This window comes from Pieris rapae, chromosome 19, assembly GCF_905147795.1.
Source record: "Pieris rapae chromosome 19, ilPieRapa1.1, whole genome shotgun sequence".
NCBI lineage: Eukaryota > Metazoa > Arthropoda > Insecta > Lepidoptera > Pieridae > Pieris > Pieris rapae.
Genome location: NC_059527.1, coordinates 7,270,755 through 7,342,843, shown reverse-complemented (window position 1 = coordinate 7,342,843; position 72,089 = coordinate 7,270,755). Strand labels below are relative to the sequence as shown.

The following is a 72,089-nucleotide window of genomic DNA, read 5'->3' as shown; positions in this document are numbered from 1 at the left end:
CTTTTATGAAATCCTAAATTAAGTTTTACTTATGTTAAAACGATATTATTAGACTGGCGGCACGAGGTTCGCTGGGTTAACTAGTTTAATATTAAAAAAGAAATATTGGAATAAATATGTTATACTTAAAACCCAAACATAAAAGTTCGGTTACTTTTTTTTTCAATTAATTATCGTATGAGCCGCATGAATACTAAATTTCACCAACATTACTGGCTCATGGCTGGAAATCTTCCACAGTCCATTTCACAAGGGATCTTCTTATGCGAACTAGCGAACTGTGGAATCGACTACCGGCGGGTCTCTTCCCTGAGAGATACGACCTCCAACAATTCAAAATTCGAGCGTACTTCTCCCTTAAAGGCCGGCAACGCAACGGCTGCAATGACTGCCTTTTTGGGCATCCTGCAAGCTCGTTGCCCCCCTATTATAAAAACATCGTAATTCCTATACAATATACGTCCCGTTTAAAATCACATTTGCTCATAGTAAACAAAACCTGAATGTAATGCATAATTTTACTTAATACTTAGACAACGATAAATTGTTTAAAAAAATATTCGATAACATTTACAAAAATATATATAAATACACATTTTTAACAGAGTGCAATGTTTGTTTTTCATCCTTTTCTTGATAATTCAAGGCTAGTAGACTTCGTCCACTAAAATAGGAACTAGTTACAGGATATTGATCAGAACGCAAAGAAAGCGATTACAACGTTGATAAATAAAACACACATTAAAAGCTCAGTGAACGAATAAAATCTCATCTAAACGGGCCCCGGCACTGTTCTGCCACTGATGGATTTTTGATTTGAGGCGTAACCGCACTACCGTTTCAATTATTCCCTTCCTCATACGCCCATCAGGTCTAGACGCGATTTATATTATAAATTCACTCAAACGATGAAGCAATATTTTTATCTCATTAATATTCCTTTAGAGTTTCAATGTGAGAAAGTGAAATAATAAAATGTTCATTATAAAACCTTATTACATGACATGTTTTTCTACTGTAGTATTATTAATCCTAGCTATAAAAATACTTGCAAGTCAGATTAAAAAGGATTTATTTATTTCAAACTTATTTTTTATCATGACTACTGAGATTTGTGAATTTAAATGAATGTTTATTTATAAAAGTTTTAGTCGCGTTGCCTTCAGTAAATTAAGGTTCGTACAAATTTGGTCGTGTTAATAAAGGCTTAATTAGTTGACAGGATTATATATAACCCAGTAAAACAATTACAATTTGACTAACGACTATTTGTATGGAAGTTCAATAAAACACCTGTGTCTTCCCTATACATAAACTTGTTACTTTAGATATAATTCAATTATACTTTTACTAGCTGATCTGGCGACCTTCGTATCGCCTAAAATTTGATGTATGTCGTGCTTTTGATAAGCTGAACTTAATTTATGTTTTTATAAAAGTAAGACAATAAGAACAAAATAAGTATAGAGTTCATTACTATGACTGACTTGCAATATTCAACGGTATAATGTGCCTTGATTTGTTGTAGATAGGTAGTATATAGTTATTGATTAATTTACATAAAGTAAAATCGGATAAGAGTAGTGCCGTCCTACTAGGCTTCAGCGTGTCAGTCTCGTCCATGAGGTCGTAGGTTCGATCCCCGGCATCTATGAACTTTCATTCTATCTGCGCATTTGACACTGGCTCATACGGTGAAGGAAAACTTTGAAAAAACCGGCCTTAGACCCAAAAAGTCGACGGCAAGTGTCAGGCACATGAGGCTGATCACCTCCTTGTCCAGATTACTAAATTGATTCAGAAATCTTGCGAACATACCTAAAATATTGTAGCACCAGTGATTTATTGGTATTTTATGGCATGGAAGGGATGGCTGACCACCATCATAACATCATCTAGCTTTATGTCTGTCCTATATTTGTACTTCAATGATGATTGAAGTACAAATCAGTGAAGTGATGATTGATTTATATTCTCAACCAACATAATATATGTCAATTCTGCATTTAATAGACATCCGAATTTGTGTAAACTTTGTAATATTTTTAATATTGTTTCTGTTATTTGGGATGGAGACAAATACTAGTACAACAATTCAAAAACCAGAAATCGATCCAACTGTTACCCAAACCAGTTATTTCACCAGTTATTCAAACTAATCCTACTTTATTTTATAAATTTTGATACGTTTCAATTATATTACACACACATTGGCCCGGTTTTATGTTTTTTATTGTATGTTTATTATAGAAAAGGTACATGTATATTTTACATAAAAGGGTTTTCGAATCGAACCGTAAGTAACTAATTTGATGTTGTGAAATTTTAGTATTTTTTAATTCTGTTAAAAACTGAACCTTTGTTGACAATCTTTCTATTAAAGTATTATATTGTTTCTTTCTGATAAATCATATTTATACTATAATGAAAAGAGACCAATGACTGCTATACATCCGTCGTTCCAGAACGTATCACTGTGGAATCAGCTATCCTCTGAACTTAATCTACTTACGCCCAAACCTGTCACAATCCATTTTTGACCATGTGAGATCTCTATTTCATAATCCAAATAAAATAAAATTTGGATAATATTAGTATGATATACTATTCATTACAGATAATTCTAAATATTCAAACCTTTTATGAAGCTTCACTAAAATGAAATTTAATTTTCTTTAGTTTACGTTATAGGAATACCTTTGAATAATCAAAATGTTAATTGAAAGCGTAGGAAATGAAACGTCATTTACAATACTCTCCGATTTGAAAATAAACAATAGGAAAGGAATTCGTGTTTACAATATATTGTAAATTGGTTATTTTACTATTGTACGGTTTGATTTACTATGAAGTAAAATAAAAAAGAACATTGTAGTAGCTTTTTAATTATTAAAAAAAAGGTAATGATAATTGAAGCGATTTCTTATATCTTCTTACTTCAGTCTATGGATTTACGAGTATCAACTGTTAAGGTCTTAGCTGTGCACTTTCAGTATCACTTTGTCATAGACCACCAGTTTGTTGGTCAAGATGGCCTCCAAAGTATTCCCATTCGAATTTAAGTCCTTTAAGAAGAGAGCGTATCGAATTCTCAATAGACCGAAAAATAATTTGCCAGCTTCCTGACAATGTGAGTACCACTTATCATCTTGTAAGCCTTCTCATCTGTCCCTGTTCTATAAAAAACTATTACACTGCAAAAAATAATTTATAATAAAATTGGTCGTTACTTATATTAATTAAATATGTAAGATATCAGTTTAAGTAAGATTCAAGCTTTATCGTATTATATACAAAAACAAAAATATTCAAAATTTGTCAGAATAGTTTATTTATGATTTACAAACAGTTTTTATCAGATTAAAATATATGAAAATTTAACAGCAAATTTTGTGAAAATATACTTGAAATTTTGATCTTCAATTTTTTATTGAACACTACAACTTACTTTTTTGTTTATTACCAGCTAAAGATATGCATCGATGGATGTTTTATGATTTGTCAGGGACTCGAACGCCCTACCTATATTCTCACCCGTTTATATAATTATCCAAGGCTGCTCAAGGCACTGAACTGTTTGGTTAAACATAAATAAACAAGTTTTAATCACTAATATTACACGATGATGTGGTACCAATTAAGCTTTGTAATTTCATATGTGCAAACGATATCTAAGCTTTCGTTTAGTATGAGATCAGACAGGAAATTAAAATAGGCGTGCCATAGAAGGGCGAAAATTGGGTGGGCGGTGCATACAGCCGCCGATAATTTGCAGCGTGTTCATATTCACACTACAGGCTTTTACATTTTCTATTACATCAAAATTTGTTACATTTAATATTCTAGGTATGAAAGCTCGTAACATTATGTAACTTGTTACTCAATTAGTACGTTGTTTAAATACTTTAAAGTGTTCTAGTAATTAACGTCATTAAGCTATATGTACCTATATATTATATTTTGTGGCACCAGCTGCCCACTGAAGTATTTCCGAACCAATTCGACTTAGGTCCTTCAAGAAAAGAGCGTACCAATTCTTAAAAGGCCGGCAATGCACTTGCGAGCCCTCTGGCATTGAGAGTGTCCATGGGCGGTGGTATCACTTAACATCAGGTGAGCCTGATGCCCGTTTCAGGGGGCAAACTTCTATAAAAAAATATATCGTATATACTTTAATTATAAAAATTATACTCAAACTTGTTGCAGCAATTTCAATACGTACTTATGTCATAGGAAGTGTATTTCTATATCGGATTCCTTCAATCAATTAATCAATCAAAAATCATTTATTCATATAGGTAACTTAATGTACACTTATGAACATCAAAAAAAAAGAAATATACATTAAATGATTCTAATTTTACATTTACTGCCAGTTCTCAAATCAAGGGCGTAGAACGGAAGAGAAGAACTGGCACTAAAGTCTCCGCCTTTTTTTTTACATAAGCAAACTTCTTGTCAAATAATATGGAATACATTTACGATTGCGATCGACCTTAGGATGGACCTTAGATGGATGATTTTGTCTTTTGATGTCTCCAACATCAAATCAAAATTCCCTGAGCAATACCAGATTTAATTATTAACTATGTCAAGTCACTTATATCCTTCAAAGTAAAAGCAAAATATAAGAACAATTTCAAATGAAAGATACGAGTCCTTAAAAAACATAAAAATCTACGGTGTCTCGAAACTCCCCTCCGGCGGTAATTACCCACGTTTTTACATTTTCCCCATTTCCTTTAGCAATTCGAGTATAATAATATGACGACAACATTGTGTTTTTAATTAAAGACTGGATACGAGATTGCTCAATGTAATTTTTAAAGGTCATCTACAATAAACTTCTTTAGAAGTATCAATTGTTTTGTGGTCGACGTCATAGCGTTCGACAAATCAGGAACTTTTTGAAACTTCTAAAAATAAACTTCTGAATTCGGCTACTACTTACGACTTACTAGCTTGTCTTTCAGTAATTCTAGTATTCTCCACTTATAAACGTCAGTTACAACTAACCAGAGTAATTCTCTCCTGTCTTTTGAAAAGATACAGAGATATCATAAATAAATAAATTTAAAAAAATATTAGTACGTTTTCTATTATCTCCATTCTTTTAAAAATTTGTAGCTTAATTGGCAATTTAAAAGATATTTAACTTACAGAATGTAGTTTAAAAAAAAATAATGGCTAAAGTACTTTTTTCATTTGATATTCGTAATAGACATTTGAATTTTTGTTTATTGAAAGAAATAAAAAAAACAAATTATTATTAATTAAAGTGATTTAATTAATAATAATTTCAATAACTATATACGATTGTTATTTTTTATATATATTTTATTAAAACATTTTAAGTTAACTAAAATTTAATATAAGTATAAAAAAATTATTCAAAGAAAATTATGAAAATATATGAAATAGTTAAAAGATAAATATTATTTTTTGACTATATCATATTTATATTCAACATTTATAATACACGCGTAGTATACTTTACTGTATACAACTCTCGTATTTCACAAATATTACCACCTCAATAGGGTGAAAAAATAAAACTCGGGATCTCACGAAAAATAAAAGTCTGAAGAATTGTTAAAATGGAATAAGATATTAAATAGCTAATATAGACATTAACAGACGGTTGGTTCCCATCAAAATACGTTTGAATTCGTTCTTTAAAATAAAACCATATAAATGAAATTATATTGCTGAACTTTTTCATAAACTTAATAATTCTTAGTCTGATAAAGACGAATTCTCACTGACAACATCTGTTGTAAAGCTCAAGAAATATCGACGTTTGCGTTTGCATTGAATAAAGTTTTTCTTTGTCATTGAATAATGTTGTTGTTTTGTTTAAGGCATAATTATTACCATCATTATACTAACGTAATACATAATAACAAAGAAGTTTTTATTTACAATGTTTTTATTTGTTTTTTATTATTCCTCGGGTAGTTGTCTTTATTAAAACAATTATTTTTCAATACAAGATTTCATGTATATTATAAATTAAACATTGCACTGCTACACTTGTTCGCAGCTCATTTACATACTTTGTTTAGGATGTATTAGCATCGAAAAGAGGTATTTTTAATGTGAATATAATATAGTATCATATTAACTTAGATATAATATTATATTATATTCACATTAAAAATCAGTTATAAGAGCAGTATTGGCCAAGTTGCTTCATCGTACGGCTCTCATACAGAGGTCATAGGTTCGAAACCCCGGCTATGCACCAATAGACTTCCTTTCTATGTGCGCATTTAAAATTCGCTCGAACGGTGAAAGAAAACATCCTGAGGAAACCGGCATGTCTTAGACCCAAAAAGTCCACTGCGTTCGTTAGGCATAGAAGCCTGATAACCTACTTGCCTATTATATTGTCAAACAAAAAAATCAAAGGATTTTTTTTTGAATATCAGCAATAAATATTTTCAAAACCTGTATCTAAATATAAATAACAGTTAACAAAACTAAATAGACTAGAGTAACTCCTTATAGATATCTGATCTAATATTACTTAATACTACATAATATTTATTAGATACTAAAATGTAATATTAACATTGATTAGCATTCTAACCTTACCCGGTACTAGAATACTAAATACACCCCACATTTGGTTCAATAACTAACATAATGAATGCTAATTTTCACTCAATGACTACAAATGTAGTACATTTGTTTGTTATTAGTAACATTTAATAGCTCATAACACACAAAATAAAATAACGTAGTGCCTGATGGAGTTTGCTAACTGATTTATTCAAAGTATTCTGTGTACTTATATAAGTTAAATATGTGGAACTAGCTGCCCACTGAACCAATTCGATTTAAGAAAAGAGCGTACCAGTTCTTAAAAAGCAGTTCCAACGAGCCCTTTGGAACTGAGAGTGTCTTTGGGCGGCGGTCATAGGGTTTAGCGGGTTTGCTAAATGTGTATACATATTTAAACTCTATACCCAACAGCTTCTGTGTAACGCTATTGTTTAACTTATAAGATTATACAAAATACAAACGCCCTTTTGAATAAAAATAGCCTTCCAGAAAAAGCGTTATAGACACCGGCGGCTAACAATAGATTCTTGTTACAATGTTTGATCTCATAAATATATAACACTTTATACCTAGTCCATATAAAAGCCTACCTACTAAAATTTAAGAACCTTTATAAAAATGAGATCATGACGCCGTTTTTATCTTAGACTAGGCCTCTTCATTTTGTCTTGGACATCCCTTAAACTATGCCTCTGCATTGTTTAAGCATGGTACAAGTCGTCATACAAACGAAACACTTGTTATAACAGTCGTAGACGTCAGACTTCTAAATTCAGGATTTATAAGTCATTTTTTTCTTATAACAGGCTAATATGATGTGTATAAATCTTTATATCTAAGCAAGATACTAAGAATTAAAATAAATCTGTGGCGCTACAACCTCTTTAGGTCTTGGCCTCTGATTTCTGAATCTGTTCCATGATCTAAATCTAATAAAATCTTTCTTTCTAAATCTAATAGGCAAGTAGATGATCAGCCTCTAGTCCCTGACATACGTCGTGGACTTTTTGGGTCTAAGACATGTCGCTTTCCTCACGATGTTTTTCTTTACCGTTCAAGCAAATGCTAAATGCGCATATAGAAAAATAGTCCATTGGTGCACAGCCGGGAATCGAACCTCCGACCTCAGGTATGAGAGTCGAAGGCTGAAGCCCAACACTGCTCTAGATACTTAGAACTACACGTTTAAAATTGTTTGAACACATAATTAAGTACTAGTACATGAGCCTTATATATATTTTTATATAATTAAAAATATTTTATGTACATTTAAAAATAAAATTATATCTAAATGATTAGGATGGCCCACATTTCATTTTTAAACAATTCTAAGAACAAAATACAAAATACGTTAAAAGTGGATTGGTTTCATGTGCAAAATTTTGATTCATTGTATCTTTTTCCCAAAATTTTCAACTAGGTACTGCAATTTGCAGCAACTCGTCCATTCCCTAACATTTTTATTCCTTCCACTAACACGCCGTTTACCCTGGATTTTACACATAATTAATTGAAGGAGGTGCTAGCCATGGCGCAACGCGTGGCCCAAGTACGCAACTTTCCGTTGTCAAATGTGCTGCATAAGTTTTTTTGAGATTTATTTACTTTCCTATTATATTTATCTATACTAATATTATAAAGAGGAAAGGTTTGATTTTTTGTTTGTTTGTTTGTATGAATTGAATAGGCTCCGAAACTACTTGGCAGATTTGAAAAATTCTTTCACTGTTGGAAAGCTACATCATCTATACTAATATTATAAAGAGGAAAGGTTTGATTTTTTGTTTGTTTGTTTGTATGAATTGAATAGGCTCCGAAACTACTTGGCAGATTTGAAAAATTCTTTCACTGTTGGAAAGCTACATCATTCCTGAGTGACATAGGCTATATTTCATTTTCAAAAAAATAGGCATCCTTACTAAAATTACGATAACATTAACATTTGTTTATTATTTGATACAATTCTAACAGATGGCGCTGAGTTAAAGGTAGTAGTTTGGCAAGACGACGTTTGCCAGGTCAGCTAGTTAAAAATATTAGACTGTTGATGTTAAGCCAAGTCATAAAAGTATCGGAGACAAATTTAAAGGAAATAATGTTCAACGTCAAATTGAGAGATTGACGATATAAGACGAAAATTGATATTTTTGGGATTTGCTGTAGTGGTTATACAAAGGGTGGTTGAAAGAAATAGGTAGTGGTGCATTGTCATTGGAGTTACCAATACTACTTATGTAAGATACTGCCTCCGACGACTGCATAGTCGGGAAATTGTCTAGAAAATATTTAAAAAAAAGCCAAGTTTTGTAATAAACTACGTATTAGAAGCAATTCAAGCGTAAAAATATTTGACCGACATCGTCTAACGACAGTGACTATATTCAACTTTATGAAGAGAGAATTTTATTAGACTTCGCTTCCACAAATTGCCTTAAGCCGTAACTCTGAAGTGGCTTTAATGAAATTATATTTTTAAACTTACTTATCTTTTATTTTCTCATAAAAATAATAAAGCGAAATTTTCATTTTCGTCTCGCTATTTACGAGCAATAAATGCGTTTTTGTCATTAAGTAAGTTTTAGAATTAATTCACATTACATTTGGAAATTTAAGATTATTATTATTATTTATACAAGGAACTTATAATAAATTGAAATATTAAAAGTTAAGTTTACAGAACAGTGTTGGCCTAGTGGCTTCAGCGTGCGACTCTCGTACCTGGGGTCATAGGTTCGATCCCCGGCTGTGCACCAATGGAGTTTCTTTCTATGTGCGCCTTTAACATTTGCTCGAACGGTGAAGGTAAACATCGTGAGGAAACCGACATGTATTAGACTCAAAAAGTCGACGACGTGTGTCAGGCACTGGAGGCTGATCAGCTACTTGCTAGATTTAAAAATAATCATGAAACAAGTTCAGAAATCTGAGGCCAAGACTTAAAGAGGTTGCACTCAGGCGTGTTGATAACAGTTGAAAAAAGATAAATAAAATAAGTTTAAATAATGTAATATAGAATTAAGTTTGTTTATGGAACAGCTGGGAACCCTGACACAGGTATTGTTTACTCAAAAGGATTTCCAAATCTTACACCTAGGAGTGAAAATATATCTTCTTATAATGAATATACAATTTAAAAAAGTCTGTTGTCGTGTTCTACAAAAAAGCATTTTTGAACATGACTCATACCAGAGCTCGTAGGATTGGTTCCCGGCTCATACTGCTCTTTCTCATGTTATATATATATATATATACTAGCGGATCCGACAGACGTTGTCCTGTCTATACGTCTTTAATTTGAAAATTTCAAACTTTTTTTAATAAGCTAAAACATTCTGGACCATTTTGATGAAAATTATTATTCAAATGTTATGACAATATCTAACGATCCAGCACATGGTCTACAATAACACAATGATAACAAAACTTTTTTTTAATTTGATCGCAGCGCTAACTGTCGGGACAGACTAAAATTAAAATTCGAATATTATTTAAAATTTGACAGTGCGATGGTAGCGCCGTCTGTCGGATCCAATGTAAAACATTCCAAAATCAACAACTACTAATAAATTAAAAAAAACATTGTCCAGCGGACAAAATTGTAAATCTAAACCATTCTCGAATCTCCACGAACACACACAAAAAATTTCATCAAAATTGGTCCAGTCGTTTAGGAGGAGTTTCGTTTTATATATATATATATATGCATATAATGTTCATATAAATATCGAAGTAATCAATTAAATCGTTCGAAACTTCAAAGTCGGCTGTTGGAAGATGTTCAATCAATATACGATTAGAGCCAACTGATTGATCACTCCACAAACGCTTGACCAGTCACTTGTCGCAATATGATGGTAGTGCAATCTTTGCACTACCATCATAGTTTGATATATAGTTCTCTATAAATTTTCGATATGGGATTCATTGCTGTAAATTACAACAATATACAAAAAGGTTTAAATTTTTTATTTAAACTCGTTATTTAGTCTTGGCACATAAGCTTTATATATATTAAATGCATATAAAATATATCTAAATGATTGGTGTGGTCCTATTTCTTTTTTTAGTTATATTGACTAGGAAAATTTTATTCACTGGTGGATCAGTTAAATCGCTCAAGTTTAAGAAGAAATAATAATATATAAACTCAGTTTTAATACGGTCATGTGGGAAATTTCTATTCGTTGTTATCCCAAAATGTTCAACTACTGCCTAACGTTTTTATTCCTTCTACGAACACGCCGTTTACCCTATATTTTACTCATTAATTTAAGGAGGTATTTTTATTACAAATATTCGTAAAAGGTTTTTTAAAAATACACCATCGGGTGAATACATGCTTCCATACCTACCCTCCTATAACTGACCCTAACAGCCAATAGTAGATTGCAATCTAAAAAAAATATTCATTTTCGTTGTAACACTCCTTGATGTGCAAATAAGGTACTGAAGACGTTTTCAAACGTCCCATGTAATTTATTACAAAAGGTATGATCGATTATGATGAATTAGTGCTAATTTTAAAACTACCCTCGATTGTGCAAGAGCATTCTCTATGTGTTGATTGGCTTTCGTGACAGTTAAGAAGATAAACGATCACTGTCATTTGTCATTCGCGTCCCTTGAGCGCTGACTGCTATAGACATGTAACTATCAAAAACATACAATCAATTATAGTTCCTATTGGCTCTTGAATACAAATGTTAATCGCGTAACAACGTTAATTATCAAAATCAGATAATGGTGCACTGTATTCTCCTATTAAATTGAGCTAATGAGAAATTTGGTTGATTGATTGATCATCACCTAGTGTAGTGCTTATCGTGACGAATGCGTTGATGGAATACGATTTTGTCGAAGTAATTCTTGTGTGTGAGTTTTCGTCACTACAAATCAACACAACACCGTACAAACACGTCAATCTCTTTGATTTTGTTTATAAGTAAACACATTCTGTCTGATACTTTTCGATATTTAAAACAAAGTTTTAAATCACCCTACAATATCTACCATAGGAAGTATTTCTATTAATCATTAGTTTATCGACATAGTTCATATATACTTATTGTATTTAATAATTAACAAATATAGAATATTTGCCAAATCTCTGCAAAGTTCTCGTCTTTTAAGCGACATGCATGAGCCTGGAATAGCCTCTTAGAGCGCTTGTAGACGTCCGTTTTTTTCACCGGATAACGGACCGTCAATAAACGGCTATCCTTGTATACATATTTTTTTACCGGATGGATGGATTGCCGTCTATATGCGTTAGTTTTGAACCAAAATCATTTTTTTCTTTCTCGGACATCGTTTCAAAACCTTCATTTAACGCAAGACAAATTTCTCTCCAAGCGGCAAAACTCGACTGTCTATTTTTATAGCACTCTTGGGTTTTGTCCCACAGTACAGGCCTATTTTCAAAGAACGCAGGTAGACGGCACTCAATTACAACTAATTAAACAGAAAACAGGCAATACATCCGGCAGCGTCAACACGCACCAATACACTGGCGTAGATGACCGCCCTTTCTTACACCGGACCGGTGTCCGTCGCGCCTAGGGGAAGCGGTGGTGCATCCGGCGTAAATTGTGCGTGAGCTACTCTCCGCGGATGCCGATACCACCGGACATGACACCAGGGCAGCAGCCGCGGCTTCGACCGCTGGTCGCCTCGCTGGGCCTCCCCCGGGGCTACCGGGGGTCTCACCCGGCGGAGCTTGACCGCGAGCCGCGCAGCGCGCTGCCCGATACCACCGACCACGACACCAGGGTCAAGTCGAGATTACTCCTTGACCCCACACTACCACCGGATTGACACCCCGGACAAGACCCCATCGGCTGCGCGCAGCGAGTCGAGCCATTGTTCCTCGCGCGCAGCAGCCCCCACCAAGGGCTATTAGCCCGCCCCCGTACCGCCCTGTATCAGCAGGGCGCGAACAAACAAACCACCCGATAGAGACCCATGCTCGAACGGGTTTAAGCATCCCCCTTGCGAGGGAGGATGTAACAATTACAAGTCAATTACAAGTCAGTGTTCGCCGGACCGATGTCCGGTGCATCTACACACATTCATTATAATTCATACACCACTGCGAATCCGGCAAAAAACACGGTCCGTTATCCGGTGAAAAAAACGGACGTCTACAAGCGCTCTTAGCCTCTCAGTAACACGCAGTATATGTTTATTATACAAAGCTGTCGATTAGAGCCTGTAACTTCCGAACGGGATACCGACCGCCGATACCAATATAAATAATGTTTTTTTGTACCGATCCCAAGTTTGCGACCTCAGCGCTATGAATATTGACAGAATAATATCAAAGTTACATACAAAATGGTACGTAGTTAATAGGTAATTGTTATTGCTGTACAACAGACAAACAACGAGATTCCATAGACAAAAAAATCGCTGTCGCTATTGAAAGTCGCGGAGTATTGGTTGAGAGTCATATGTTTTTGGTATACAATAATACTGGTCTGATTTGCATAATTGGTCTGTATTATGTTAACTCAGTCCGTTGGCTCAGCGACCCAAAAAGTATTTTGGACTCTGCAATGAGAAAGATTTCCAATAATGAGATAGATTATGTTAACGGTTAATGACATTTTAATAATATTTAAAGCTAGATCCAGAGTGGGCACTTAGCAGTAAGTTTGACTCCCGTATCTTATCCTATTTTATGTGTAAATGTGCCACTAATCTTTCCGCTGCTCATAGACGACTGAGTAAACCTGTCGTTTATGATTGGATATTAATTGAAAATATATAAGTCAAAATCAAAAATCTTTTATTCATATAGTAACACAATGTACAATTATCTACTTCAAAAAAGAAAGACCTAATTCTAATTTTATATTTACTGCCATTTCTCAAATTAAGGGCGTAGAATGAAAGACAAGAACTGGCAATAAACTCTCCGCCTTTTAATCGCCAAGTTTGACAAGGGAAAAACATAAGAAAATTTAATTAAGTGACAATAAAATAGAATGTTTTCCTTATTACATAATACAAAATTTCGTTTTAATAAGAATGCATAGTAACAGGGTCGCATGAATATGTTGGAGCTCTTGCCAAGATTTAGCGAGCATAAGCATCCATAAGAAATTCAAGACTCGTTATAAATGAAGTCCTTTTAACAGATAGCTATTGTTAATTTCATATTAATTTTTCATTGGAGCAGAGATTTCGTGTCAAAGATAATAACTGCTGTATTATTACTTTAAAATAGCGTGTATTTATAATATACACTATAAACGTTACTAATTTACAGTGTTAATACGAAAAACATAACATTTTTGCAATAAACAAAATATGGCCTAAATTTCTATCTCATAAAAGTCGTTTATAAGAAAACCTTCCGTTTCATACGTAGAGAAATCGAAGAGCATCAATCACGAACAAATGTGAAAAGCTAAGAATGAGCAACCCGATAACATTGAAGCTCTCAATTTTTATCGCGAAAGGTTTACGATTTTCTTCGTGCATATATTAAAATAAGAGGAATAAATAAATCTCAAGTTCAAGTGTAATTGACGTGAAATCGATATTCTGATTCGTACGTAGACGACGTTCGGAATTGTCTTAATTGTTTTGCGTATTGGTAGGTTTTGTTTTACACTGAAGTATATTATGCAAGGTTTTTGTACCTGTTAAATTACTTTCTTTTTGGCAAATCAATTTTTCACCTTGTGAAACCCACGGACGCCCACGCCACGTATAGTAGAATGGCATTGGGATTGTCTGACAAGATCAGAAAGGTCGATGACCCCGTACCCACTTAAAAAAATTGGGCACTTATTGGGCAGCAGAGTACAGTGCCTTCGCGAGATTCTCCTATTTAAGAATGTTTTACGATTAAAATCAAAGCAATAGATTAATTAAGATTTACAACTCGTATAATAACAATCATGAGAGACGCTGTCCCACCGGCGTGCCACCGCTGATGGCCGGCGACGCAACAGCGTCTAATTAACACATATTTAGAAAACGTAAGCACATGACGTATGTGTCAATAGTATAGTGAAGCGAGCAAAAATTAAAAAAAAAACGTATATGTTTAACGGGAAACTGCATGCCGAAAAAAAAATCAATTTTTATTTTTGTAATCGCAACTATAAAAAAAATTCGTAATATATTTTACGTACCTATAGAATATAAAGATTTAACGATTCAAGAAACTGAAACAGCGAGAAGGGCTCGCTGTGGACGCCCTCTGCCCCACCTAGGGGTTATTGGACATAAAGAAAAGAAGATAGAATATAAAGACTCATCTTTATGTACTCTCAAAGAAGACCTTATCATTAAAAAGCCAATAAAGTTTTCATATAAGTCCTTGGTTCTTTAGGGGCAATATGTAGCGTCCAGAGATGGGTCCACTGAGTATATAGGAGACTTGTAAACAGTGCTTATTACGTCTACGCTGCGGTCCGGAAAATTATGCTGTAGGCACTATGTAAGCTCCCCTTATCCGCTTAAGTTATAAGCTTAAGCGATTTCGCTTTTTTGTAAACACAATTCCGTAGAGCTGGTACAATCTGTTCTTAAAGATTTTTTAATACTAATCAATATATTGAAATTGTTTTGACAGGTGGCAAATCAGGCAAAGCTATTGGTTCATAAAAAAACTATTAGCTTACATGACACGTAATTTTTTGCTTTGAACTTAACTATGAATGTTAATGAAACGTAATTTCAGCTGATTAACAAAGAAGGTTCTATATTTAATCATTTAAACCTCTGTGTCTAGTCTCCAATCATAGCGATTCTTTTATACTCCTACTTAAAGTATACGCAAGGAGTATAAGAAGAACCTAGTAGCATATCCCATACATTAGTTTGTATTTAGTGTTCTTGGATATAATTGTGTTTTGTTGTCGTTATCTTTGGAAAATAGCGCCGTCCCATTACTAAATCAGTTTCTTTCACCAAATTAGACAACCATTACATTACATTGTTTATTGAGTATAAAATCCATTCAAATTAAAATTATCTGAACCTGGATTGGAATTAAATCAAGCAAAATCCAATGCATCACTTAATCCCATAAGTCTTTTTAGTGTTAACCAGAAAATATATAGGTTGAATGATCAAATATTGTGCCACACATAACACGATAGATATCTCCTAACTCATACCATACAAAATGCATTATAGCTACCATGGGGAGCGGAGATCTTCTTTAATACCTGCTGTTTATGTTAAGGGATGGTTATAGAACAATGAGAAAGAATTTCGTCACGGATTTTATGTTTTATATCCAGAATAAACTGCTAAAAGGGATGCGTGAGATCTACGGTGTCAGATAACCGTTTTAGCAAGGGGTGGAATTAGCCCTTCCGTTGTTCGTTTGACTTTGAGACGAGCTCGTAAGAATGCTTAATTTGACGTAGAATGATAGTGTTTTGTTGGCGTCCTAATGATTTAATTTGTATTCATTTTAGTTATATATTTTACTGTTGCGGATTTTTAAACCGTATTGGTGTTTAAAAATAAAATTGTTAGTTTGTAAGTATCAAGTCTTGAATTAATATTTTTTTCATATATTTTTCGAGATTCAGGGTAGGATAGATATTGGTATGTAATTGTCGGGGTCGGTTTTACTACCTGATTTAATTTTTACTTGATAGCTGTTACTTTGTCTCTTTAGAGAATCCGGAAATTCACCTGTATGCAGCTTATTAAAGCAGGTCAAGAGATATTCAGAGATATCATTGCATAGTATTCATTGCGCATATATAAAGAAAAATATATATAGCTACAATAATTTCGAATGCACAACTTCGGGCTTGAGTTTGAACCCAAATATTTCGTCTCTTTCTATAAAATTGATAACGCTGTGATAAAAAGAGATAGAGACGAGAATTAGTATAACAGTTTCCTCTGGATGCGTTTACTGTACGACATGTGATCAGCCGGGTCGAACCTACGACCTCAAAGACGAGGGTCGCACGTTTATGCCAATACTGATGAATATTTTTTAGTTTATTACTTATTTGAAGTTATATTTAACTTAAACGTGGGCGATACAATAATTCCAATATCTCTTCACCCTTCAATCACAACAACGAATAAAATTAACATATTCATAAGAAACGTATTTATCCGAATGATTTCTAGGATATAATTTAATTTAAATTATCTTAAATAATGCACCCCTTAAATAAACATACTCTGTAAACACTGATCCCCTATATAACTCACCCTTAATCTATATTATAGAGTGGCCCTAGGACCCTCAACAATGAGCAATCAATGGGCAAATTAAACAACTGCCTTTACCTAGACAAATACCGATGTAAGATTACTAGATGATTTAATTTATTATTTTTATCCTCATCATTTAGACAAATGAATGCACACCAACCTACCAACTATTAACAAATACACGTTCCATCAAGCAATTTACCCGTGTTCTATAAAATATATAAAATCTTACATAATAGTAATTAAAAATAAAATAAATTAATTAACGCATAAGTATCGCAACACAGCGAGGAATGGATGCCAGCATTAAAGATGTCACTGTCACAGGGACCAAACTTTTAACATCTATATTTATTTTCTACATATATTTTTTATGATTATTATTATTACCATGTAGGTTGATATTGTAAATACTGCATATCTGTTTAGTAAAAAGATTATATAATAATTAACATATTTATAAGTCTAATGAGCAGGACTTGGACCAGACAGGGCCTAAAATATCTTTATCAACATTTTTGCACGTTCATTATAAGTCACATCTAGTAATCTATGTTTTTAAAGTTTACCCTCACCCTGTTTACTTAGCGTGAAGATCCTACGGTGAGTGATCGGCTTATTTTGGCGTAGATAATTAAGCCAGCCAAAGGAAATACACACCTTACCTTTTTATACATACTTTGGCTTTAGGGGCACATGTATTTCACTCCCACTCGGGTAAAATAAACATAATTGTAGTACTAGCACGCTTTTAATATATATAATTGAATTCGAGTTTTTATTATGTTTGACTTCTATAGAATTATGTGCTACGTGATTATTTAAAGATATTTTCACATAATTACCGACATTATATTTAATACATAGGTGACACTGGAAATATTTAGAAAATGAAAAACGGAAACGCAATTGCTTTTCGAAAACCATGATTTATTTCATTTTCCCTAATTTTGCGTCACTCTGTTTATAAAATATCGCGTTATTTCCGAGTACGAGTTCCTCCATCCGATGGTGCCACACCAGTGCTGAAGAAACGGTTCGAAGGATTAATTGTGTGTATGGCGGCGGTATCGCAAAAGATTACACAGTGCGCTATTAGTTCCAAGATCTGAATATTTATTGCACAATCAGGTATTTCTAATGTGTTATAGATTCTTTGCCGCGTGTTTGCTAAAAGTTTAAGGATATATTAATCCAATTTCTCTCGTAGGGCGTAGAAAATATGAATCTTGCTACAGACCTGACATACCCTTCTTCCACTTTCACGTCATGCTCATCAGCTGTACCTTAAAGGTTTATTATGTATGTAAAAATATTTTTCTCTCAGTTACAGACAATGCCAGCTCTAAAACAGGAATAGCATGCTGTATATTAGGCATAGAGATATCGCCGACCAGAAATTTATAGCGCCATCGATGAAGGTATTCTTTTACTTCTTAAGTCTTCTTGGCCTGACCAATTCAGTAGCGTTCAATGTATGAACTAGAAAATCATAAAATTCTAACATTACCTCTACATCAGCATTAGGAACAATTTTTGCAAATTGTTTTTATTTATAAAATTTAAGTAAAATAAAATAAAATTTAAATTTAATTCAATTACTGAAGAAATTGTTTCAGTTATCTATTAAGTACGTAGTTATTATAATAATTGAAAAGCGAAAACATAGTTCTGCACTTTTAAAAGGCTTTAAAAGTGTAATTAAAGTATTCTTAATTAAAAACCCATAACTGACCCTACCTTTTATAACTCAGACATGTTTCTTAATAATATTTTTCACAGTACGAGCAAGTGATAAACATAAATAGAAAAATATTATGCTCAGCCGTGATTGGAACGCAAGACCTCGCATTCCCCAGCCACTAGGCCAATACTTTTCTTCATCGTTAAATTTATTAACCTCTGAATAAAGTCCTACGTGGTTTAGCTTTTAAAATACAAGGTTTTTTTCCTTTCCTCTTTTTACATGGTTGCTTCAGCGTGCGACTCTCATACCTGAGGTCGTAGGTTCGATCCCCGATTGTGCACCAATGGAGTATACTTTTTGTGTGCGCATTTAACATTTGCTCGAACGGTAAAGGAAAACTTCATGAGGAAATCGACATGCCGTAGATCCAAAAAGTCGACGGCGTGTGTCAGACACTGGAGGCTGATCACCTACTTGCCTATTAGATTTAAAAATGATCATGAGGCAGGTTCAAAAATCTGAGGTCAAGACCTAAGGAGGTTGTAGCGCCACTGATTTTTTTTAAATATATACCAAAATTCTTTGGTGCTCAACCGGAGTACAAATGTGTCGTCCCTTAGCCGAGATTATAGACTAGAAGCTTAGATTTACACTGTATATTTTTTACAAACAAAATACTAATAATTTCTTAACTTACATACGAAAAATAATTAATTAAGAGACAATTAAAACAACTTTAAAAAGTAAGGTCCGTGTGGCAGTATACCATTAACGCTGGCAGCATTTATGAGTCGGAATCCAGTGCGGAAATAATATAATATATTGGTATATACTTCCAGGTGTAATCCATGGAGCTGAGTATGATTTCTCCGTAAAGATCTTCAAGACCGTCCGAAAGCTTAACATTTTCCCGAGCTTTCAATACACGTGAACTTGGCACGGCTTCCCACGGTGACATTTATTTATAAAATGTACTCAAAGATTACGTAGCATTCTAATAATGAAAACTATAAATCTTTAAAATGTTTTTATTTTAGAAAACAAAAACACATGGTTTCTATGCTAGAGACAATTGTATTAGATACCAACTTGGAACATATTTAATCGTAAATGGTTATATTATATTAAGAAAATAAAAAAAACATTAAACGATTGTACAAAAAAGGAAATATATAAATTACAAATACTAATTAAGTACTCGTTACTGTATGCGTTGCGTTCTGTGAGAAATGTGGTTTAATAACTGCGCACTTTATTTTGTTTATAGATAAATAAAATAGAATTATCATTCGTATTCAACGAAGAGCGGGTCGATTCGTCGACGACCAATTCCTATCCGAGCGGCTTGATCCTTTGGCGTTGCGTAGAGATGTGGGAATTGGTTCGGAAATACTTCAGCTGGCTCCACAAAGTGGTGGTGCGCGGTAAAAATTACCTTGAAAAACGCTTAGTTGTGGAACGGCGAACATCAAGGTGATACGGGTGGAATTTCGTAACCTGCCTCGACGTTCTCATGAAACTCATCTGCAGGTATTAGTCTTTTTTTTTTTTTTTTTTTATGAGGTGGAAATGCACTTCTGCAGGCCCGCATCAAGAAACGAACTTAACGCGGGGACTGTGGGGCTGGATCTACACTCAAAACCCTCTGCTATTCAGAGGGGTAGCGAGACCCTACCCACTAAAACCACCTCAGCCCATCACACGCCCTTAAGATGGGCCCTCGGGGTTCGCTAGGCATTCTACCCAAGGAAAAAGAATGTTGAATTACTAGACCACTTGTAATTACCACTCTCGGCCTAGAACGTATTGCTACGTTCTAAACCTACACAGTTTCCTTTCTATAGTTCCATGCCCTCTGCATACTATAGAAATTCAACCGTGCCCACCATGTACGGTTTAAGCACTCGCCCGGTACCGTACAACCCTACCAAAGGCCGAGGATAAATTGAAAACTTATCCTCGAACCGGGAATCGAACCCAGTACCCCTCACCACAGCGGCCACATACAAAGACCGCTAGGCTATGAGGCCCTTTGCAGGTATTAGTCTGAATAACTCCTCTCAACACTCTCCATGGTATACGCGGAAGACAATGCAGATATCCAATGCACGATGAAGAAAAATTTAAAACCACACACATTATTATCCTATGAAAGTGGGTCGACGTCAGAAATCACGTATCCAATAAAAATCTCACAAATAAACCTTGTACCCAATATCTTCATATTGAACTGTAAAAATAGCGTATTTTACAATGTTCGTTTTATGGGGTACACTCATAAAACGGGATCCTCTAAGAAAACTAACATCGATACGGTTAGTATCCACTGTGTTTAGAGTTGAGACAAAAGTCACACAATTTATAAATTTATTTAAGCTTGCAACTCTTCTCTCGTGAGCTCGTGTGTTTGAATCACAGCTCTACACCAATGCATCAATCTTTCTATGGGCACTATGAACACTGTCGAGAGGAACATGTGTCTCCTGAGCAGTCAGCAGACAGCTCAGCCAGGGCAGTCTTTGTGAGGTTCAGAAGGATGATCAGCTACTTATCTATAAAAATAAAGAGCGTACAAATTCTTAAAAGGCCGGCAACGCACTCGCGAGCCCTCTGGTATTGAGAGTGTCCATGGGCGGCGGTATCACTTAACATCAGGTGAGCCTCCTGCCCTTTTGTCCCATGTTCTATAAAAAAAATTACTGGCGATTTTGGCGAAAATGGAATAGCAAGGTACAGAAGGCTGTAAGTTCCCAAAAGCGATCTGGAAAATTTTCTCCGTCCCAATTGGGACCATAATCTAATTAGATTATGGTAACATATTGTTAAGATCTTGCATTCTAATACGAAATGCTCCAATTGAAAATTGTATGGCTCTCTCATTATATTCAGTTTCAATAAAATGCTTCTAGTATAAATAGGTCACGGCCTAGGAAGACTGGCGAAAGAATCTATTTCTTAATTGAGAAAATGATATAATTGCTGTGTGTTAAGTTAGAAGTTAATGAACACGGCTTTGTTCAGATTCAATTCATTGTGAACCATTGTTGACTCGAGACAATATAAGTAGTATTGTACCAACTTGGACAATCTATTGTACACAGTATTTACAAGTATTTCCTTCACTATCTTGTGGCTATGTGTGTATGGATGTGGTGTGTGCTATTGTCTATTTCCTGTATATAAATTTTAAATTATTATTAGCATCATTTTTAAATGAAATGTTTTACTAACTTGACTTACTGACGCAAGCACCAAGAGGCCGAATGTCTAACATAAAATTTAATTTATTTTAGAAGTTTTCTCAAATATGTGATTCATTTCTTAATATAAATTAATAAACCGGCGAATTGTAAGCGACTAATCATGACAGGGTGGCGCAAGTTTTGACCCATCAGTCATCTAGATCAGATCACGAGCGCGCGATGCTTAACCTTTTTTTTATAAATTGTCTTACTAATCTAGCCTAACTTAAGACTAAGTAAAAAAAAACCTAATGTACTCAAAATAATATTTAGAAAAAGAAAGTTTCTAAGAACACATTAATAATTGTCAGAAGTGAAATCTTAATATATATATTTCTTGTGTGCGTGTGTATGTGACTGAACTAACGACTGGACCGATTTAGACGAAATTTTTTGTGTGTGTTCAAGGGGATCTGGGAATGGTTTAGATTCACAATTTTGTCCGCTGGACAATGTTTTTTTAATTAATTTTCAATTTATTAGTTGTTGTTGATTTTGGAATGTTTTACATTGGATCCGACAGACGGCGCGGCGCTACCATCGCAGTGTCAAATTTTAAATAATATTCGAATTTTAATTTTAGTCTGTCCCGAAATTTAAAAAAAGTTTTTTTATCATTGTGTTATATCGTGTGTGACCATGTGCTGGATCATTAGATATTGTCATAACATTTGAATAATAATTTTCATCAAAATGGCTTATTAAAAATTGAAATTTTGAAATTAAAGACGTGTAGACAGGACAACGTCTGTCGGATCCGCTAGTTTCTTTATAATTAATTACTCCATGTATTTGTATATCTAAGTATATTCACACTGTATACGATATAGATAAGATAGCTAATGATAATATAAATAAATAGAAATAAATCTGCGCTTATTGCACAAGACATTATGCGACGGAATTGCAATCTAAAGTTCTAATGTGTAAATTAAACGACTTTACTTTTACTTTACTTCACTTTCTTTGTGTCGGTCTTAGTCACTCTCTCTCGTTTCTTCGACAATAACGCGGCACATTCGTGACGTTTCATCCGTAAAAATTTTACTCTCATGCGCCTCAAGAAGTTTCACTTGAATCACACCGAGTTTCCAACCTTCTTTATTTATTCATACAGGTTAAAACACGCTCAACGTTTAATAATAATATATATATTAAAAATTAAGACTGCCCGCAACTTCCCCATATAAACAGTAAGTAGAAGTTCGAAATATATATTAAAACTACTTTAAGTACCTTGTTATCGTGAAATACCAGAAACATAAGTCCTACAAAGCTCTATGCTCTGTTGAAATCCAATTTACAATAAATGTTGAGTTGTATTAATTTAAAGCCTTTCCTAAAATACCTCTGAGATCGAATGCGGTTCATTTTATAAGGATACATTATATGATGTTATTGTTATCAACTCTATACCTAATGAAGATTTAATTTTATTTAAATTTCTTGACAAAAAGCTTGCCAACGTTTGGCACACTGTTACATTGCTAAAAAAAATCACTAAATAATATTTTAAATGTAACAGCACTTATAGGCAAACATGACATACACGAAGAGATCTAATATCAAACAAAACAAAAAATCACTAGTAAAAAAAATAAACTTAAGAAACTAAACAAAAATTTAATGAATATAGTATTTACTTTACATTGAGATACTTAAAACATAGTATCAACGGATCAGGCGCTGTTTAACTGAACTTCATTTCACTTGACCTACAACTTTTGAACAGTGGAATATCGATAAAACAAGAAAGAAAAAAGTTTGAGATACATATGTAATTATTACGATAAATGTAATATAGACAAAATATTTTATAAAGCACATCAATGCCTATACATAACAAATTAATGTTTTTATCAAGAAGCTTCCGTTGTTATCTTGGCTAGATTTTTTCTTCGATTTTGTTTCTTCATATTAATTATTTTATAACACCTACAACTTTCAGATCGCGTAGCCGTTTACCAACCACATAAAAATCGTAGGTACACTGTTATAAGAGAGGTGCAAGAAACCGGTGGAAACAGATTGTCCGCTCCAGATGTTTTCCTGCTGACCACGACGCGGACATGACCGACTGAAGACAGAGATAACATTAACTGGTAAGGAGTTGCGAGGGCGACATACGAACGATAGCCGGTGTAAAATGGTATCGAATAGCGTAGAGCAGATCAAAATAGCGACATTTGTAGGAAGTCTTTGTTGAGGGTCAACCTCATTAGGTCGTCCAAGTAGGTACAACTATAAAGACGACTCACTATTTTATATTCATTTTTAAACAAGTTTGTTTTCAGACACCCTGTCGTATAAATACTTTTTTTTCATCAAAAATGTATGTATACGACAGGGTGTGATATTATGTTTTTAAATCAAAAATCCACTTTTCTTAAATAATAATTCACAACTTTCTTAACGGAAATTATGACGATTTAAATTTACAAGGATATGTATTCAGGGTTTAGTTTATTTATATAAAAATATGAAGATCCAATTAGGGATTTTTCAGAATTCCTATTCGCTACAAATTCCAATAATTTAATTATATTTCATTCAGATCGACCCGCAGATGGAAGAGGTATACTTGAACTCCTCCTTCGGTATCTTTTTACTAACAGTACCTTTTATTGAAATAGTTATTACATATAATTAATTAATCCTTCAATTTATAAACATAATACCGGACCCGAGAGACGTTGTCCAGCTAAAATTCCTTAGGATATTAAACAAGTATGAAAGTACCAAATGTAGCGCCATCTGCCGGGCTGATTTGCGAATCTAAGCCATCCGGAACCCAAACGCATACAAATAAAATCATTTAAATCGGTCTAGCCATTTAAGAGGACATACACACGTCGCTACATATATGTGAAATTATATCGTTTATGTTAGATCAAACTGCACACGGTGTGCAAATTTGATTGAAATCGGTTTAGTAGTTTAGTGTGCACAGCGGACAAACGAGACGCGTGTATATTAGCGACCTGCAGCCGCAATCTCTTTATAAGTATTTAAATCATAAGTTCTGACAACAATTATAATAAATAAACTGTTCTTATTTAAATTCGATTAAAAAGAGTAGCAGAGTTCTGCTCTTCCGTTATACGCCCTTGACTTGAGAACTGGCAGTAAATGTAAAAAATTTTTTGACGTTCATAAGTGTACATTAAGTTACCTAAATCACTTTTTATTTATTTATTTATTATTATGACATCATGATATTTATTGTTATATGTCTAACTAACGACCCGCCCCGGCTTCGCACGGGTGCAATGCTGATACTAAATACACTACAGAAAATCTGTGAACGTTGTATATAAAAATGTGGGTTATCCATAAGAGATAGACATATACCATCACGGACTTTTCTGTAGACCTTTTCGATGTGTACAATACTTAGTACATTATTTTGATAAAACTCGTAGGGTTCAGCCTGCGTTTGCAATGTAAGCGGAAAAAATGTAATTATTTACGACATCACATTAGAAACCTCAAAAATAACAGTACTTCTCCACTATTTAATGGATCTTATTATACATATAAACCTTTCTCTTGAATCACTCTATCTATTAAAAAAACCGCATCAAAATCCGTTGCGTAGTTTCAAATATTTAAGCATACAAAGGGACATAGGGACAGAGAAAGCGACTTTGTTTTATACTATGTAGTACCACTTTCATTGTAAATAAACGATACATTATTATAATATCAATACAAAGTATATTCTAAGTAAGGCGGTATAATTAATAAAACCACCGCGAGGTGTGCACCATTCTATTTCTGTTTCCTTTCCGCAAGGCTGTTTATCACGATTCAGCTATCGCTGTGAGCAGCTATGAGTTATTGTCTGGTAATACGCTTAAATATAACGTTTATGATGTTAACTCACGCACATAATGCATAGAAATTTCAGTGGTTAAAATAGTTTGCGAATATGAAATTAGTGGTATAACTTGAGTTGGTGTTTTCTTCGGTCAATGGATGAGCATGGCAATACAGCGAGGTATTGATAGCATTAAAGTACATTAACACAGGTACTTCTGTATTTTATTTTTCACGAATGTTGTAAATACAGTATATTAAAATTTTATTAGCTGTGAATGTTTCATCTAGAAAAGTTTTAAGATTACTTCAAGATCTTGATTAAAAACAATTTCACCGCTTTCATGTGTCTTTTTATCACAACATAAGCATAAAAAATAAATAAATCAGTGGCGATACAACCACTTTAGGTCTTGGCCTAAATCTAATAGGCAAGTAGCTGATCAGCCTCCAGTGCCTGACACACGTCGTCGACATCATTCATCATTCATCATCGTTTCATTCACCATTCGAGCAAATGTTGAATGCGCGCATAGAAAGAAAGTCCATTGTTGCACATCCCGGGATCGAACCTACGACCTCAGGTATGAAGCCACTAGGCCAACACTGCTCTGCACAACATAAGCATAATTTGAGTAAAAAAGTCGAAAGAGTTTTAACTGAAAAGAATACTGTTTTATGATTAAGGGAGTAAGCTAGCATGCTTGTTGGATTTTATATTTGTTGAAAACGTCAGTTTCACTTAACATAATAGATTAAGATGTCAACTTTAAAACATTATTATGTTTTATTTTGAATGCTTGAATTTGAATGTTTTCCATTCCTATCGAATACACAAAAAACACATGAGGCACCTTAAAAGAGAGTATAAAGATAAAAGCTTAGATGATAGATCATAATTATGATTACAAAATGTCGATAACACATAGATTCAATTTTAATCAGATAAAATAAACGAAGCTTCTGAAATGAGTACCAAATGCACTTTTCTACCTGAACTCGGAGAACGATGAATGATATTATATTAACTAAAATTAAACTATATACTAATCTTCAGTTCATCTCATAGCTACGAGTGATCCAATCTTGTATTCTGTTTCCTTAAGTCTTTAACTAAGGGGGCTTTAAATTGAGTAGCAACCTTGTATGGAGACATATATGTCGCAGTAAAGTAGTTAAATCAGAGAATTAATTGAATATCTATGCAGTTAATTAAAGATTGATAATCAAACAAGTCGCTAGCACTTTGATTTAAATAAAGCAGCGTCGAAAACTCAACTTCAATTTTACTGATTTATATATATATATATATTTACATATAGGTACTAACTGTACTCCGCCTTTTTAACCTTTTTTAAATAACAAGCAAGTAGGTGATCAGCTTTTTGTCTCTGACGTATGCCGATCACTTTTTGGGTTAAAACGCACCGAGCGAGTGTTGCATGCGTACATTTACAGAAAGATCCCCATAAGGGCACAGATGGGGTTCGAACCTATGTGGCACAATCAAGCCCTTACGCCTCTATGATTCCTGGTTAAGACCTTCATTTCCGTAAGATACAAGTAAAATAAACATTATTAAAAAAAACTTTTCACATCATTATATTTCAATTACAATCGACAATGTTTACCAGTACTGCAACAAAAGAAAGTGTGTTTTAAAAACGATTTTAGAAACAAATTATAACGTTTCGATGAGTTTCAAAGGCAGTGTAAAAATCACACAATTAATCCGAGGGTATTTCGTTATTATAAGTTAGATCGGGACGGCGTATGGTCTAACAAAGGCTCTCCTCTTCCAAATGGATGACGGTTGCTTTGCGTAACCTTCAAGTCATAAGAAAGAAGCTTTTTTATAATCGGTATAAATTAATGTGAGCAGTGTTGGCCTAGTGGCTTCAGTGTGCGACTCTCATACCTGCGGTGGTAGGTTCGTTCCCCGGCTCTGAATCAATGGAGTTTCTTTCTGTGTGCATTTAACATTTGCTCTAACGGTGAAGGAAAATATCGTGAGGAAACCAACATGTCTTAGACCCAAAAAGTCGACGTGTGTCAGGCACTGGAGGCTGATCACCTACTTGCTTGAAATTTGAGGCCAAGACTAAAGAGGTTGTAGCGCCACTGATTTATTTTATAATATTATATATATAGCGTCTTAATGCGGTAAATAGATAATATACAACAAAAGTAGCAAGTAAAGTGAATATACTTCATTAATTAGTACAACAGGCAAAGTACCTTCTCTACCCGCTCTTAAAATAAAATAAAATATTTATTTCACGGGATTTTTATTAAATACCAAACTATAAATGTTCTTGTAAAAGTCTCAATGAATAATTTGATACAAATGATATAAAAACTGACACTGACGTCATTATTGTAATAATGACAAATACTGTTTTAAATATATATATTATAAATTATATTATAATTTATACTTAAAATTCATCAAAAAAAAACTAAGAAATCGCTTCATCTTATGACTTACTACTTTATAATAATGTTTGTAACAATACGTTCGCATTTCGCGCGTGAGTAACTCAACGGCATCGATCAAAATGATTTATATCCCTTGAATAGGCACTGCTTTGTGTCTCATAAACTTCTAATATTACATTTTAAATATCTTTATAAAATTTAATTAATTGCATATCCCAAGTAGACCTCCAAAACTAGAAAACGCTAATTATATAAGACCCCTTCATCACCCAATACAAGGCAAATCCAATTATTCGAGATTCCTCGTTCTAAGACCAACTATTTACGAAACTCGGTTATGTATCGCATACCTACAGATTACAACATAAATTACCAGCAAATCGATATATTTAATGTAACTAAAAAATTCTTAAAAAAATATTTTAAAAAATTCAGGTAACTTTTACCAATAATGGCTTTGTTTGTTGTTTCATGTTGAATATATGTTTTGATTTACCATCTCGATTCTGTGCTTTGTAAAACTGTTATGTTATGTTTCTGTTTATATGTGTATTCCGTTTTGGCTTTTGTGTGTAATGTAATTGTTTGGTTATTGTTTAATGTATTAGCTGTAGGAATACTTAAATAAATAAAATAAAATAAAATAAATATATGAAATCGCTCCAGTTCATCTGTCTTCATCGACCTGTATGCCTCATACGTCGGATCCGTCTTCGCATTCTAAAGCCACATACAGCTATGTAATTTTGTATTAACTAGATGTTATGTAGTATTTTTTTTAATTTACCATAAGTTAAGACTAGGCTAATTTCCAGTGATCATAGTTTCGGGTTGAAAAAATATTGTTCGCCCGTATAATACGTTGTATTGGTAACAAATGTGAAATTCGAGCATCTTTTTTGTGTATTATATAAGTACCGTTATTTGTTGTGTTACAATAATACACTAATGCTTTATTTAATTTATTTATTTAAAATTAATTATATTAACATTTATAATTAGTTTATTTTATAAGTAAACTATTGTGCGTATGTAATTTTTGCGTATGCGCAATTTCTGTGCAACTAGAAAAACTTAAAGAAGTAGAAAATATATTATTTAATATGTCAAGCGGGTAACTCAGTGCTAACCACTGCCTAAGGAGTCTTACATTACCAAGATGTTCAGAAACACCTGGAATATATTATATATACCTGGAATATATATATATATTAGATAGCTTATATATTAGCGATTTTTTCCAAATAGAAAGTAAGCCAACTATCGAGAAAGCAATATTAGCCATTTAAAGAAAATGTGAAAACAAATTTAGTATTATTAAGTAAAGCCTAAATAGAATAGAAATCTTCTATAACGAATGGAAAACAATTATTTAATCGGCAGGTGTAATTATTAATTTTCAATGTCGTCCTGTCAATGTATTGTATCGATTTCAATGTCTGCTCTAATTTATTGTAATTGTGAGATATAAGTGCGTTAATTGCGAAACTATTCAATGCCGGTTTAAGTTTATTCAAGGTATGAAATAAAGTCTAAAAGAATGCACTCTATGAACATTCAGTCCATTATCATTGACACATGTCAAATCTCCCGCCAGTTTACGTATGACTTTATTTTGTGTTACTTGTAGGCATAGTTAACGTAATTTAGAGCAGATTTTACATTTTATTTTATTGCAGTAATAGACCAGACAGATAAAAGGCTTAACCGAGACAGGTTCCAAGAGATTTAACGAGTCTATAGTACAACAGTGAGGATAATCTCGCCATCTGTACTGCATTCAACCACCAATTGTCGGCGCGAAGATTGATCATGAGCATCAGATTACAATTCTGATACTATTGTCCATTGTCAACACTGTCATTTTGGGTAGTGATGTTGCTAGTTTAAATATCGATGTTTAAGTATTTTTAATTCATTAATATTTTTATATACATTTTGTTAAACGGCTTAAATTAATTTTAACATGGCCTATTGTTTTACTTTAGATATCTAGATTAACCAACTTATAATGGGTTATAAATCGAGTTTTAATATTGTTATACTGCTTTTGATTTTAAAATTCAAGCAAAAGATAAGGATAAAATGGCAATTCGGCAGAACAATAAATAGGCCAAACATAAAATATTTATTCAAATTTAAATGCTATTCAGCCATATACTTTGACGGGTTTAAAATTTGTAACATCGATCATTTCATTTCTATTTAAAATCATCTAATAAAATACAAATTGTATGTATGTATTTAATTTATTAATGACAGATAAATTTCATTTATTTACATCAAAAATAATGTTATTAAAGGAAAAATTACTGATAAATTTTTACCAGAATTAAATTTTATAATATATCTTAGACCCATCACTATACACTATTGTTACTTACATTTATTCGTTTAAAAATATTATGTGAAGATTCATTGTATTCGGAATTCGTTTATTTGAAAAATACTAGTATTTTTGTTCGGTCTATTACATTGAGTGATTGAACAATGCCATGCACTTTATAAAAATTGAAACCGTAGGTTCCGGCAACGCACTCGCGAGCCCTCTGGCATTGAGAGTGTCCATGGGCGGCGGTATCACTTAACATCAGGTGAGCCTCCTGCCCGTTTGCCCCCTGTTCTATAAAAAAAAAAAAAAAATATGGCTAAATTTAGCAATTGTAAAGATTTTTATAGAGTCAATACTTGTGACATTTCACAGGGCACGATTCTGCGAGGTTAAGTATAAAATGTCGATTAAACAGTAATTATATCACGAATAAATGCATAGCTGATATTAAACACATCATTTTTCTAAAAGGTCCAATGAGTCATTGGATATAAGTCAAAAGAGTTCTTTTATTTTAAATTTTTCGGAGAAATAACGGAATCACACTACTTATAAATTGTAAGTGACTTTTTAAATCTGGACCTGCCTACAGTTCTACTAAACACAGACATTAATCTGTGTTTATTTAAGGGAATTCATAGAAAACCCGCAGAGAGTATTATGTTGAAATTCGGCAAATATGCCATTGCAAAAATGTTCATATTAAATAAAACTTTTGCCCAACATAAGCGCGAATTTAATTATTATTGATGTAACTCGACGTTTGGCAAATAACTTTACCTTTGGTCACGGAATTGATAAAAACAATTTGAAAATGATTTAATGATAATAACGCCATCTATTGTGCAAAGTTGGTTTTTGCAATACGGCACTAGATTTATTCAATTTTTTAAACAAATCCTCGAACAAACTTATTATAAACTTATCTGCTTAAAAGTAGTTGGGCCCAGTAAAGAACCTTCATTAACCTTCATTAAATCACCTTAAAGACTTCATTAAACCATTGTCGGTCAGCTTATTCGAAAATTATATAAGAAAAGCCGCATATAAACCCGAAAATCTTCTTAGATTGATGATTTATTAATTAATGTCATATCTGAAGCCTCCTATTCGCGTAACAAAAAGTAGAAATAGAATAATCACTCTGACACGGCCCAATCTCTATACAATTTATGATCCCCTGGTAGATCAGTCAGGATTATTTATGTTAGTTTAAGCGTGTCCGTCGGTGCGTGTGGGATTTCCGCTATTATGATCTATGATGTGATTTTGGTACATTTAGACTCAATGTTTTGTCCACTGGAATAGTATTTATTTTAACCATTATTTCTAGGTAACATTTAGTATGCGGTGTTTAGACAGTAACTATTAAAGGCAAGGTGGCATGGCATTATAGTGTGGGAGAGTATTTAGACCATATTGGCATCAATTATAAATAAATAACTTAATTTATTATTATGATAATTAATATGATGTTTGCATGCCTATTTTTTATGGCTTATTGGTAGATTATTTAATAATAAAAATCCTCATATTTCTTTTCAAATAAACACGACAAAATTTAAAAAATAATTAAAATGCCTCTATTTATGACCTCAGGTTTAGTAGTCTCAGTTCAAATCATATTGTATCATTTTTCTTGTAATTGATAATTTATTGCTTAAATGAAGTGTTTTAATTCAGTTTTGTGAAATCGAGCGTTTAATAAAAGCCTTAAGCGTAATTAAGTCTAAAACTAATTAATACTCTTTTGTATTAAATTAAAAGTATATTGGTTCAATTATAATATATTAATTTTATTTAATATTATAGAAATAGCTTATAATATATTAAAATTTCATACGATTAAACATTTATATAACATTACAAGGCAAACAAATTATTCCGAATTTCTCGATCTAAGTCCAAATATTTACGAGACTCAGTTATGTATACGTATACCTACAGAATACAGCATAAATTACTAGATCGATATATTAAATGTGACTAAAAAATGCTTCAAAAAATATTAAAAAAACTGGTATCTTTTATTAATAGTGGCTTTGTTATTCTTCCTTTATATTATATATTTATTATAATGATCGATAAATCTTAGAATTTATAATTAAGAATGAATTTGTGCTTTATTATATTTTTTGTTTAAATAGGTAAAACTGTTATTTATGTTTATGTTTCAATGTGTATTCCGTTTTTGGCTTTTGTGTATAATATAATTGTTTGAATATTGTTTAATGAGTAACTGTAGAAATACTTTAATAAAATAAATAAATAAATTGAAAAGCTATACCCAGCATACATTATTATATAAATCAAGCAGAACAAATGGCCACTTTAAAAAATATTTCATATAAAAATGCCACACTTAATTATATTATTAAAAATAGGTCAACCAAAATATATTAAGTGTGTATTCAGAAACGCTCCAATAAACAAGAAAAATTACACACCATAATTCATTTCTTTAATAAAAATATGAACCAAACAGTCCTTGAATATAATACGCTTTTGACAATAAGTATAGAAGATTTTTATAATAATCTCTTTTAGAGGGACGAGCGGGACCGTAATTTTATTCACTCGAAATAATACCTTAGTGACATACAAATAGAGACTTCAGTCTATTGATACTAACAAAATATTGCCGCATTATCATAATTTCATAACGAGGGGTGCAATATTTCTAATATAGCACGTATTTTGATTTTTTGCAGCCCTTTCAACAATATGGATTCATGTTTCCCATTGATGTGGACGCACGCATTGGGAATGCCTTTTATTGACAAAGTAATTTAAAATAACCGTTTCTACTGTGACATATGAAGCGTGAATGGTTGCAGCGCCTAAAAAACCTAGGCGATTAATCAGAATCAGTTTTTCTTCTTTGAGAGATTGCTTATGTTATTTGGGATATATTTAATTATAATAAATATCATTCTGATTTAGGTTACACTATAAAAAATAATTTACACATCATCACACAACATATCAGAATGAAGTAGGTATACTTTTTTAAAATCTATATTCATTTATATTTCGATTCCAAGTTTCGTAAAGGTTTTTTTTTTATATATTATATATTCCATCAATAGTATAATTGTTATTTTTTTTATTTTTAAGTTAGCTAAATAAGGAAATATGTAATGTAAATTATATTTCTGAGAAAAAGATATTTTTTTCGATTCCAAAAGAAGATTAACAATGTATATCCCATTCTGCAAGACATGCATGTATTTCTCTTACATTAAGTATCAATAAACGCGATGTAATCATGTAAAGGATATAATTATTTTGATATATTTCTCCAATAATTAGTTAATCTTATAATTCCAATGGTATTTAATATTTTTAAATACACGTGTAAGAATTCCAAATAATGTTACCAAAAACTTTTAAATTCCCAAGTGTACAATAAATTATCCACTCAAGACACTTAACATCTCCAATTAGATATAAAATTACAATAGAAGTGTTAAGTTGTAGAACTTAAAACTAACTCATAATATAACACTTATGAATAAAACAATAGCGAATGTAACAAAAGTTTGTAGTGCTATTGTTAAGCAGGTAATATCTTTAAAGGTAAGAATTTTAAGAAAATGAGCTCTCGCTTTAGACTATTTGTATGGCTTTGATGTTATTGTTATTAAAATAATTGAAGAGTTTAAGAGTTTTCCTAAAAGTAAAAAATAAAAAATATATTTTAAATATTAAATTTTAAGGTTAGTTATTAGGTATATTAGAATTACTTACTTACTTTATATGTACAATTTGCTTAAATTAATAAACTACTGAAGAGTTACTTAGAGAAGATATTAAGTCATTATATCGATTGTGGGACGGCTATTAGCGACCCCTATTAGCACACGGCTGAACAATTATAATTTTAATGTTAAGGAAATTTATTTGTTAGTTACTTAGTTATAATGCAGCTTTATCGCAGTAATTCTTGAGTTTCCTCCTTATATACAAAATTTAAGGCTGTATATGTTATTATATGTGCTTAATAGTAGCAGTGTAGTGGCTACAGCAGACTCTTGTCCCTGAGGTCATAGGTTCGATCTCCGACTGCACCAATGGACATTATGTCTATGTCATTTATCATTCGCTTGTCTCAATATTTAAATATTTCAGCGGTACACAAGCCATTAAGTTGACGTTGTCTGAATCTTATTATGTTAGCAAACTTTATCAAGCACCAAAGTTTATCTACAAATATTTAGAGCAACAAAAAAAATTTAAAGTTTACCAACACTGAAATTTAAAAACGAAGCATCATCAACATTATTCGAAATTCAAATGTTTCAATACCACCACTTACTCAATTCAAAACAGCAATACCACTAATATGTAGCGATTTAATACGAAATATTTTATCCAAACTGTACGATAATAGGTAAGTTTGATGGAAATTCAATCAAATTTGGAATTCCAATACCATTAAATCGGGCAGGTGATGACTCATATAATTGCTGGGGTGGCCATTTTCCAAAACAATACACATTAGGGTGCCTTATCGGTATAGTTATCAACCGTATATGTAGGGGATGTAGATAATAATTATAAAGATAAAATAATGTTTCTATTTCACGTTGATAATAATAATTACGGTAATCCAATAGCACACGCTTATATGTCTCAGGGTTTTAGAATAGAAAATAAACATCACATTAATGAAATTCCAGAAGTGCGAAACTCAAAAACAAAATCTTTACATATAAATAGCAGTACCTGAATCAGTCTGTATGAACGCGATAAACTCAAATGCTATTAAGTTAGTTGTGTTAAGTTTTTAGGTTAGGTTAAGAAAAACTATGCATTATGTACAAAAATTCGCTTACTAAGAAAACCTTATAAACTAAGATTAATAATTATTAGTAATAGAACGCACAGATGTAGGTACGTATATAAGTTTTTACATTACAAAATAGCCGATAAACAAAATCCAATCAAAATGAAAATTGTGTAGGGTTGCTTTACATTACAGGGAAATCATTACTTTATTATACATTAAAACATATAAAACGTTAAAGGATATTTAAGTTCAAACATAAAAATGAATTCATGATTTTCTTGAAAAAAATCAACCTCACCCAAGACCATACAAGTCAAACATAACATCCTAAACAAAGCGTAGATAAGCCATAGATAATAGATAAAGCCAAAAGTAGTTCCTAATCTGTCAGAAACTCGCCCCAGTCCATCCCCTTATCCGTTTAGTTCAGTAGTCGCAGCAGAGTCGCGCAAAACGAACGTGTGCCGAAATTCAAATCAGAGCATTGGTGTTAAAGTTTGTGCGAACCTAATTTGTGCTGTGCGTGCCGAAAGTTGGAATCCTCAAAGGTAAGTTCATTATTTCGGCTTGTTTTTCACGTTGTTAGCGTTTTAGTTTTGTTGTTGGATTTGTATTTCGTAATCTTTCTAAATTTATTATTTTATTTTAATACGTCTTAACTCTGTATTTTTTTTAGTTTAGTTTAATATCTTCATTCTTAATGATTAATTTCTAATATTCGGTTAATTTGAGATTTAGCAATTTATAGTTTATTTCTTTTGTTTTCTTGTAACTATTTTCAAAACCTTTTCTTAATTCAATTTAAATATTATTAGTAATAGTATAGTGTATAAAGGTTATAACCTTTTCAACATATAATAAAATTATAGTTATGAATAATCTAGCTCAATCCTAATTTTTTATCTATTTATTTTCATTAAAGCTTTCTTTCTGAATATAAAAGGGTAAACTAAATGTTATTCAAACCATTTCTTCTATTAAAACTTATTATTATCAAAATGTTAAATACGGTGAATTTGAATAACATTTTCGTTGCAAATAAACAAAACCGTTTTGAAATGATTTGGATGCTATAATGCAATTAATAGCGATCTAATTATATCCCTCGGCTCGGAAATAATTTTATAAAGTCAAATATTGTTGTTTGAAATAAATATCAAAATTTTCATTCAATTAATAACAAAAGCATCGGTAGCAGCGTTTGAATATAGCTACGATGCGACGAGCTAGGATTACGTAGCATTCATTTTCCACTTTCGTAGCTATATGAGTAAATGTTATATTACAAACAATATGTATATATTATCTATAGTTAACAAACCAGAAATTTAAAACGTCTTTGGCCTAGACGTTGACCACCCACACACAAACTCTATTCCATTTTATAATGATTACTTATTATATAAGCATGGTATTGAACTTTCAAAGGGAATATTTGAAATCTATGCATATTATTTTAAACCAGGTTCTGATCCTGTTAGTATATTTCGCCTTGCAACATATACGGAGTGTTTTTCTTTTTGATACCAACGTATAAGGTTGCAGGCAGTTCGAACTGCGGTACCTCCAACATCTTAGTTGTTAAATGTATGTAAAAAATGCTTCATTCAGGACACAGAAAGGCTACAAATCATCTATAAAAGCAAATGCAAATCATAAATACTTTTTCAGTAAAAATTCTAAGTATTGAAGTAAATCGTCAAAAATTTGAAAGGCGAGTAAATTTGTTTTATACTATGTAAAGATATACTAAATGGGGAGACAAAATGTCTCACTAAAACAGCCACCTCTACAAAACCATTAAAACTTGTGAAAACTTTTTAACAAACCATGTAGTTTTGCCGCCAAAATGGCTGAGCGTTCAAAAACTTTTAAATGGGACCATTATCTAACATAGTTATTCTTAAACGTTAACTCTTAGATATTTTTTGTTCGCACAGATTATCACAAAACGTTATATCAATCTTAATTAATAAATAAAACCAATTCTTATTCAGGAATGCCATATTTTTGTTTTTTAATTAACATGAGGCAGATGGACAGGAAGCTCACCTGATGTTAATTGACACCGCCGCCCATGGACACTCGCACAGCCAGGAGGCTCGCAAGCGCGCAGCCGGCCTTTTAAGTATTGGCACGCTGTTTTCTTGAACGACCCTAAGTCGAATTGGTTCGCTCCCAACTGAAGTATTTCTGAATCAATTCGACTTAGGGTCCTTCAAGAAAACAGCGTGCCAATAGTTAAAAGGCCGGCTGTGCGCTTGCGAGCCTTCTAGCAATGAGTGTCCATGGGCGGCGGTATCACTTAAAATCACGTGATCCTCCTGTCCATCTGCCTCATGTTAATTAAAAAACAAAAACCAGGCATTCCCGAATAAGGATTGGTTTTATTTATTAATTAAGATTGATATGCGAACAACTGTTTATTTGATAGAAATATAACTTTTACTTATATTTTGTTACTAAACGCAGTCTTGACTTCTTTACAAAATATTGTTATATGGATAAAGATGATAAAACCGTGGTTGTCTGGAAGAAATCGCTCTAAAGCGATAAGGCCGGCAGTTGCTTTTCACTCAAATTATGTTTAATTTTTTTTTCCTTTTATGTAACGAAGTGTTAATAAATAAATAAATAAATAAAAACCCATCGCAAAATGAACAGATAACACATACAGCAAATTACCCTTACACGTGACATTTCATCACTCGCAATTTTATTTAATTGAAATCGTTCCCATTTATAAGAGTGGCTTTTAAAAAAATATTTTTATGAAAACACTAACGTGAACTATTTTTATACCTACATTTTCCGGTTGAAACCGGAAAAGCGTGGTACGAATTTCCTGCGGTGTTGGTACAAAAATGAAGCCATTTCACTTTATCTAAATGCTCCTATAAAATTGTAAAAACGCATTTATTCTCCTCTCTTTATTTTCCTGAATACTCTGCAGACTTTAAATTAATGTTATGTAATATGTTAACGATAGGTACAGCAACAGTTTTTAAGGAAGAATATTGTTAAAAATTATAAGTCTGAATTAAAAATCTATAAGTATATTGCAATTGCTACTACAATAGGTGATATTAATCTGGAAACATTATAGTTATCGTAAAGTCTTTTCAAACATCATCATCGCGGCAGTTATATAATAACGATAGGTACAGCAACAGTTTTTAAGGAAGAATATTGTTAAAAATTATAAGTCTGAATTAAAAATCTATAAGTATATTGCAATTGCTACTACAATATGTGATATTAATCTGGAAACATTATAGTTATCGTAAAGTCTTTTCAAACATCATCATCGCGGCAGTTATATAATTCTTTTTTAATAAATAAATAAAAAAATATACTTTTTTTTTTCTAACTATGATGACATCATATGTTATCAATAAAACAGCTTTTTCAGCTCTGTGGTGCGAAATCAAATTCCACGGCGGTTCGTCATCCGCAAATAATAAACAGTTACTATGTTGTGTCAATCTTTCTTTGACAACGATAGCCGGAAAGCACATGGAACAACAAATTATATAAGGTCGTTTTATTAATAAAAAATTAAAACAAATTCAAAATGTTATGTCCTTTAGCTATTTAACTGCAGAATTTCCCTGCTGTATTGCGATACTTGTTCGGTAAGTGAGGAAAGCAAGGTCACCGGTGCTATCTACCTACCAGGCGTAAACTGAAATCTGCAATTCCCTTAAACATTAGTTAGTACAATTGCGCATTTGGATTTGTGTGTCCTAATATTCTTTCTATATTATAAACACTTGCCCGGGCAAGTGTTTCTATATCATAATATAATAATATTAGAAAGGATATTTCTATATAATCGTGGCAATGTCACACGTATTCATCAAAATAATTTTTTTTTCACCTAATAATAAAACCGGACGCAGCAAATAAGGGTTTTAACTGTAAAGTATATACAATTAAGTTAAGTTTACTTTAGTACGGAGGCTTTGAATTACTTCGAACTATAATATTATATTAATATTGTGTTTTTGCTACACGGAACATAACCTGGCTAGACATTTCAAGGTTTTTAGATTGCATATGTACTTTTAGCAGAAAATCCCTTAACCATTGCACTTATTATGGTAAATATATAACGGACATGTTACAGATAAATAATACAACTGATTGTTAATTCAATTTGTCTTTGATTTTATTACGCAAAATCTTAAAGGTGATATGTATTATATCTTATAAGTGACCTTATATCAAAATAACACTACGTTAATATTGTATAAAGATTGGGACAGGTAAAGCTTTTAAACTTAGATAAAGATAAATGTCCTATCTTATCATCTTTAAATAAAAGATAATTTATCGATATCTAAAAAGCTTTTTATCTAAGAATATTAAACGGTTTTATCCATTGCTTCCTGTAGGACTTGTAACAAAGGTGATTTCTGATAATATATATAAAAGTAATGAAATACAATAATATACTTAATTTCCTTTAGTATTCCTTTGTGCTAACGTGAGCTTTGTATGTCATATTTAAATGTCAAATTAATACACCGCTATATGATCTAAGATAATTTGTAAAGTAACAGGCTTTTAAGAAGGGTATTTTAATATATTTATTAAACAGGGAGCAAACGGTATTCCAGAAAATTGCGACGATTTAGTACTAAATGGTAATTGAAAATTTGAACAACGCACTCAAATTCAATATTTTAAAACATTTAAACAATGTCATCGTTACCGATAAAAAAAGGTCGGAGAAAAAACTTTTGATTAGACGTTTAAATATCATTTCAAACATAAGTAGGCTATTAAGCCCTAAACATTCTTGAGACAGGTAAAAACAATAGAAAGAGCTCGTTAAAAAATCACTTCGAACGGTCCCTGGTAATTTAAGTCTCCGCCCCACCCATTTATATTACCTTATTGCCGCCATATTTTCTCATTCTAACTAGAGGCAAACGCAAATTGTCTCCTTAATAAAAGGCTTCTAGGCTAAAAGACATTTTTAAAAGAAAATGTTGTTAAAACGTACTTTACTAATAACTTTAATCATTTCTACTAAAAATTAATGTTTTATTTTAACTTAAAAAAAATTATATAAAGATCTTAATATACCTTTCAGAGGATTAAAAAATATTGATAAGGATACAAACTATGTTATAGTTTCAACATACATAGGAATGAAGTTTAAATCCATACAAGCTAATTTAAACTTTATACAAAGACTTAAATATATCTAAGGGTTTTAAAATATTATCAAGGATACAAAGTATGTGATAGTTTTAACATATAAATATATAGCTAGCTTGTATATTTTTATTTATACTATTAGATACGTGAATTAAGGAAAACCTCTCAAATATTTAGGTATTGGGAATATGAAATATATTATTTCAACAGGACCTAAAATTGTAAAATGACTAACACTTTGATCTATAAGCTTTACATTCACTAAAGTAAGCTTTACTAACTTCATAATATCCCTAAAAAAATTAAAATGTAATCCTTCTTAAACTTTCGAGCATTTGCGTTCGAAATAAATTGTGGGCTGACCAAACAAAACGCTATAAGATTATTGTATTTCAATTCCATACCACGAATCCGGAATAAAAGACATTCCGAGATCCTTTTCACTCAAATTTGTTGAGCCCCACATACCTGCTTTCTACCTGCTTATTTTTTGTTGATCTATAGATAAATTGTCACCCCACGCAATAAAGCATACCTGGCATGGTGCAAGTTTGAACATGAATTTTTAAGGTAAAGACTTGAAAGGTAAGGTCTTGTCTCAGTTAGAATATTATTAGTTAATACTTAAGCTATAAACATACATAGAAATTGTATGCCTAATAGTAAACTACACAGGTTAATTGTTAACCACTAAACCAAGGAACGAAGTGCTTGAACCATCGAATGAGGTATCAAATAACAGAACAACTTTTTACCAAAAGTCAAATACAAATATATTCTCGGCGTGAAGTCCCATATAAACTATAATTTATTGCATTATACGGTGCGATAAATATAGTTTATTTCTTTTAATAATACGCTACATTGTGTCATTAATGTTTTATCTTTTTGTCTTTGCCATGAGGCAGATGATAAGAGCAGTGTTGGCCTAATGACTTCAGCGTGCGAGTCGATGTAAAGGATTTATTTTTTATGAGGCAGATAAATGTAAAGTGAAGAAGATCAAACACACATTACTGTAAAAGCAAACTTGCGGAACGTTAGATCAATCTTTCTCTCATAATTGTAAATTACTTTAAATTCACGGGATGTTTTACATACATACTACATAGTAAGTAGTACATTCATATGTTAAAAGATTTTAGAGGTACTCAAAAAAATACTTCAGATAATTATATTTAATTGGTAACCATTATTGAGGCGGGATTTGGAAAAGACCTTTATCACAGGTCTTTACCAGAATTAATGAGACTTGATTCATTTCTTTTGATCGTATTGTATATCACATTTGTAAATCATATTTGTTTAGTAAAGTTCGTCTCTAAATAGTTCAGACTTAGTTAAGTTGCCATGTTTTATCGGGTGATGTTACACAATATTTATTACAAACTAAACGTTACATGTGAGTTTTAATAAAAAAGGATTTAACTTGTATTAGCGCTTACCGCTGTAACGTTATTAAAACGTTTTAAGTTTGTTTGTATCAATTTATTGTTATTACCGTTATATAATCCTATTATCTTACAAATAACTTTAAAACATATCTTTTAAGATTACTAAGCGTGTCTATTTTTACAATCGCTGCAACTACTTCGGCAACTATACAGCTTGTTGACCTACGCCCGTACCCAATAATTAATCCTCAATCTCAGATTGTTTTCAATCATCAGACCGTGAGAGTCGATTGATCTCCCGTCTGCATCCCAATAACCAAACCTTTCGAATATATAACATTAAAATATACATGTCTATGTTTAAAATACATTAACATAGCAAAGACAGATCTCTTCTATACCAAAAACGTTTAATGTGATTCCCGGGTCTCAGTTATCGTCTTCATACATCTGTAAAGCCTTTATATAAACTTGTAAAAGGCAATCAATCAAATGTACCATGAACACAGCTAATTGACTTAAGTGAAAACCTGTATTGAAACTTTTCACTCGCTAAAGATTAAGTCGAGTTACGTTAATTTGTCAAAGTTGAATATCCAACAAAATGTTTGAGATGTGTCTTAGAAGTTTTTGAGTGGGGGGATTAACTTGCTTCGTGATAGGTACTTTTCACTTACGTAGGTAAGTTAGTAAGCCTTTTGAGTAGTACCACACTTTCGTGGAGATAATTTTCTTTGTGAATAAGTTTGTTACAATTTAAAAAAAGGTAAAATTAGGATGAGTATTCACTATATGTAAGGTGTTAAGTTATTTTTAAATTTTTACATTATTCAGCTTTTTAAATTTTTTTGGAATGTTTACCTTCTGGTTTAAAAAAAAAGAACTATTTGTGAAGATTTGTAATTAGCCCACAATGTTATATATATACATCTACTTCTGTATTATGCTGTGAATCTTCTGAATAAATAAATAAAATAATTAAATAACGTTTGACAGGACGGCGCTTAAGACGAGATTACGACTTGAGTTACGAAGTGTCATACTGTAAAGCCTTTTAAATATCACAAACCTAACATAATTGTTTCTCCTTTTTTATATTCAAAAACGAACCATCCTCACTGTATCTGTTTCAAGATCAATATATCAATAAGTCAATCTAGTAGGCAAGTAGATCAACCTCCTGTGCCACTCGCCGTCGACTTTTTCGTCGGCAATCCGGATTCCAAACAATATTACATTTACCGAGCGAATGTTAGATGCACATTGTTTGATTTACCAACAAAAATAGATGTTGCTTTGAAAAACATTAATTAGCTTAATATAAGACAAACAATAGAGTCAAATATGCTTGATTCACAAAATAATTCGCTTTGACTATAATTTTATTATTCAAAATAAATTTAAATGATTGAGGAATTTTAATAAAATATATCGATATTCCGAATTTATCAGCTACCAATCAGACCATAATAGAAGCTTTGTTATGTTCTAAATTTAAATGGAGTGTTATGGTTGGCTGAAAATAGTCACTATTATTTACTTTATAGTAGAAAATAGGCTATTTAACAAACTGATAGTAATTAGTTTTAATTACATATTTTAAACACTGCTATGACGTCCGTCTTTTAGTCCAAGGGAGTATTTTGATATATACCATAATGACAACATTCATTCTTTTTTCTCTTACTCAGAAATCGGCAGTTATTGCTTATGGTATACATATATAGTAGCACAGCACGCCATATATAAATGTAATTATAATCAACTAACTCGACCCTTTATCGATGTGGACCTTAGCCCAAACCGCTTTAATAATAATAACTACATTATCAAAATTTGAGTCCAAGACTTACCAGGTTACTATTATATATTTACCTTAATCAACATGTCTAAATTCTAATAAAATTGTGATTCCCGCTTTTTCGATCAAAACTGTAATAACCTTTTGTAATAAATGCACTTAGGATTCAATGAAAAAATAAAACAGCGTCTCCAACGCCGCAGGTCAATTCTATTTGTTTGGTATATTAGGTTTGTATCAGGAAAAGAATTTGAAGACTTGTCCTAAATATGGGACATATTCTTTTATATTTTGTTTAGATTTCAATGGTATAGTTTTATTATTACCAATATCATTATGAATGAGACTACTCTTATATGATGTTGGTAAAAACAATATACGTCCAGGAAGTAAACAATTTGTTGTCTAAACCTACTGCATGCGAAGTCATTATTTAATTTGCGCAATGAAAGCTTAATGAAGGCTCCGTATTTGCAAAGCTATTTCACGTCCACACTAAATGTTAAACGTGAGCTATTCGGGATAATAATGAAGGTAGAACTAAATATGAGTCTTATAAAGGGACAGCTATTAAATAATATATTCTATACTAGCTAAACCGGTGAACGTCATTTTGCCATCTACCTATATTGTTTCTAGGAAACATTTTTCTAGGTCAATAAAAATAACTATCTACTAAATAGGGGTCGTCGTATCGTAGCGGTGTGAAAAATAAGAATTGTATGTATTTTTGTATGGTGTATCGTAAAAATAATATAAAGCAATATTTAGGGATGGACCATTTTTAACATTTGGGTGATGATAAATAGCGTCGTCCACTTCACAGACCTAACCGATATGCACACAAAATTTCACGAAAGTTGGTCGAGCCATGTCGTATGAGTTTAATTACAAACACGGTGACACGTGAATTATATATACAATACAATATTATAATAAATTAGTACTCTCTGGTGTACGTGAGTTCTATATTATATAAGATCTAACTGATTAAAACTAATCTTTATCGGATAAACCGTGAGAAATATTGGTAACCTGCCTGGATGCACGAACAAGATGCGAAATATGAATTACTAAATCATCATCATCAGACTTTAAGGTCCATCTTTGGATGTAGGCCTTCTTAAAAGTGAGACAGCCGAAGTCAGTCCATCTTAACGGTTGACGGTCTTTTGTTTTACCAAGGTCTCTATTCAAGGAGCCTTTTAGCCCATCGCGTCTTGTCCATGCGCGCTATGTCCAACCAACAATAGAAGTAACAGATAACGAAAATAGAAATCGACAAAATATGATAAAGTGTGATCTTACTGCTGAGAGCAGTTTCTTCCTCATAATACAACAACGATAACAAAATAAAAAAACATAAACACAAAACGTTAAAGCTGAACATAGTTTTAAAAAGACAGCACCATTACACAAATTAAAAAAAAAATTAATAAAAAAATTTATGTCCCATACATTTCTTGATACAAACCTATAAAACAAAAGGCTAACTGACCTGCGGCATTACCAGTGTTTCATTTTACATTAAACTCTAAGTGCATTTATTACAAAAGCTTATTACAATTTGCAGTCTAAAATAAAAACCCATTACTAGAGCGCTTTTAAGCGCCTTACAACGTAATTACGGGCAGGTAATAAATATTTTTATTTAAAATATTCTTTGTTCCCGATCCTACGTTGCCAGTACCGTAACAATGGAGAGTTACGTCCCACTAAGAGGCCCCTAAATGACTTCTAAATAGAAAGACTCTCTGGCCATGTCACAGGCCCCAACAAATATAATTACGCCCCTGAATAAAGAATAGAATATATTTTTATAAAGAATTTTTGCTGTTTTTATCATGAAATGGAAAATAGTGCTATAAGAGTATTGTCTTTTAAGCTAAATGAGAAAATTCTCTAGACTGAGCGAAGACTGTTATAATAATGAATTTTTAAAATGGCACGACCGCACAGTGCTGGCTAAAATAATATTTTAATCCTAAGTGGCTGAATTTAAAATACGCTTATTAACCAAATTTATAAAAACAGTTGTGTCTGGATTATTTAAATTTATCCATGTTTCTTGACTGGTAAGTCAAAAAGATCCACAGGATTCAATTTCTTTTTAATGTTTTTTACAATTATACTTTAGGTTTCTAGATTTCTTTTCTAAGAAGTGTAGTTTAATGTTTTATAGATATTAGGTATATATAACTATTTCAAATACTTTAAGATTATCTACACCAGTGTTTCTAAACTTGGGGCGCACGCCCCATCATGGGGCAATTTAACTAAAGGGGGCAAAACGAAAATGAACTCGATGATTTTCATTAAATGTTTTGACCATTTACTAGCGATATCTTTCTATAACCTATATATATTTTTTAATAATAAATTGAATTTTTAATATTAAATATTTCCTATGTGGCATGGCCATGGGCAGACAAGAAAAAAAAGGCCATGTTGGATCACAAAATCTCTAAGCGGTACTCGGAAAACAACATTATATATAATAGAAGAAACATATGATTAGAATAATTTAAATCATTTTGCATGTTACTCCAACGAATTTGAATCAATTAAAATTTTGGCTGTTATTCAGCGTTAATGTAAGAAAAGTTTAAACAAGTTAACTTTGCGCTGGTCCCGGATGAATAGCTTTTATGGATTAATCGGTCATCCTGGAATTAATGACGGCGGAAATTGTAAAGGTATTTCCACAATAGCTTCCAAATTTGCTTTTCAACGTTTATTTCAGCTGTACATTAACTTTGAAAAGTTTGTATTTAAACCAGTTAGGAATCAGTACTAGACTTTGAAGACTGTATTTTCAAAATTACGAGTAAAGTTTGATGACGGTTTTTGGAGGTTTTTTTTTATTTGAAACTCAATGTCAACTATTAAACGAAGCATAAGTTTGTAACTAACATACAATTAGGGGTAGTTGTGTTCGAGGCTGGATTAATAAATAACTAACTTTTTTAAGGATTCTTAAATCTAATTGATATTACTTCTAAATAATATAAGTGTAGTAGACCTATTGAACATTATTGGAAACGAGAATGTTCTATAACAATTTATGATTGTGTCCATTTTCGCTACAAGTGTGCGATGATTGCTACTATTCTGTAAGCGATTATTATTTACTAAAATATATATAAAACTTAAGGAAAAATGGGGGAGGCCTTTGCCCGTGGGCACACTGTATCAGTTATTGTAGATTAACAAAAACAATAGCTATAATGTACATATTTTGTATTCTGCTATAAGGCTATTAATAAATAATATGTAAATTAATCGTTGTTATGTTATATATACTCGCGAATTAATGATCTTACCACATTTATTTACATAAAACGAATCTACTTGTGTTTCATTAATAATTTGTTATGACATCAATGCATTTATTTATACATTATATACAACTATCAAAAAGTATATCAAATTGCTAATAAAACCAAAATATTAGGTTATTTTGCAACATAAGATCATAGACAACGACAAATCATTTATTACAAACAAAAACACATAAACACACAAAATAACATTAATCAAAGAGTAAAATTAAATAAAAGATATAACGAGAGGTATATATTATATTTTCCTTTTCCCGTTCTGTTCGTCTCAAGCATGTAATGCTATCATCAAGGTATCACTGTCACAAATCAATAACAATTGCGAATAAAAATATATTCAATAGTTAAATTAGATATTTCATCAACTAGTATTTCTTTATTCTAGCTTATTATCATTGATTGCTATTGTAATATTTTCCTTTTATAATTGATATGTTACTCACGTCACTGATATTCATGCAAGTATTGTGTTGGTTGTATGTTCTCTGTTTGGTCAGTGTCTATTCTAAACAGTATTTTATAAATAGATAAAATATTGTTAATCATGACACCTTTGGGTTTCAGTGGGAACAATCGCGAGTCCCACAAAATCCTTCCGCACTAAGCAATCGCGCCAGGGCATGCGCAATGCGGTCCCCAAGTAAAAAACAAGCGATAAGATACTTAAATATATTGCTCTTTCCATTTCACATAGCAGGTAAACGGCAAAGTAAACGTCGAAATCGTTGTAAGTCGAAAATAGGTAACAATTTTACTTGGTTCAACTTTTATGTTTAGCAATCGAAATCTCCTGTCTCGCTCAAAGAGTCGAACTTTAACATCCAAAGAGCATCGATACAAAGCCTTTTCAATATTTAAATGTATACGGTTCTTTGACAAAATAAATGTAAGGAACAAAGAAGTTGTTCTTTCACGAACTAATTCCTTTGGGGCGAATTAACATCAAATCTTTTGTGTTTCAACTTCCGCGGCTTATCTTCACTTGTAAAAATGTTATAAAATGTATTATATGCAGCAAATAACTTGAACTTGAACAAATACCCTATAAGATCTGGGTCATATTACTCTATCATTTTAGTAGCAAGCATAGTAGGTGATAATTCTCATGTGCTGAAACGGCGTCAACTTTTTGGTTTGCTCACGATGTTTTCACCGTTCGACCGTGTATTACATGTGCATATAGAAAGTTGTGGTACATCTGGGTTGTTTCTACGAACGAAAGTTGAATCTCCAATCTTAGGGTTGAGAGACAATTATGGAGCCACTAGACCCAATACTGCTCTTATAACAAACTCTTTTACACTCTTATACTTTGACTGTCATTTCTTTGTCAGCACTGGTTGTTTTACCTCTTGTTAACTGTGTAATTGTTATGTCGATTTATTATGAAAAATAAGTAAGAAGTAAGAAAAGTGGCCCCAAAGCTTAACATGATTGACAGTGGCTATTAAATGTCTATAAATAAAATATCGTTAACTAATATCGTTTTGGTTGGTATTAATGTTAGATTAGACAACTATCATCAATTTGAAATGGTATAGGAAAATAGGGCGGCAGCATAACCACTAACATGGTGGGTAGTCGTTAATTTTTTCTCATTAAGAAGAAAGCTTAAATTTAAACACATTTACACATACCGCTAATTCTGATAATGATAATCCTCCGGTACCCGATAAACCGCCGATGTCAGTAAAATACCTATTATGAAATATAATTTATTATTATTTTTACTTCTTACTTACCTTATTTAATTTAATATTTTTTGCCTGGAAGTGATCGCTCGATTAGGTCCCCCCTTGCCCTCACTTTAATAAAGTTATGTCAATTGTATTATGTTTCTCTAACGAAGTGTTAATAAATAAAGTATTGTAAGATTTAAAATATTGTTTTGGTAGTATTTGTGTCTTGTAAGTAGAATTTAATAATTTTTATATTTTAAAAATTAATTTAGCAATGAGTAAGTGTACCAAAGGGGTCTGGCGACGAGAAAAACTTCATAACGGAAGCCAGTTTCTTCCCACAGACACATTCATTAATATTGATAAGTAATTAGAACAGTTTTAGCTTCTGTACCATACCTAAATTAAAATTGTGTATTATGATTTGTTCAAATTCAGAAAATATTTTCAAAAACATTACGAAAACAAAAATGTATTTATTTCATTAAAATATTTCTTTAATACCGTAGTTAACAAAGCGGTGGCCTTAATTAAAAAAGTCGAATTCTGTGAAGGGTTCAAAAAATCCAATACGTAATAATCATTTGATGAAACAAAGCACATCTTACGGCCTTTTTTGTCTCTTATTAAGCCTTCGGGAATGAAAGGAAGTAATTAAAAGTAGACTTAATTAAATGGCAACCTTTTCCTATGAAACCGAAAAGAATAAGGTTGGTCTGAAATTCAAGATTTTGTATTATTATTTTCAATTCAATTATAAATTGCGAAAAATCGCGATTTAAAAGAAACATAATTTACTATAAGATAGACGTTGAAAATCTGTCTTAATAATTTTAAAAATATTCTAGATTTTCATTTACCACCGGCTCACGGCTGGAGATGCTTATCATTAGTAAAATGTCTGTATCTCTGCACATAGTTAAAATAACGTTGAAAACATACAAAGGAAATACGGTGAGCAATAATAGACTCGCTTGTCACCACAATACATCACCAGGATCAAAGGACACAATATCAGTCAAACAATAGAAGTGCATGATTCAACCGACCTCCCCCTGCTGTACAATAATTAGTCCGAGTGCATGCGACGCGACCGCCACTAAAGTCCGCTATTTACAGCCTTTTAAATTTATGGCACTCGTTAATTACTTAACAGTAAACAAAGTAAATACTAAAAAATGCAATTAAATATCACAATTTCGAGCTTAATAAAAAAAACAAAACACATGCATAAAACCCCACCTCAACTTAATCAATTTGAAAATAGAACATTTTTTAATTATCTGTTTTACTTGTTTCAGGCATACTGAGAAAGCTCGAAGCATGGAGACCCTCATTCAATATTTACTTTTAACTCTCGCATTGACCTCAGTTCAAATATCCTACACTGAGAGTCGTCTAAATGAAAAACGTCGAGATAAAACTGAAAGGAGATACCACTCCGTTCAGGCAAAAGACAACATGTGTGAAATAGCAAACAGAGATTCCAAAGTCCATTGTTACTGTGAGAACACAGAAATAAAAACAGCAACACGCGCGGACTGTTGGGTGTTTAACGGTGGCATAGACGACACAGATCCTATATGGACAAGTTTTAACTCGCAACCCTTCCTGGAAAAGCTTACATTTAATATACGCTCGGACGGAGCTCTAAAATTCGTTCCACTCAACGTGATTCATAAGTTAAAGCGATTGCAAAAATTGCAAATACATTATGCGACGTTAAACAAAATCGAGAAAAAGACGTTCACTAACATGTCGACGGTAAGAGAGATAACGTTAATGAACAACAAAATAATGGAGCTGGACTTTTCCGCGTTCGCAAACCTCCCGTCGCTTGTAAACTTGACTATTAAAGGAAATAAAGTGACCGAGATCCAGAGGGATGTTTTCGTCGATTTACCGAGTCTCAGATATCTCGATTTATCGTTTAACAGTATTAATCTAGCTCACGATGGATGCTTCGAACATCTGAACCTACTCACCGATCTCGTATTGGAAGCTAATTTAATTTCGGTTTTAACTAGAGACACTTTTAGAGGTCTCGCTAATTTGACGAGATTGGATTTGAGATCAAACAAGTTATCAATGATAGGAGACTTGACATTTATTGAATTGTGGAACTTGAATGAGCTCCTTTTAGACAATAATGAGTTGAAATATTTATCGGAAAGGGCCTTTGATGGTTTGACGATGCTTCAAAAATTATCTATGACTGGCAACAAATTACAGACCATTAACGAAGTGCTTTTGGAGGGTGTCAGAGGACTCGAATTGCTGGATTTAAGAAATAATGAAATTACACAATTTTCCTATGAAACGATAAAGCCTATTTTAGAGAATCTAAAACTGAAAACCTCTGTTTTATATTTAAGTGGTGAGTATTCATTTTATTTATTTATTAAGTTTACAACATCATACATATTATGAAATCCACTGGTAATTTTATAAAATCTTATATCTAATATGTACGACAATACATGTAAACATAAGTTATGCCAAAAATAGGAATTAAAAAAAATACAATTAAAAACATAAACAAGATAAGATAATTACACAATAAAATAAAATAAAATTACAAAGAATGTTGGTACTTAAAATAGAGAATAAAAAAGAAATCATCAGCAAAACAGCGAATTACGTACGTAGCTAGTTAGCGTACCTACAGGTTTGAGAAAGGCACCCAACAATGCTTTTTCTAAATTTTATATTTTCTTTACACACCTCAATTAATAGAGTAGTAGTCATAGATTATACCGAAAAACCAAAGCCAAAATTAATATATAGCGGAATTATTTACTCTATTACTATAATAAATTATTTATTTATTCACACTTCCTTGCAAAGAAACACAAATAACACAATACATAAAAATTACAAAGGATGCAACGGGCGGCCTTATCGCTAACAAGCGATTTCTTCCAGGCAGGCTAGTACGAAAAGAAAAAATAAATAATAATGATGAGTGCAAGAAGTGCATAACCAGAATTTATATAAAATTGAATCAAAAAAAAAAAAAAAAAAAAAGTATTTTATTGAATCACAAACATTAACATACATGTAAAATTGAGGTAGCCCCAGTAAGTTAAATAATACTTGTGATGGAGCAACCTCGCAACTTCCCTTAAATTATAGATTACAATGTTTGGACCAAAACGACTGAAATATGACTTGACAACTTAGTTACAAAATATATTATTTTTCTATTTATTTATTTTTGAATTAAAAACTAACTAAATTAAACAAATAATAACGCACGGTCTTTGCGTGCGTGCGTGTGAGTGCGTGCATGTGTGTTTGTGTGTGTGTGTGTGTGTGTGTTTGTGTGTGCGTGCGTGTGTGTGTGTGTGTGCGTGCGTGTGTGTGTGTGTGTGTGTGTGTGTTTATCTGATTCTCGTCAAAATTAATTCTGTTTCTTCATATGTGATAGTTTTCAACCACCCAATTACGGTATTCTTACAATTATATAATAACATCGGATATATATTTAATTTCTGATTCAGTTTATTATAGATGTAGGCAGCCTGTGTAGTATATTGACGTTGAGCAAAAACTGTGTGCACGCGTGGGGCGTATGCTACAATATCTTTACGTCTCTTCTTTAGTTTACCTGGACTAAATGGTAGTGTTTTGTGCATACGTAGGGTGATATGCAAAATGTATAATTTTCTAACGCTCAATAAGCCACTATTTCTGTAAAGGTCATCGGTAGAGTATCTATATGGTTTGTAGTTCATTACTTTAATAAGGGCCCTTTGAGATCTCTCTAAATCTAAAAACTTAGTTTTAGTTGCTCCTCCCCATACGGGAATACAGTATATTATAATAGATTGAGCCAGGGCTAGATAAACTTTATTAAGCAATGACGCGGGCATGACGTAGCGTAAGTTTTTAAATATCCAATAAAATATATCTATAGAACCTTAATCTAGAGAAAAACAAAAATTGGCAATTAATAACTAACTAAAAACTAAAAAGCTAATCCTAAGGATTCATGGATAGCTAATAGCGATATAATACAAAAAATATAATCAGTGCAAAGCAATGTAGCTCGCTCTCTCTTTATTCAATAACACTTCAGTTATTTATCGTATTAAATGCCATTCAGTGCCCGAATTCACTAAATTACATTTTCAAATGTATTAAACTGAACATGTAGACATGTCATTTAGCAGTAAATAACACACCAGACGCATTTCAAGTACGGTCATGAGAAGATAAATAACTATATTTTCAGCAAACAATGGCACGCTCCCTATAGGGCTTAAAGCCCTTAGAAAAGCACCCCTCTCGTGTTAAGCACAATTAATGAGTGTAACAGTTCCCCATACGAAGTCAACAATGGCGTTATAACACGATTTAGTCACAAAGAAATATGAATTATTTAAAATCAACAAACATTACTGGTTTGTTCCCATGATAATTTTATTATGACTTTTGTTGGGCGTCGATATTCAGTATAAGCCCTGCTTTATTAGATTACGTAGGCGGATTCCATGTGGAATCTGTAATTTACGATCTCATTTCGCCTTCAAATATTCCTTCACGCTGCATAAATTTATTTGTAATCATAAATATTTATTCGCAGGTAACAAATTAAGATGTGATTGTCGGCTATCCTGGATTCAAGTGTTGCGTAATGAAACGAAAAGTGAACCCCTTAGACAGGCGCTCGACGAAGTCACTTGTATACCAAATATTCCGGAAAATGTCGATAATGGGATGAATACGAATGATAAACTTCAGACTGATTCGTTTGATACCGATTCCGAGGATTCACTTCAACAGGATGAAAATGATGAAACCTATGATGCTAAAAATGAAGACGACAAATCAGAGAATCAAGTAGTTCTAGTGGATATGCCATCAGAGACACTACCATGTCCAGGGCAGTTGGGTCACAATGGGGAAGATTCATTGATGCTGTCTTCAAAGGACGAAAATTATTGGCAGCAAAGTTCCAGTGTTAAAGTCATATCGAGCTGCTTCTTATTGGTTCTAACAATATTACTGCATTAAGAGCTAAACGTTATTTATTTCGTTTATCGTTTGTTTTTGTAAGGAAAAAGACTGGTTAAGAATATTTAATTAAATTATTCTGTAGGAAGTAGTCTGTTGGTGACAGCGAATTTTGTCTTTAGAATTTAGAAGGATGTTTTTCGGATATATTTAAATCTTGCTCAGTAAATAAAAGTAATAGGCTTAACATTTTAATGCGATATTCATATTTTCCTCAACACACTAAAATATAATTTGGAAAAGGGATTTTTTTCCAATATTTCGCTACAAAAATGAAAATAGATATCATCTTTTAATAATTAGTATGTAAATAGTATATAACATTAAAGCGAAAAATTTATGCATAATCTATGGTTGTGTATAAATATATTTATTTTTATAATAACGTTTGATTTAAATTAATAAGATAATGCTTAAATTAGTGTGTAGTATGTATGTATATTAACTTAATATTTTTTATTATGTTTCTCCAATTGACGTCAAAAGCCATTTTTTTAAATGCGAAAGGGGCCTGTTTTAGAAACAAAAACTGTATAGGTACTCTGCGATTTTTAATAACTCGTTTTTTGACGTTTTGTATCGGTAGGTTTGGAATCCAGCTAGTGTTATCCAGCACCAATTGGAATCACCAGACACCAGTATCATGATAGTGAGAGCGCAACAATTCTATATCATTTCATTTAAAGAACATCAGTCTCTATTTTAACTACTAATTTCTAAAAGTGAAATTATTTTAATAATAAAAGGTTTTGTACAAAAATAGTACGCTATTTAATGCCATTTGCATACTTTAAAAAAGTGATAACATTTATAAATAGAACTTGCCAACTATATTCATATTGGCAATATATTTTCTCTCAATATTTGTAACTCGCATTTGGCTGGGTTTCAACTTATTGAAAATTTCATACTTGAAAATATGTTTACGGTCAACGTGAAAAATGTTTCTCGACTACCACCTAAATATTGTAAACTATTTTAAACTACGTCCTTTGCAGGTTAAATTTTCCGTACTTTTCATTGGAACTTTTTCACTTTAATATACAGATACTAATGGCCCGTACTTTCACCCATTCTAGTGACTACAGCCTATCTGAGAAACTCATATTTTTAACTACATTATAAAAATAAATGTTAACCGAACTAGTAGCGCCCAAATATGCGCGATCAACTTCTGTAACTTTCTATAGTGATAGCAATCCTAATTCCGCTGTCTTTCTGTGAAAATATGAAGCGCTGATGTGGCTCCATGTTGCTCATTCAGCTCAGCATTGGAGTTGGTTAGCTGGCGCTGTTGGAATCTACAGAATACCAGCACTGTATTCAATAGTCAATTTAATAAGGCATCATACAGCGACTACTAACACACTTAATCGCACAGATACTGATTTTACAAAACCATAACCTATTCTTATTCTTTCTCTTGTGTAACATATGAATTGTATAAATTACCTTGTACAAATAAATATAGTCTTATAAAATACGATTCCACGTTTGAATGTTTAATGTTAGTTAATTAAGGATTTGACGAGTTTAGGCTGTATTATTTAATGTATAAATTGAAGATATGAACAAATAAAGTTTGGTATATAGAACTGTTTTTTTAATTACAACAATGTACACAAAATCTAGCTAAATATACTATATAGATATAAATAATACAATTTAAATCAATTCGACTCAGGGACCTTGCAATGCCCTTGCGATATTGTACCTTATTAATATTGGTATGCACTTCTTAGGTACTGAGTATGCCAATGATATATGTCTATTAAATATGAGCATTAGTATACTACTGATCTACATATATTAAAACTTAACACCTAATGAGCCTCTTGCCCGTTTGCCCCTATTATATTAAAAACAGGTCGGGTAAACCGAAGTACGTCGTTCTTTATAGTTACATCAAGTAACTGTATAGTTAAGGAAAGTTTTAACACCTAAATTCAAAATGCGGCTTAGTCAATTGCCCAATGAGTACCTATGAGTTTACCCATCTAATGCGGTGGGTTGAAAAAATCTATTCACAATTCGGTAATAAATTGTAAACATAATTTCAGCGTTTTTTGTATAAGTATGTTAAGGATACTGTTATCGGTAAAATTGTATAGAAAATCCTACCGTGGTAATAGAGAACCCGGGCATACATTTTCTTTCAGTTGCTTAGACCTGAACTTTTTTTATATACTAGAAGGCAAGCAGGAGGCTCGAGATGATAAGTCATCCGCCGCCTATTGACACACATATTGCCAGAGGGCTCGGAAGTGCGTTGCTGGCCTTTAAGAATTTATCCACCGTTGAAGGACCCTAAGTCAGAGGGCAGTTCCAGATAGTGGCGGTGCGCAGCAATAACTGCTTTGAAAAACGCTCAGCGGTGGAAATACAGACGTCGAGGTGATACGAATATTTTGTATTCTGTTTTAACGTCTGAACAGACCTCAGTTGCTGGTATTAGTCCTCTCCATGGTAAATGCGGCTGAGTAAAATAATAAAGAGAAAGCTTTACCTAACATATTATTCTCCATTTATTTCAATAAACATTGTATGAATAGTAATGTCCCGCTATAACATGTAACAAAGACCCAGATAGTGCTGGCACGGGGAAAAATTGCGGAGCGCCCCCGCATCGTATGCAAATAGGATCCCCCAAGCTCTTATTAAAATCTCTAGTGCCAAAATACTTGGAGAAAAAATGTGAAATTCCTATCTCATTTTCTTTTAAAATGACCGTCGCGTATAGTCGTGAAATCCTCAAAAGGTGTACAAAGTGTCATTCAGAGCCTAAGATTTTTGAAATGATACTGAGCCGAGACGAAACTTTGCACCTTAAAAATTCACCCGGCGTATTTCACTTGCCACCGCGACCCCTACCACTGTTATTTATGTATTCATAATAAAAGTTATGTGACAAATAATATTAGTTGCTATTTTCTTATTTATTTTTATTAAAAACATAAAGACTAAAAAAATATCATTACCATAATGTAAAAACTACTTGTATTATATGCGGTTTTGAATTTAGGATGTATGTGACAAATGTTATGCTGGCAGTTCTTTCTTCTATAATATTCTGGCTAGGTCCAAGAAGTTGCATAGTCACGACATTACCATGGTAATGGGCGTTCGTAGGTAAACATTTTATTTTACGACCAAGAAAAGTATGTGACCTAATTTTCAAGAACCATTTTATTTTATATCCCCCGTGGCAAAATTCACAAACGAGACGAACCGTGACTTCCATATGTCAAAATCAAATCTTCTTCTTCAAGTGCCACTCCATTACTGGAGGTTGGCCGTCAGTTCTCTGAACCGCGTCTTATCCTGCGCCAGATGCAGCAACCCCTCCGCACTCGCAATACCTGTCCACTCCCTGACGTTGCGAAGCCATGACTTCTTCCTTCGGCCAACACGCCGTTTTCCCTGGATTTTACCCATTATTATTAGCTGAAGGAGGTGGTAGCGGTCATGGCGCAACACGTGGCCCAGGTAGGCCCAAAATCAAATAGATTTTTATAATATGAGAGTCAGACTTAGCGCTGTCTAGTTTTTACCTTTACTAACTACCTTAGCGCGATTTAGGTAATGAGTTTTTTGCACATAATTATTTATATTATACTACATAACTTTTTTTAATAGAAGACAAACCTACAATCGCCGCTAATTGACACTCCCATCACAAGGAGGTTTACAAGTGAGTTACCAGCCTTTAAGGTAGTGTTACACTCTTCACTTCCCTAAGTAATAAAGTTTCGGAATCCGTATAGTAATAATTGCAATTTAAAAATGATAATTATTGCTTGTGGTGTAGACTGGCTTAACGTCTATACTTATTTCTACGATATTAAAAGCTAAGCGCAAAAAAACCTTTGAAAAATTATAATCCATAAATATCTCGATACTCGACAGCATTTTCCATAGTACGAGTAGCCGTGATCCCTCGAAGCGGATGTTAATACTCCACCGCAATAGACCATTCACTCTTATTACTCATTCGAAGCCTCTATAGTACGAAAATGAGATTCCTGTATAACTCATTTCACCACCAATGACGTATTTTCTGATTTCCCTTATTCCACCTTGATTGCGTTACTTTGGCATTTACCCTTTTGATCGTGATAAACTCGTTCAAGATACAATTTTCATCTTAATACGTTTATATTGAGCGGTGCTTGATGTTTTGTATTTGAATATGGCTTTATTCATATTTTCTAGAAAAATAAACAAGAGACTATAAGAAATATCTTATAGTCTATATTTATATATCTATCATTTAATAAAATACTTTTGCTTAACTAAAGGTACGACAGAAGCAAAACTTAGCCATAAGTATATCATAATAGGTGTTCGGACATGAGTCATGATAAGAATAAAATAAGCCTTTATTCCTGAATTCTTGTCTCTCAAAAATGTTTTTCTCCAAATGTCGCCATTTTGATATGTTTCTCGCAGTTTTTACCTTCTACCCCAGCTGCTTCCCGTGCTTCTCTTTTAATTCCTAAGATACCTGTTACCTACTTCGTAATTTTTTTCTTTGTTTTAAGTCTGAATGAAACAGTCTTCGCGAGGTTTAGGCTTTTAGTATACCTACCTTTGTGTGTGTTTGTTTTCACAATAATATAAGTACGTCCTTCTATTTTTCCCCTGATTCTAAAAGTTTTTTACTTTATAATTATGGCATTTGGTTTATTATGACAAGGAAACATAGTGGGTTGCATTTCCTTACATTGGCCTTGTTCAAAACTTGGCAATGAGTGACGATAGTTCCTTGCCAAGAGTAAATGTAAATTTAGACATATAGACATAGACATAGATATATTATTTATTACAAACAAACACACACACATAATTTAAATGTACCTTTTTTAATATTGACTTTCATAACTGTACACTTATTTTTATTTATTTATTTACACTTCACTAAATTGAAATAAATACAATAACATAAAAAATATAAGGATTGCAACGGTAAATCTAATACACAAGAAAATATATTTCAAGTAACCCTTGTAAGAAAAGAAAAATTGTATAATCAATCTTTATCTAGAATTTCATTCATTCATTTTTTTAAATAAAATAAACTAAAAGCAAATCTGAAGTGTAATACGGGACAGGGTATGGTTAAGGAGTTTTAATGTAGACGACCACGACGTTCTAAAGAGGTCAGAGAGAAAGCCGGTAGTATGGAGTTGGGCAGCATATTCTACTACTTTATGGCGGAGATCCAAAACGATTTGCCTAAAAAGAATGACGATATGATATGAAATTTCCTAAAAGCATCTATTGGAGTAGCTTCAAATATAGTAATAAGAACCTAAGAATTTAAATAAGTTATAGGATTGAAAACAATTGAGTATAGAAGTTGAAGGAGTTGAATAGATGCCTGTCCGAGTTGCCTGCAGAATTAAACACTTGCAAACTTATGTACACTAACCATATTATATTCAGTATAATATAAAATACGCCTATCTATGATCAATGCTTCTACAGTACAGAAACAATAATAAGAATTTATAAATACATTGTATGAAAAAAGTAATATAATAAATAAGTAATAAGTTATAAGAATAAAAATAGTCGAAGGTTATTACGTTATGATGTCTAATTCCGTTCAATATATAAACATCGATTGCTTTGTATTGAATAAAAATGATTGTGCCGACAACATGAAATGGCTTCTTGAAGTAATTTTATATTTTTCTTATTAATATAGACATACACATGATATCAAAAGCTTTACGAATAGCAGAGTTGCTACTAATTATATATAAGGCGTTAGAGAAATACAAAACCCTTAAAATGAGAGAGGAATTTCAGGAAAGCTTTGACAAAAAAATATTATGTTGATAATTTATAGAAAAACGATACTAAAATATAGGCAAACGTTTGCACAGTAATATGAAAATTAAATGCAATTAAGTAAATTGCCATCTTTTCGACATAAGCTTTTTAGACTGTATTCTTTAACATATTTTGTGGAACGGCGGACGAGATGATCACCATCTTTGCAACAAATTAAGATTAAACATTATTTCTTTTAAATTCGTTCTTTTTATTACCTGTGTACTCTGTTATTTTTATTACCATAGTTAGCTGTGTTATTACCAGTCAGCTAGGCCTGGTCAACACCGCCTTTCTCTGTATTTCGTCTTTATCTTATCTTTAGCTATATTTCGCACCCTGAATCTATAAAGTTACTATATATACTATACTACTTTATAGAAACACTAATGTATTTTGTGTCTAATAAAGTTATTTCTTTCTTTCTTTCTTTCTTTCTTTCTTTCTTTCTTTCTACTACAAGAATCCACGGGGTAATTAACCCCGATGTTGACAGGTAACGGTCCTGTTACTGACCCCGTTGGTTTTATTTGTTGACTTATCAAAAAAGGCCGAAACAACAGTAAGAAGGAATAACTGAGTTATTTCAGCTGTCTGTCTATCTCTGCATCTGTTTTTCTATCGTGAATTGATTATTTTTACAGAACAGGGCGCAAACGGGCAGGGGGCTCACCTGATGTTAAGTGATACCGCCGCCCATGGAGACTCTCAATGCCAGAGGGCTCACGAGTGCGTTGGCGGCCTTTTGACTGCGCAATATATGAATAAATAATAGAGTGTTAGAGTGAATTGGTCCAATGTTAAAAAAGTCATATAAATAAAAAAAAATAAAAAAGCCTTTTATTTCCTACAAATTTATTTTACAGATAATTTTTTACATTAACTTATCTTAACGCTTAACTAATTGGTCTTAATACCTACTTATTCTTATTTATTTTCTATATTATTTACCCATAACTATTTTATTTACTATTAATAATATACTATATAATATTTGCTACTACATATATAATATTTACTACTAGATAATATTTACTATTATTATAAGCTAGCTTGGTTAGATTTTAGATGCCTAAATATTTTTTTTTTAAGTCATATAAGATAGATAATTTAAAGAACGCCGCACATAATATACTGAAGCCTGTGTTTTTCAAAATACAAGGCAATTAACACCGATTAACGTGTAACACCTCTCAAGGGTTGAAACCCCAAAAATTATGTTTGTACTTATTTTCTCAGAAGTAATAATTTCGTTACGAGTTCCCATGAGAGTTTGTTTGGTAAATACTAAATACATTATTATAGAGCGCGAACGGCACTCGTCATCTTTGTATTTAGGATCATTTTTTGTTAAGCAGACAACGGACATCAAACAGCAGCAAGTTACAACTTTCAGGCACCAAGGAAACCCTAATTAGTTTTAGTTTTTTAGTTTATTTAAAGCAATAATAACGAATACATCTGAAACCATAATATTTTTTTGGAATTATAATATTATGAAGTAGAAGTAATTAACTAAATTAAGTTTTGATTCTTTAAAATATTAATTAGAATAAGGCATTCATATAAATTTGTTGATTCATGTAACTTTTTATAAATAGATACGATTTTTTTGTTCCTGCTGAATACGATTATCCGTACGAATACGATTATTCTCTGGAGGACCAGTTGACGAAGCTATGGACGGTCTGTTACGGTTAAGGTGGACAGGCCTGGGAGGATTGAGGGAAGGCGTTGGATATACAGCGCGGTGAACTGATCGTACTGGAAGTTTAAGGGAGAGGCAATTTATAGCAGTGGACATCAACAGGCTGAAAAGATGACGACGTACGACAAATACTATTATAGTGTTGTGCTGTTGTGTATACTAAACGTCAAATTACACAAACCAAGTAACAAATTTATGTTTTTATTTATTTATTGACACTCTATAATTTATTTATATATTGCGCAGTCAATAGGCTGATCACTTGCGAGCATTCTGGCAATGTCAGTGTCCATGGGCGGCGTTCTTACTTATCTTCAGGTAATTCTCTTGTCCGTTTTCCTCCTATTACTTAACAAAATAGTTGAACAATCTCAGTGCGCGGCTCTGTCGTTAATATGATATAAATAAAAGCTGTGTAAAAAGGCTTACTATAAAGTTAGCGATTATCTAGTTCATAAAAGGGCCTGGGACTAGTGCTGGGCAGGCTACTTCTAATTACTTTGCTACATATGTTTTAAATATTGTAGTATTGTTTGATGATTTGCTTTTTTTAAAGAGTACCGAGAGTTTTTTACGCCGGCTTTTTCTCTCGGCCTCTGTCTTCTTTCCCGATGAGCAGGGATGCCTACAGGTTCAAATTTAATGACGTGGAATAAGAGATACCTTGATGATTTTGACTTTCCAAAATAAACGTATTTTATTTTTTATGCCGAACGTTCATGTTTGAGCATGCGCTCTAGCAACAACTGGTAGACCTAAATAAACATGATACAAAATTAGTTCGGAAAGCAATTAAGTTATAGTTTTAAAATCGTATTAGCTGAAGCGAGTAATGTACGTAGATACCATAATTTTACATTAAGGAAAATTTATAATGCACTTTAGAATCTAGTTCATATGAAATATAATAGTATAAAGAGGAAAGGTTTGATTTTTTGTTTGTTTGTTTGTATGAATTGAATAGGCTCCGAAACTACTTGGCAGATTTGAAAAATTCTTTCACTGTTGGAAAGCTACATCATTCCTGAGTGACATAGGCTATATTTCATTTTCAAAAAAATAGGCATCCTTACTAAAATTACGATAACATTAACATTTGTTCATTATTTGATACAATTCTAATAGATGGCGCTGAGTTAAAGGTAGTAGTTTGGCAAGACGACGTTTGCCAGGTCAGCTAGTATGAAATAAAAACTCAAATGAACGAATACATTATACTAATAAAAGCTTTGGAATCCTTTTCTTAAAACTTAAAAGCTCAAATCAAAGCACTGGACTGTTTGGCATGCCCAATTTTTTCTATTAGACGAATGGACTCCTGACCCTACTCTCTTGGGCATCTTGGAGCCTAGAAATTACAAGGTGTCCCAGTGGTTATAACATACAAATAATAAACTGATTAGGTTATTAGTAAGGGTTTATTTATAATGTAATGCCTATATTTCTGTTACATAATGTTACAGTCGCTATTTTCATATAGAACGGGAGGAAAACGGGCAGGGGGCTCCCGTGAGGATAAGTGAAATTGACACTCAATGTCAGACAGTTTACGAGTGCGTTGCCGGCCTATAAGACTTCGTAAGTTTTTTTTCTTGAAGGACCCTAAGTCAAATCGATTTGGCGTCACTACGGTGGGCAGCTTGTGGAATTTATTTATTTATTTAGATTGTAGAGATTACAGAAGTGTCTATGCCAAAAAAGTGATCAGCATTTTCTCTCTAAAAAATAAAAAATCAACCCTGTTAATTAAGTATGTCACTCTTGTGTCAAACCAAATACGTTATAGTCATACTAGTGACCCGCCCCAGCTTCGCACAGCTTCGTGCAATGCTGATGAAAAGCAGGTTTTTATTATGTATTGTTATTTCCGTCGCTGGAAAGCTCCGATAATATACGCGACATATACCATATAGACATATACCATCACGGACTTTTCTGTAGACCTTTTCAATGTGTACAATACTTAGTATATAATTTTGATAAAACTCGTAGGGTTCAGACTGCGTTTGCAATGTAAGCGGAAAAAATGTAATTATTTACAACATCACATTAGAAACCTCAAAAATAACAGTACTTCTCCACTATTTAATGGATATTATTATACATATAAACCTTCCTCTTGAATCACTCTATCTATTTAAAAAACCGCATCAAAATCCGTTGCATAGTTTCAAAGATTTAAGCATACAAAGGGACATAGGGACAGAGAAAGCGACTTTGTTTTATACTATATAGTGATGATGTGAGTTCTTTCCAAAGTTGACTTTCACCGTACCAACTAATAAATGTAAAACTCAACGCTTTGACCACTGCGCTAACCCGGAATTATTATTAACTAAAACAAATAATTGCCTAGAATATCAAAGGGTGTAATTTTGCCTTAAGTGCAGCGGAATTAGACTTTATAAATATGCAAAGAGAATTGGAAAATTATCAAGTGCGGCGTACGTAACTCAAATTACAAGGTATTACCTGGCTTTGCATGTAATTGCTATTACTGGAACATTTAAAATTTTACATGGACATTACTGCATTTAAAAATGAAAATAGGGTGCTTGTTTGATGGGTTTTAAAACACATATTGTTCAATTATAGTAGAAAATATAAATTTACAAGACATTTAAAAATAGAATGTAAAAATAAGAGTAAACAAAAATCATTCCAAAAAAACACAAATAGTCAAAAGAGTACCAAAAAGAAAGATTTTATCTAAAGTAATTGAAAATTGCTTCATTGATGAAAAAGATATCTGAAAATATATAGACGTTTAAGAAAGGAAGAGTAAAAAATCTCCACGCTTTCGGTTCGGTTTCGATTTTAAAGATGTAATAAGTTATGTAAAAATTTTAAGTACATAAATCTAAAAAAAATAATTATGAAAATCATACAGTAACCCGCAATTTTCTTGAAGGACCCTTAGTCGATTTGGTTCGGAAATAGTTCAGTGGGCGGCTAGCGACGAAGTCTTCATTTTAATTCATTTTGGTACTTACACACACATTAATATAGAACACATTAATACACACACATAATATAGAAGGGACCAGCTCGAATGGTTACAACACCACGTTTTGCTTCTTCTACCGAGCCCTCAGATGTACACAAATCGCAATCTTAAGTATTTTACTAAACATCAAACGACCACAAAAAATTAACAAAGGAAATAATTTGAAGATGTGATAAAATAATAAGATTTTTTCTTGAATGCTTTTCTCGACCCACAGCTATTGTTGTGATACAATATTGTCGACAATAAATTAATCTTGAAAGTACTTACGCCTGTTAACAGATTTCCTCGGCTTATTCTATTATTAAGATTAATATTCTATTCGCTCATCTTTGACTTGAGCTGTGTTGGTCTAATGGCCTGAGTGGGCGAACCTGAGGTTTTGAGTTCACATCACCCAGGCAACAATGGAATTCTGTCTATGATAATATGTGCACAATGAACACTCATAATATGGTTACGGAAAATATCGTTTCTTCTTAGTATAGTTCTTAATAGCCTAGTTCTAAACTAAAAAAAGTTCTAAATCAGACAGTTAATTAAAGATCGATATTTACACAAGTCGCTAGCATTTTGATTTAAATAAAGCAGCGTCAAAAAAGTTTAAGTATCTGTCTGACCGAAAGCCAGCGTGTTGATTAATAATAAAGCATCGCTAGAAAGGCACAGATCTCTATAAGTTTTTATTACGCGCAATCCAGGGAAAGACACATCTTTATACAAAAAATGTCTTAGGACTTATTCTTCAGGACGCCAATTTGATTAATGTCTTTAATACAAAAATATTCATTTATCACACAAATGTATCTTGAAGTATTTAAATGTATATTCTCAAATATTTCCCCTTTTTCCGTACTGTCGGCGTCGTACTCGCGTAAATAATGAACGTATATTGTAAAGTGTGTGTGAAGATGCGTTTCATAAAATAGAAAGAAAATATTAACCAAAAAACAATCAATGAAGGGTTAAGTTCATTGTTCTCATATTTGTTAAATGAAACTTTTTGTTTGAAGCTGAGTGTCAACTGGTTTTATTTCGTGGTTTATGCTGCACACTGCCCCGAGAGGGATGAGCTTTGGTCCGTTCGGGGCATATGCCCCCTTCAGGTGGTGTATGGTAGGGGTGGGCGTATAGCCCTTTGTGGGTGCCGCAGCGCGCGAGGACACATAGGCTCGACTCACTGCGTGAAGCCGATGGGGTCAGGTCCAGTGTTTCATGTCCGATGGTGAGTAGCCAAGGAGTTATCTCAACTTGACCCTGGTGTCGTGGTCGGTGATAGTGGGCAGATTCGCGGCTCACGGTCAAGCACCACTGGGTGAAAACCTTGGTTGTCCCGGGGCGGCCCAGTGAGGCGACCAGCGGTCGAAGCTGGGGTTCCTGCCCTGGTGTCGTCGGGACCGGTGGCGAAGAGCTCACTCGGGTACTTGTCTAGGCCTAGAGTGCCTGACTATACTTTTAAAACGTTAGCTTATGACTAATATTAAACTAGGGGCGGGAGTGGGGTTGCGACGCTAGATTAACAAAAAACGAACTTGATTTATTTAAGGGTTCTTAAATCTAAGTGGCACTTCTATTACCGATCAAGAATATAAGGGTAGCATACTCTTTGGACATTATCGGAAAGGAGAATGTTATATTACAATTTTAAGTGTGGGAAAAATTTGAATATGTGTGCGATGATTAGATACTAAAATATATATGAAATTTCACTAAACTTAGGTTACATAACTCAAGTTTTAATTTAATTACAAATACAGCTATAAATTCTAATCTAAGCTTACCAGAGCATATGAAGATATAGGGTGCGATGTTTATGATGCAAGCCGAACAATAATTCGCCTCACATTGTTCCGTAGCACGCAACAAGTACTAGCGATAAACATTCTGAGTTACGATCACTTTGTTTTGCAACGACGATTTTTTAGAACCTGGTAGATAAAACTAGATTGCAAAATATAGGAAGCCCATTTTGAAAGAGCCAAGATTGATCTCAATTGTAAAATAAAAAACATTTAACAATTTTCCAAAAGTCGATAAATTTCGATAAATTAATTGAAGTAAGAAAACAAAATTAATTTTTAAATATACAAAAATATTACTGAAATGCGTATCATTATTAAACAGTAAGTATTTGGAAACTCACTTGTTCAAAGATTATTTGTTTAATCTGATCGTTCTCATTGGCATTCAAACAAGGATATTAATTATTATATAGCAGTGACTTAGGGACGTCATTATGTTAAATTTATTATAGTACTTTGAACCACAGGCAATAATCCGGAAAGGGTAGTTTCTTAATATCTTTCCCGAAATAATATCCCAAGAGGCTGAAATCCTATTTCAAGGAAAAAAGAAAGGTTAGTCAAAAATCCACTGGAACTGGTGACCCGCACAAGATTTTGTATCTCATTATTATGCTAAGGAAACAGTTTATATGTGTAGGTTTCAGATTCCGATTCTATAACTTATGGTATAAGGCTCAAAATAATCCAGCAATACGTTGTTATAGATTAATTAACGGGTCTCATTAGAGTTTATACAGGGTAATTGGACGGATACATAATTCATATTCACACGAAAGCTAATGAAGCAGCTATAGTAATAATACGGAGTCCCTTGCGGTGGTGTCAGGGACTGGCAACCCCGTGGGCCTCTCCTTCTCTTATATATTTCATTTACAAATAAATCTAAAAAGAGAGTCAAGATCAAATCAAGATCAAGAATAGATCAAGCTGCTCGTAAAACGACTGGACGTCTACGATTCAAACGTATTCAACGTGATCAACGCTCTACGGTCAAGTGGACGGAGCTGGTACTGGGGAGACCAAGTCTTGCTGAGGATGCCAAGCTTCATAGAGTCTAAACCTTTATGGAGAGAGTCTTCAAAGAGAGGAGTAGCTACAAAAGGTTATTTCTTTTGCGGATAACGAGTAAACACGTGTTTTATCTTTTCTTAGACTAGATTAAGTCCATCTAAATCCAACACTCCACGTAGCAGAGTATCAACTTTTGATAAGTTTGTGTTAATACTAATCGAGCACTTCCCGAGAAATACCTACACCGCTAGTGTATAAAGTTTACCCAGTGCTATCGTATGCGCACAATCGATCGCACGAGCAACGTGTATTTCTATTTTGAAATTGTTGAATCATACGCCTATTGAGATCCCAACGTTCCCAGATTGGAACATGCTCCGACAATGATCCTTCGATCCGGAATTGACATGTCGTCAATGTATGATTTTAATCACAGGAGGTACCTCCTTTATATGTTCTGTGATTTTAATACCATAACTCGTTAACGGGCGAAATGCAAGTCCCGTATCTCTTCTAGGATAGAAAGACTCATATCATCTAAAATTTATATCATGTTCGAATTTCATCAATAAAACACGCGAAAAAAATACTCGATATAGGTACTCTGTATTAATGTCCTATTTAAATGCATGCGATTTTTGCACAATTCACAGAAACGGCAAGTATTGGTTTTTAATAATTGTAGATGCTATTTAGGATTTCCATGAAATATTTAAAAGTGGCTTTAGTAGCAGCTACTAATTTCGATATCAATAAACCTGTTATTTTAAAAATTCTATTTTTCAGGTTACTTAATTTTTGAGATATTGTTAATAACAGTGTCAGTAAATAAATAATAATTATTATGATAAAATCAGATTAATAAATTGAACGTATTATGGATTTGGCAGTTTTGGATTAGTTGTTAGCTTTCCACCAATGGAATTTTCTTTTAAGTGCGTATTTACCACTTGCGCGTACGGTGAAGAAAAATATTTTGACCGCATATTATGAATGGATACTTTTCTTGAAGGACCCAAAGTCAAATTGGTTCGGAAACACTTTAGTGGGCACAATCGGTCACCGCGTTAACCAGCGTTCATTCTTTAAAAAATTTAAATAATTGTATTATGCGCAAATGTAACTTGATCAATTAAATTGTGATTTCTACATCCATACAAAATATCTGTCAAACAAATAAAGTTTAAATTTTCTTTTGAAAAATGAATTCCGTCAGTATTTTTTTATGACGTTGGCGCGTTCAACTATAGTCAGTAAATCGACTTTACAGACAACCGATTTTTTTTAATTCGTTCGATACAACCTCGAAAGATAACACAATCAGCTACTCAAAACAGCATACAAATATGTATCAAAGTCATTGTCAAAGTACAAAATATAGGCAACATAATTTATTTATTTCGTAAATACATAAATCGTAAAAACATAAGTCATATATAATTACAAACAAATACACTGAAAATATAGCCAAAGATGGAATACAAGATACATTTTACTACAAAAAGATTTACAAAAGGGAACAAACAAATTTATTATTTAATACATTTAATTAATTGTGATTCAATTTATTTAACTAAGCCTAATTTGGTTGTGTTGTTTTATGGTGTAAAAGTGTGGGTATGTGCGTGATGGTGCGTATGTGGGGTGTGCTCATGATGTAGGTGATCTTGCGCTATAATGCACACGAATGTCAATATGAGAAATATACATTTAATTCTCCTAATTTCAAGTTAACAGCCAGTTCCTAAATCAAGAGCGAAGAACGGAAGAGATGAACTGACAATAAACTCTTTGTAATTGCCAAGTTATTTTGTTTAAGACAACGTTTGTAAGGAGCTGCAACCATTACACCATGTTCCTCCTGTTCATTATTTGAACATGTGAAAAACTTTTTGTACGAGTAAGTTAAAATGAATATGCTTTGCGTACACCAAAGACATATATGGTTATGTATGACAGGCTATCCATAAATAAGCTTTCTATATACACAAATGTGTATACTGCATAAACTTAAAGTTAAACACGGTTTGAATTCCGTAAAATGTACGAGACTAACAGACTCTATGTAATATCCATATTGTAATTTAAAGATATACCTGTCAGTGTACAAACACGTTCTATTTTTAATGCAATCGCTGTGAAACGTTGATATGCGGTTGTCGTGATTATTATATTCGGTATGCTTGTAGTTAAGGCACAGTTTATATGTAAAAGTAAATAAAGTATCTCAAAACTATCATATGTTTTAATTATTACCTACCCAACTAATTGTCCACCCTATCTTACCTTGAAATTGTAAACAAAATGTTTTTGTAACTTGGTAAAAATGTACATTATTATCATACTGAAATCCATAACTGCTGAAAAAATGTATTATTGCTATAATTAATTGGTCGAAATCTATCGAAGATAAATCATCTAATAGTAAAATATGACAGCACTTCACGCTGATCTATACATAATTGACAACATCATAAATTTAAAGCTAAACCAATAAAAGGTAAAGAAATTATAGCTTTATAAATATTCAACTCCTTTTTGTTTATCAAAAAGAAGAAAGAAAACTTCATGCCTTCAAAAACTAATTATTATATTATAATGTTAATTGTTTAAAACCTTCTGTACATCAAAAGCGTACACCAAAAGTGAGACATAATTTGAAGAGATCAAAGTAACAGTTAATATTTATTAGTGTTAAATACATCCCATTCATCCGCTCTTTCCTGTATCGAAGTAGAAAAAACGATAATTGATACACTTTTATATAACGAAATAAGATAGTGTGTATTGTTCTTAAGAGATGATTAACGTTTCCTTCTTTTAGATACAACAGTATCACAATAAAACGACCTTTATGATACAACATCAACGAGTACCTAGTGTTCAATGGCATACAGTGAAAACTTCGCCTTAACTGGTGTCATACTGTCTGCAAAACAAATAACAAGAATGTAGGGAGTTTGAGCACCCAGGCATTATATACATACTTTCTTTTTACACTTTCCTTTTCATTAAGAGCAATATGAGGCAGTTGTCACCTGAAAACTTCTGTCATAAGATTTTCTCTGCCAGCTAGAATCAATACTAACTTTAAACTTTATAGTTAAACTGCACTGAAGTTCAATTTTTAACAAACTTATCTACTGTCCCAATTGACGGAAACAAGTGTTTGATGGAGTTAAATTGAATTTCGAATGTAAGCGCAGATACAATACAGCTGAAATTAACGTAAACTCATTAATGTTTTGCTGTTAAAATTCATTTGAAATTGCAGAATAAATTATTATTACCCACACATCTGTACACAGGAAAAGTAGTTATCTTTTTTGTTATTATTTAATCTACTGCCATCGTGTCCAGGGACTTTTGCTATCACACAATTTTTTCAAAAAAAAAAAATTTATCCCTCAGGGACCATTGGCAGTCTGACGTTGACACGCGGTATCAAGTTGCGTGTTAAAAGAAAACACTTTTAAACGGATTGAAGCTATTATAAACTTATAATTATTTTACGTAATTTCAAATTGTTCCCGTTGTTATATTATATTCCCCAGAGGTTTTTAAAATTAGGTAATTTTTTTATTAACTTTGCATAAGTTGTGATAATTTTTTTTTTATAATATGTAGTATTTTTTTCTTTGATATTATATCACTCTACCAGACTCAGAATAACACGGCTATATACTCTCTCACTCTAACGTACGGCGTCTAAATACGCAGTATGCGTTCTGTCCCGCTCTAACGGGATATTACGTCAACGTACGTCTTACGTGTTAGGTTATTTTCGTTACGGAATTTCTTGACTCGGTCACCGCGCTCAGAGCCCACGATAAAATCTATCCAATAGCTTGATAAAAAATCAATTTCAAAAAAGGAATACTCAAATACAAAAATTAAAAGTGATCACTTTACAATAATGACTTCATTATAAAATATATCATTACACTCGTATCCGCTATTCGCATACAAAATAATTGAACCAACAAATTAAAGTGTGTTTAATTTTCACTCAGCAATCATTACGAATTTACTAAAAGCCGGTATTAAAATGAAATTAGTGGGATTGAGGGATCAAAATTGTATTATTTGACACTGAGCTACAAAATAAACATGTATTTGTATTTTCTTTCGCTTTTCGTTTTGGTGAATTGTGATTTTGGTCCAAAAAATCTCAATAATTACGTTAGTATTATTGTTAAACTGTATATAATGACTTCGTGAATGAAGATTTAACTTCAACTCATTGCCTTATATCCAAAGATCGGGCATCCTTTGAAAAAAAAATTAACGGCACCTTAATTTAACGTTTGTGTTCTGTTTAACCGTTAAGTCAACTTTTAATGTCGGTGAAGTCAGTCGGTTACGTCGTGCCTTCGAACCCTGTTAAAATAAATCGATTTCCCTAACTATACGCACAATTAAAACTTGACGTATCATGTGAGACTATCTCGTAAACCCTTTCCGACTTCATAAACACTATGACAGTAGAAAATGCTTAATATTAGTCCTGGTTAGATGATCATCTAAAAGAAACCTCAAAATATTATTTTCAGGGTCCGTACGTAGTGGAATGGAATAAATTTGATAAATGCAAAGGTCCGAAATTGAAGAATGTTACTACTTACGAAAACCGACTGTTTATGAATGAAGATAATCAATACATTGGCCAGTTAAATTTTACTTTCCTAGAAGAAGCGTCTATTGATGAGGTAATTTTTAAGAACTTGCTCCAGCAGTGTATATTTAGTATATACATGACGTATAGCGTACGTTGAGACATGATTGTCTCAACGTACGCTATCTTATCATAAAATATAACGCATTGAAAATTTTATTCTACTTATCGTTATGTCATATACACGCCAAGTATTAAACGTATAGTTTTTAAATTAAATTCAAAACTAAATATCAAAAACTTTTGGGATCTCGATTACCTTTCCCTTTACTATTTAATTGATAAGTTACATTGATTTGTTCTTAAGAAACACGTTCTTAAGAAACCTTTAAAATTTAGGTTAAGAATCACTATTTAGTTTAAGAATATTGTACATACTGTATTTGATTAAACTGATTGTAAAAAAACTCTTAGACATTAAGGGCCTGTTTCACAATGTCCGGATAAGTTCCGAATAAGCTATTTGTTACTTATTGGTATGATAAACAGTATTTTTGCGTTTTACGACTGTCAGATAGCGCTATACGTCATGAAATTTGAAGTTTCTTATTTGGAACTTTT

General features: G+C 32.5%; 1 protein-coding gene across 1 annotated transcript; it reads left to right on the top strand.

The window, feature by feature from the left end:
- Window positions 1–35,523: 35,523 nt before the first annotated feature.
- On the top strand, window positions 35,524–55,064 carry LOC110997953 (connectin-like). Its single transcript, XM_022266389.2, has 3 exons — window positions 35,524–35,629; window positions 49,767–50,842; window positions 53,054–55,064. The coding sequence occupies exons 2-3, from the start codon at window positions 49,789–49,791 to the stop codon at window positions 53,482–53,484; spliced, it is 1,485 nt and encodes a 494-aa protein (XP_022122081.2). The 5' UTR covers window positions 35,524–35,629; window positions 49,767–49,788; the 3' UTR covers window positions 53,485–55,064.
- Window positions 55,065–72,089: the final 17,025 nt, after the last annotated feature.

Excerpts from the sequence above, each read along its gene's own strand:
- LOC110997953 (XM_022266389.2), top strand. The coding sequence starts at position 49,789 with ATGGAGACCCTCATTCAATATTTACTTTTAACTCTCGCATTGACCTCA. Across the intron at positions 50,843-53,053 it reads CTCTGTTTTATATTTAAGTG|GTAACAAATTAAGATGTGAT; the intron begins GTGAGTATTCAT and ends ATTTATTCGCAG.